Source organism: Meles meles, chromosome 1 (assembly GCF_922984935.1).
Source record: "Meles meles chromosome 1, mMelMel3.1 paternal haplotype, whole genome shotgun sequence".
NCBI lineage: Eukaryota > Metazoa > Chordata > Mammalia > Carnivora > Mustelidae > Meles > Meles meles.
Window position 1 is genome coordinate 193,271,083 of NC_060066.1, and position 68,062 is coordinate 193,339,144.

The window sequence follows — 68,062 nt, forward strand, 5'->3', positions numbered from 1 at the left end:
GAGCGTGACCTTGGTCCTCCGGTCTCAGCCTCTCCTCCAGGGCCCAGAAGCTGTGCGCCTGTGGGTGTTTCTGCATGCGTGTTCGCTCACTCCTGTGCTGGCGTGTGATAACTCCTGCGGGGCGCGCATCTGTGCCTGAGGGCTGGGACAGTGCCAGCGTGCATTTCCCCACGACCTCACCAGGGGACACCTCCGGGGTGCCAGGCTCAGCTGTGGGCCGGTGAGGACCAGCGGGTAGACACGGCCCCTCGTGGAGGCTCTTGCTTATTAGGAGAGAAAGACAGCACACACACACACACACACACACACACACACACACACAAATACTGCAGCTATGCAGAGATTTAAAACAGATTCATGTGATCGGGAGCCACTTGAGATTCCTCTGGATCTGGTGGTCAGGGAGGGCCACCCGAGAAGGTAACTTTGAGAGGAGACCTATCAAAGAGCCAGTCCAGCAAAGATCGGGGCAAATCCTTCCAGGCAGAGGGAGGGGTTGGTACAAAAGCCTCCAGGGGAACATCCACTTGGCCAATTCAGGACTGGGAATGGAAGCCATTGGGGCCCCAGCTCCTGGAGCGAGGCTGCTGGACAGGAAGGTGGAGGCCAGATCATGATGGGCTCTGAGGAAGGCCAGGGAAATGATCTGGGGTTTTATTCTAGGTGAAATGAGAACTGGAAAATTGAAGCAGGACCGTGAACATAACAGCGACAGATTTGGAAAGGCCTTGCTGGCTGCTGGGTGGGAGTTAGGGGTTGGGGGTCTCCTGCAACAGTCCAGGCAGAAGCGGGTGTGGCTTGGGTGAGAGTGGGGGAGAAGTGGGGGGATGCAGGCTGTGTTTTGGGGGCAGAGTCAACAGGACTGGATGGGGGGCGGGGGAGGAACAAAGGATGACTCCTAGTTTTTTGGCCTGAGCGTCTGAGTGAATTATGGTGGCATTTACCAGAATGAGGAAGACAGGAGGAAGCAGATCTGTGGGGAATAATCAGGAGGTCTGTTTGGGCCATGTGGGATATGCATGCGTGCATGCACACCTGTGTGCCCATATGCCAGGGGCCAGGTATCCACGTGAGCATGTGGGGTTCAGACCACCTCTGCTCAGCTATGCGGGAGCTCTGGGGCCTGTCCTGGGACAAGGTCCTGTCTTGGCTCTTTATTTTCCCCCAGCTTCCTGTGCTGCCTCTGCCAGATGGGGATTCCCCAGTGGCCAGCTGGGACAGTGGGGTGGGCAGCCCTTGGGCCCGGCTGACATCTGGGCATATGACCCTGGGCCCGGGAGGCCTTGGAGCCCCACCCGGCAGCGGCAGTCAGGCTCCAGGGCAGCTGGTGGCGATTAGCAGCGCTGATTACCTCGTGGTGATACCATCTGGGGCCAGGGCACTGAGCCCAGCCCCATAGGAGACCCTGCTCGCTGGTGTGCGGGGCTTTCTGGGGCGGAAGCGTATAAACGTGCGCACGTATGTGCGTGCACAGTCAGTGTGGGAGTCGGGGGGGGCGGTTCTGCGGGAGCCACCTGTGTCTGTGTGCACACGCGTGTATGCACTGTAGTTCTGTAGCTTTCTCTGCTCGCATATAGGAGTAGTTGTCCCTGTGAACACGGGTATGTGTCTATGTATGTTTGTGTAGACATACTCTGTGTGTGCATATCCAAGTACGTGCAGCGCTGTACATGTGCGTCCTGGGAATTAGGCCCCTGTGTTGGAGTATGTCCAGGGATATATTTCTGTGGTTTCATATGTGCTCGCATATGTGTCTCTGTGCATCCGTTTACGCGCAGGACTAGCGTGTGCATGCGTGTGTCTGTGTAAAGATAATTGCCTGCCTGTGCGTGTGAAGTCTACATGCGTGTTGTGAGAGAGTCTATCTGCATGCTCCTTGATGTGTGCGCTCGCGTGTCCGAGGGAGAAAGGCGCAGAGGTACCTTTCTAGACCGTGTCTGCATTGTATCCAGGCCCAGGGAGCACCCAGGCTTGGTGGTTAGTGGGAGTACCCTTGGGATGCTGCAGGGAGCTATCTCTGTTCCCCCTTCTCAGGTCCTTCTTGCTCTGGCTTCTCTGAGTCCAGCCCTCTCCTCTTGCCTTGGAGAGCCGGGCATGAATGGGGGACGGGTAGGAGTTGCCCAGGATGGCACAGTAGTTAAGATTGTGCTGTGAGTGTGGGCTTCCTGGGTGTGGGTACCTGTCCCACCATCTCCTAGCCGTGTGAGCTCGGGCAAGTTGCATCATTCTTGTGCTCCAGGTTTCTCCATCTGTAAAATGGGGATAAGACTAGAATTCTCCCTCCTGGGGTGGGTGTGAAGAGTAAAGGAGTCAGCCTATGTGAAGTTTTTAGCACAGACCCTGGCCTATACGCGCTGCCTACTGGTTCCCAAATGCCCACCTCTGGGACAGCACCTTTGGGTATGCAGAGCCTGTGCCCCCGCCCCCTTCTCAGGCTGGAGTGCCCAGAAAGCCCCAGCTCTCTGCTTCCCGCCTGCTGAGCTCAGCGTTTCCCAGGCTCCACCACTGTCATGGCCACATCTGGGACAGCTTGGCTCCCCGGGGCCGGGACCACAGTGGGGCTCCTCTGTGGTCTTGGTTGGGGTTTCCGCTGACTCAGTGCCTCTGGCTTTTAAGGCGGGAAATCCTGGGCCTCCTCCCCCCTCTCCCGGGTTAGATGGGGCCAGAGAGCTACAGTTCACCCATTTTGCTTCTACAGGAAGCCTCTCTTCACCAGGGCACCCCAGTTGCTCCCCCTTCCCCCATCCATTCCTTCCACTCGTGGGCCTCTTGAACCCAGTTCTCCATAGTTCCTTGGCCTTGGTGCCCAGAAATTTGTTTGCTGCCTTGGACTGGGTACCCTTGGGAGTGTCACCTTGATTATCCCCTGCCTCTGGATAGAACTGGACACCGTACCTGCTCTTTTTTGCTCAGAAGTCCCATCGATGGCGTATCCGGTGGAATCCCAGGAACCCCCGCCCCCGCCCCCCTACCTCCTGCCAGTGTTCATGTTAATAAAGATAATAATAATGAGTATTTATTGAACTCCTTTTTAAAAACATCATTTTTATTACTTGACAATCCTCGTTTCTTACAGCTCTTCTTTTTAGGGCTTTTTATAGCTATCCTTGCATGTTTATTTTTTTAAGCAGACTTGACCCCCAAGGCGGGGCTCAAACTCTTTTTTTTTTTTTTTAAGATTTTATTCATTTATTTGACACAGAGAGAGAGAGAGAGATCATAAAGGGAGAATGAGAGGAAGAAGTCTCCCTCCCCCACTGAGCAGGGAGCCTGATGCAAGGATAGATCCCAGGACCCTGCCCAAGGCAGAGGCTTAACCAACTGGGGGCTCAAACTCTTGATTCCAAGATCAAGAGTCCCATGCTCCACGGATGGAGCCAGCCAGGCGCCCCATAGGGAGGTCCTCTTTTGTGGCAGTCCCTGTATAAAGCCCTTTGGTAGACTTCCACTCATTTCCTGCTCACAACAACCCTGTGAGGTATAGCGATCATTATCCCATCATACAGATGAAAAAGGGAGTCCGAGTTAAATAGTGAGTTCCAAGCCACAAAGCTAGAGCAGAGGACAGGGACTGGAGCCCTTCTAAACTCACGGGGTCAGGAAGAAGGGAACCTGCCGGGCTCCACTTCTCTGGGCACGAGGCTAGAGCAGAACGGGTTAATGCAGCGCCTGCCCCAACTCCAGGACGACCTCTTCTCCCCATGCCCCAGTTTAGTTCAGTTCAGACCAAGGAACAGACTAACTGGGAACATGAGGCTAAGAAACTGGAAAAAGCTGACCAAGGAGGCCTGGGCAGCAGCCACGTCACCGCTGCCACGGAACTGGGGAGGAGGGTCTGCAACCCCCCGCCCGCCCTCTCCAGCCTTCTGGAGCCCCAGCCAGGCGAGGGGAAAGGGGTGGCACCGGGGAGGCCCTTCACACTCCGGCCGGGCCCTTAAAGGGCCGGCCTCTCCCACCCCGGCCGCTGGCTGCAGAGCCCCCTAGCAGGGCAGGCAGCTCCGGGCACGCAGGGGCCCGCCCCGCTCGCTGCAGAGCTCACCTGGCGGGGAAGCGGGCGGGGCGCGCGCGGGCGCGGGGCCAGGCCGCGAGCGGGACCGTGCGTCCCGCCGGCCGCCTCTGCCACCGCCGGAGCCCCTTCCCGGCCCTCCCTCCTGCCTCCCGCTCGGCGGGCGGGTCCAGCTGTGTTCCATTAGCGGCCCTGGCACGTCCCCAGCCCCCTGGAACCGCCCCTCTTCCCCCGCCCGGAGTGGCCGGCGGTCCCCGGCAGACAGGCGCGCGCTCGCTCGCGGGGCAGCATTCAGCCCCCAGAGCTAGCGACCTGGGAAGACGGGTCTTCCCGGCCCGTCGGAAGTGATCGAGGACCTCGCCGAGGGCCTGAGGAACCCAGCCCCCCTGCTTCCGCTGGCTGGCTACCCCCGGGCTACGTGGATTACTTAGTGAGGTGGGGGATCCCCAGCCACGGTAAGTGGGGGGTGGAGTGGGCTGCCTCGGGGCTCTGGGTGGAAGCACTTCTTCTGCCTCCAACTTGCTGTGTGAATCGGGGCAAGTGGCATCCCGCACCTGGACCTCAGTCGCCTTCTCTGTAGGGGTGCTCTGAACTCCATCCCAGTTCTGCTCTCCCTGCCCCCAAATCCGCGCCTTTGTATTAGGATGGGATCACATGTTTGGAAGCTTCTCTCATATCCCTGCAGCCCCGGCTCTGGGGAGTAGAGGCTGGAGGGGATGAGCAGGAAGGGGACAAGCCCACCGATATTCCCTCCTCCACATGTGGTCACAGGCCTCCCCCAGCTGGCAGCTCTTCCACTGGCAGGACGGGGAGGCCAGGATAGGGTTTTGGGTGATGGGATGTGCCCACCCCTAGGAAGGAGGGCGAGTGGGGTGGAGAAACCGTTCTGCCCCAGGAAAAAGGGGATCAGGATTCTCTCTCCAAATATATTGAGGTGAGGGATCCTTCTTGCGCTCACTCCCTATTCAGGACTGAGGGAAGGGAAATAGAATTCCGTAACAGCTGGGGGGAATGAGGTCAGACTTGCATAAGAACTTCCCGACAGGAGAGCCCACTGGAGGGGTAGTCATAGACTGCCTATGGGCACGTGTGTACGTGCAAACTGGTATGTCTGGGTAGATCGGTGAACATGTGTCTCTGGGAGCAATCCTGTATGCAGGTAGGTCTGTATGCACGCGCTAGCACAAACGTGTCCGTGTGGACACGTGCTTGTGTGTCTGTGTGTGTCACGCTGACACATGAATAACTCTGTGTGTGCACGTGCAAGTGCTGTCTGTCTCGGGGAGGCCGGATGATGTATGGGTCTGCTGGCCGCTTGCTGAGCCTGCATTGATTTATCTGGGCCCATCCATCAGGGTTTAATAAAACTAAAAGACGAGCAACCATCAGCGGGGGAGGTTGGCAACAAGGTCCTGAGCCGGGTGACCCGCTTTCCCACCCACCATACCCATTGGCGAAGCTTCCTTGGCCCACACACAACTCTGTGATACCTGCCAGGAGACGCAGCTCCTGACCTTGTGGGTGCCTGGCAGGACTGTCTGGCTGAGCCGGGTTCCACTAGCCAGGTACCAGGCCAGTATATAGAAATACAGAGCTATATAGACTGGTAAGATATTGAAATACTTCTAAGTGTCTTGGTAGTCTCTGTCTCAAGCCCTCTCCCCAGTTCACCTGGCCTTCTAGGACCTTCTAGATCTCTCCTTAATCCAGCAACTACCCACCAGCACCATCCAACACTGCCCGGACCCAGAATGTGCCAGCCAGCGTTCTGCTCTGGCTGATCCGTGTCCGTGCCATACCGGTGGTTAAATATTTTGAATATTACCCTGGCCCAAATCCTAGCCCAGGGCCTGTGGTTGGGCCTCTGAGAGGGAAGGATGCTTGGCTAGCCCTCCTGCCACCCCAGCATGAGGGCCTGGGCCCCACGGGCCGGCTGCTCCTTGCCTCTGGATCACGCCATGTGAGCTCAGGAATCCACCTCCGTGGTCTCTGTGGTTTTCAGGAACTGGGGCTGTGGCCCACCTCTCCGGACCAGGATGCAGGCGCCTTGGGTCCCTGGCTTGTGGCTGCTTAGTCTCTGGGCCGTGTGCAGCTGGGGGGCAGACACAGGTGAGGAGTCATATGAGGCTTGGGGTGCCATCGGCCCGTGATTGGCTTCCTGATGTACAGGTGTGGCCATGTGCCTAGGTCATGTGGGTGTTTACGGAGGAAGGGTCAGAGGGTGGGCTTGGGGTGGCCTGAGGCGTTGGTGCTGCATGAGCCAGAGTCTCTTTGTGCTTCTGTCTGTGTGTTTGTCCATCTCTGAGTCTTTCTGCGGCAAGAGCGGCTCTGTACCTATTCCTGCATCTCTGTGTGTGAGACAACAGCCCTCCTCCCTTCCTCCGACGACCCCCCCACGACCCCACCCCCGGCACGTGAGCCCATCCTGCGCACACGCAGGCCCGGGACGTTCCTGCAGAAGGAAGCTGCATCTTGAAAGAGACCCAGGCCCTTCCACTCCTTTTCATGGTGGAGAATCCATCCTCCAGCCCACGTGCTCCTCCTCCTCCACGGCTGGCCCTGGATCCCGAATAAACGGCCCGCCTCGAGGCCCAGACGCTGGATGGGACAGAGGGTGCAGCTTTCCAGGGCCCAAAGCCAGAGGAAGTTGACCGGGCAACTTGCCCTGCCCTGCTGGGTGCCCTCTGGGTTTCGTAGCTTAGCTGCCCGGCTGAGCAGAAATAGAACTCCTAGGACCCGAAACGAGCTGAGGGAGGCAGAAAAAGTGAGGTGCCGATGTGAGAGGGGTGTGCGGCCAGCACCCATGTGATTGCCCGCAGGTTGTGTGTGTACATGTGTGTTTCTGCATGTATGTGTGTGTGCCTTGCTCTCTCCCTCACCGGGTCCCCTGGGGGATGGGGCAGGGAATTTCAACATCTGTAAGGAATCTGGGCCTGTTGCCAAGGGGTGAGTCACCCATTGCTGCTGCCGATGCTGAAGACAGTGATAGTCCTTCTGGCCAGACCTGGGGGAGGGGGACTTCCGTGGGGTCACTGGGCCCAGGGATCCAGGAGTCTTTCTTCCAGCTAGGCAGCCAGGGAGGAGTCCAATGCCCAGCTCCTTGGAGCTGTATCTGTTGTCCGGTTCCAGCTATCCCACCTGCAGTGATGGGAAGGACTCTTTGAGTCTGGCCTTTTTATCCTCTGGTAGCACCTTTCCTAACATTTTGCTCAGTCATCCCTAAGAGGAGGCAGGCCCATGGCTGCCTTTCTGTCCCTTCAGGGTTCTGGAGACCATAATTAAGCTATTCTTCTCTAGGAGCCTTTACCCAGTTAATGTACCCTATATGGAGCCCCAAGGTGTGGGTGGTTCCCTTGAACTTGTGGTCCCTTCAGGCCCTCGGTCTCTTCTCACTGTTTCGTAAGGTAGTTATCCAGGTGAAAAGTCATGCTGTTGGCTCAGACTTGTGTCTGGTCTGCTTTTCTGCTTTAGATGTAGGAAGTAAACTCCACCCACTGCCGAGAACACGTGTACCGGCTGTACATGGCATCCCCAGGGGCACGGGCATCTGTAACTCACGCATGTGCAGACCTGCTCGTGTGCTCATATATAACACAAACATGCATAATGTGATTTTCTTTACCCCCAGGTGCCCTTGCCCCCTGCTTGGGTGTATATGCAGGAGGAAGCACATGTTTATATCCAGCTCTCTGCTGAGATTTGCTTTTGCTACTTCTCTTGCTGACCTTCCCCCTGACTTGGAATCATGGGGATTTGAGTTCCAGGAGTTCTGGTCCTGCTCTGCTGTGAACTCACTTCGTGGCCTTGAGCCCAGCCTCAGTCTCTGGACCTCAGTCTTCCCATCTGTATACTGGGGGTCCTCCTGGCTCCCAGAGCAGCCAGGGTCAGAAGGCAAGAGGTAAAAGCAGCCCCAAGGCAGGTTCCCCGTTTTTGGGGAACAAAAACTTGCTTCTCTCCAGCTTCCCCAAGAGCCTGGACTCTTCAGCCAGAGTCCACTGAATGGCCCACCGCTGATTCTCTTCCAGGCGAGCAATGCCCTCCTTCACAACAGGAAGGACTCAAGTTGGAGCACAGAAGCCATTTATCGACCAATGTGACCGGTGAGTGCCCATCTCATTCAGCTGTCCCCCTCCCCCATCTTCCTGGAGTGGCTGTTACCCCTCCTCACCTGCCCAGCAGATCTCTTCATCGGGTGTCTCCCCCAAAGGCTTTAATCTCATCCGCCGACTCAACCTCATGAAAACATCTGCCATCAAGAAGATCCGCAACCCCAAGGGGCCCCTCATCCTTCGACTGGGGGCAGCTGCGCTCACCCAGCCAGTACGGTAAAGGCCCCAGTGCGACCACTGGGAATTAACACTCCCTAGCAACTCCGGACGTGGGACCAAAACCCAGGGGTGCCTGTGGGTCATTATAGCCTACCCCCTGCTGGGAGTCTGTCTGGTTCCTGCCCCTGGGGCTTGCAGGGTGGGCCCAGAGGAGATGCGTGGCAGACCTACCTCTGTCCCATCCCTTCCCTACCTCTGACTAGTAGAGGTAGCCATCTATGGGCACTGGGAAGACCCCGGGATGGGGGTGGGAAGCTGGCAAGAGTCATGTGTGTGTGTGTGTGTGTGTGTGTGTGTGAAAGAGAGAGCACATACCCACATGAGCCTGTGGGTGAGGTTCAAACTCCTAGAAGGCCCCTGGGGGTCTGGCCCCTGCTTCCCTCTCTAGCCTCACCTTCCACACTGTTCCTCTTTCTTGCCGGCTGCTCTTGTCATACTCAATGCTTCTTACCTTTTGTTAGTACCTCTTCTCCCAGCCCAGTCCTGGCTGTCCTGGGTTCCAGGGTAGCCCGGATTCTGCGGAAGAACTCAACCACAATTGTCACGAAATAGTGATATTGTCATCCTGGGGATTCTTTGTCTAGGGTCCTACCTCTCCCCCCTGTGGCTCCCACATCAGACTTGAAGGCTCCACAAGGGCAGGAACCTTCTCTGTGTTTCCACCACTGCTACCCCCCAGCAGCTGGACCCACCTGGCACATAGTAGGCACTCAGGCGATGTCAGTAGAGGGAACGGACATGCTCGTGTGTGTGTCGGTTTGGAGGTGTGGGCCTGTGCGTGTGTCATGCAGGTTCGGCTGTCCTGAGGGCCCAGGGTGGGCAGCGGCTGGCCTCTCACCTGAGCCTCAGCGTCCCCTCCCTGCTCTGCCCCCAGACGAGTGTTCCCTCTGGGCCTCCCCGATGAGTTCGCCCTGGTGCTGACGCTCTTGCTGAAGAAACACACCCACCAGAGCACGTGGTATTTATTCCAAGTGACCGATGGAGATGGGTACCCACAGGTAAGCTGGACGCCTCTGCCCTGTCCTCCCCATGGCTCGGGGGGCATCGAGCAGTACCTGTCCAGCCCAACCTCTGTCCCAGCTCGTGAATTCGGGGATCCCTCTGCCCCATCCCCAGCGCCCAGCCTCGAGGCTACCCTGCGCCCAGCAGCTCCTGTCCCCTTCCTTCAGGGTGGATGGTTCTGTGGTCCTACCAGCTTTCCTGTCTTTCTGGGCTTCAGTTCTGCCTCCTGTGAAATGACTTTGAGAGCCCCGCACTTTGCCAGACTGAGCCTGTGGGGCTCTGACTCTCTGCCCTCTTCCTTTCCCAATGCTGCACAGATTTCCCTGGAAGTCAACAGCCCAGAGCGGAGTCTGGAGCTCCGGGCCCGGGGCCAAGATGATGACTTTGTGTCCTGCATCTTCCGGGTGCCCCAGCTCTTTGACCTGCGCTGGCACAAGCTGGTGCTGAGCGTGGCTGAACGTGTGGCCTCCGTGCATGTGGACTGCACCTCAGCCTCCTCGAAGCCTCTGGGGCCCCGGCGACCCATGCGGCCCGTGGGCCACGTCTTTCTGGGCTTGGATGCTGAGCAGGGGAAGCCCGTCTCGGTGAGTGCTAGGCCGGGCGCTGGCCTCTGTTCCCGCCTTCTGGGGGCCGGAATGAGCTCCTGGGAATCTGTATCTGACCAGGTCCTTCCCTTGCTCAGAATCCTCTCATGGTTCCCCATGGCCCTACACATAGTAACCTGGCATTCAAGGCCCTTCATGATCTGGTCCCTAGAAACATCCGTGGTTTATCTCCTTCCTTTACATCTCTCTGTATGGCTTACTCTGGTCAATTCCTCCCTAGTCAACCATCTCACCTGCTACTTTCATGCCTGCTCGCCTTTGCCCGTGCTGTCGTCTCCAGCTGGACAGCTGGAGCACATACCCACCCGCAGGATATCTACCGGTCCTTCAGGGCCTCGCTGAACCCCAACCTCCTCTGGCCCTGTTCCTCTGGGCCAAAGCGAACTTCTCTCCCTCCTCTCCATCTTTCCTGCATGTGCAGCTCTGTTTCACTTTACTCCTGATGCTCTCCCCAAGTGAGACTGGAAACCCTCTGAGGGCAAACCCCGGGGCGGGGCCATCTCGGGCCTCAAGGGCAGCCAGGACGCTGAGCCGTTTGATCAAACGAAGTGGGAAACTGATTTGTGTGTCTTGTCCCCTGCAGTTTGACCTTCAGCAGGCACACATCTACTGTGACCCAGAGCTTGTGCTGGAGGAGGGATGTTGTGAGATTTTACCAGGCGGGGTGAGTGGCCCTGCTCTGGCCCAGCTGGGAAGGTCTGGGCTGCAGTGGGCTGGAGAGGGTGACCGGGACGGGGATGCCCTGAGAGTTTAGGATGAGTGGGGTTGGGGGAGGGTCTGCCTTCTGTACTGACCCCGGCCCTTCCCCCCACTCTGGACAGTGTCCCCCAGAGACCTCCAAGGCTCGCCGGGATACCCAGAGCAATGAGCTCATCGAGATTAATCCACAGACTGAAGGCAAGGTCTACACCCGCTGCTTCTGCCTGGAAGAGCCTCAAAACAGCAAGGTGGGTGGGCGGGACAGGTAGACATGAACGCCGGTAGGTATAAGTGAGGCCGGGGTCCAGCACAGGGCCAGTTGTGCCTGGGGTAGGGAGGGGACTGGAAGCCCCGCCTATCTATGGACCACCCCTATAGGATTCAGGGAGACAGAGGGCCCACTGTATGAAGCTGTTGGCATGGAGAGACGTGCCTCTAGCTCTGGCACTACCCAGCCCTCACTGGTGTCACCCAGGACCCCTCTGGTGATGTCAGGACCAGGCTTGCACCCAAAGGCAGTATCTCTGGGACGGGGGTACCTGGGGTCAGAGCCCAGGCCACACTGCTTCCCTCTGGGCTTGCTTGCTTTCGCGGGCCCAGCCCCAGCCAATGGCAGGCTGGTCTTACGCCCAGCACCATGGCCAGCTGCCCTACCCACTCTCAGGTTCTTTAGGGTGGCAGGGAAGCCCAGTCCCTCCCTTTGCCCCACCCCCAGGCTGGGCAGCCTCCCTGCCCGCTGGGCATTGTGCCAGCCTTTGGCTGCAGGAACACAGGCTCCCATTGATTCATGGTCTTGTTTTCTCCGACATCACGTGGGTAGGGGAGAAGGAGAAGGGCCTGGGGGAGTGCCAGGAGCCTGAGCAGCCTCTCGATGCCTGGCGAGGTGCTAGCTGAGGGGGCACCTGGGGCCATGCCCCCACCTGGGTGCCCCTTTCCAATATGGGTCCCTGCACTACCCCGTCTTCAAGAGTTCCTTCTTCACTCCGTCTGCCCAGGTGGACGCCCAACTGACGGGAAGCATCAGCCAGAAGGCAGAGAGGGGAACAAAGGTAGAGATGGTATGGGAGGGCAGGGGATGGAGTCCGTCGTGCCCTCTCACTACTCTTTGTGCCCTCTGCAGACCCCTGGAATAAGCCACTGTACTCCCACTCACTTCCCCCTGCCCCCACTCCTGGACCGAACTGAGGACACACAGGAGGGATGACTGGGGGTGAGCCAGACAGTACCTGGCAGTGTAGGGCACCCGCTCCCGATGGTTCTTGGGTAGGAGTATTGGACAGGACCTCATAGCCTCTGCTTCCTGCCCATCACCATGCCCTCCCTCTTCCCAGGCCCGGCAGGAGACAGCAGCCGATGAGGTAAGCCTTCCATCTAGACTGGCAAAAAGAGCTTGGTTGAAGGGGTGCCAGCGTGAACCCTTTGGACAGGCTCTGGGGCAGCAGATCTGGGCATGGGGGTTTGGAATAACAATGCAGCTCCCAGCATTCCTCTGGGGCTCAGTGCTGGGCCTGGTCTGCCTGCTGCCTCTCCTTGGGTGGGTGGAGATGGTGGTGGTTGTGGGGGTAGTTAGTCTTGGACAGTCCTGCTGAGTTGGCAGCAGATGGCCACGGGCATCCCGGGAGGAATCCAGGCCTTGGCTCTGGGACCCCAGATCCTGGGCCTTACTCTGCCCCCACACGCTGTGGAACCCAGATCCCACTGCTATTCCTCTCTGGGCTTCAGTTTCCTTGTGTGGGGAATGGCTTGGCTCGGTTTTGCTGGGAGTTGAGGGATGAGGCTTGTTGGGTACGATTGCTATCTTCCTGCCCCCTTGGACTTCACCCAGGACACACATGGTGTTCTGTGTGCTTGGTGTGTGCATGCGGGGGAATGGGGTGGGGAGGGCTGGCCTCGGGCTCTCCGACCTGACCTCGTGGCCCATTCTTCCCTTGCAGTGCCCACCCTGTGTCCATGGTGCCCGGGGAAGCAACGTGAGTGAATAGAGGGTGTGCAGGCTGCGGTGGGCGGGGACTGGGAGTGGGCTAGTTGGCTTCCTGGTTAAGGACAAGCAGGCCTTTGTGTTCTTATCGAATGCCCTCCCTACACATCCCCCAGAGCTGGGCTTGACTCCCACCCCCATCCCCACCAAGGGCAGCATGGAAGGAAGCCTCACGCCTTACGGTCATGGCAATGTATTGGGATCCAGGGTTGGAATGGGGACAGGGTGGTGACTGGTGGGGCCAGAACCTTGGTTGCTGATCCCAGCTTTCCACTCCCCACAAGGACTCGGGGCTGCTGTGCTTGAAGGCCTCCCACATCACTTTGGAGGCCTCCAGAAGGGGAAGGCTGACTCGGGGTGACATAGCCTGGCACTGACCCCGAAACCCATGTTGGCTCAGGCCATCCCCTCCTCTGCCTGTCTAGCTGGCTCTGGCCCAGTCCCCCTCTGGGGGTCCAGAAGGAGAAGGGAGAGAGCTCGGTGTGAGCATGGCTAGTACCCAAATAGTACCCTCTTCCGTGGGCAGCATAAGTCACTACTTTCCCACAGCCTGACATTCTGAATTGACATGCCATGTAAGTCCATAAAGGGCACAACCCCCCGTGGCCCTCAGCTCCAAGCCCCTTGAACTTGGGGGACACAGGAAGTACCCCCTCTGCTGCCTGGCCCTCTTTCCATCTAGTCCCCCACCAAATCTGGTGAGGCTGATGGTCCCCAGATATGCGGGAGTTACCATGGCAACTGAGCAGCCCTGTAAGCCTAACAACCAGGGGGCGGAGCTAGCTAAAACCAGGCGGTTTAGAGAAAGGAGGTTAGACCCCCGCTGCAAGTCCGACAGCCTTAGGATATGAACTCAGCCTGCTGGGTGGCCTTGGAGACAGTGCTGTTGGTCCGCTGGGGGTCTTGGATTCAGGCTGTTGGTCTTGCCACAATGCTGGGTGGCCCTGGCTTAGTTGCTTGCCTTCTCTGCGCCCCCGGTTTTCTCTCCATCTCTGAGATATAATGCTCTCTTTGCCTCCTAGGTCACAGTCGGTCCCTCTGGACCCAAGGTGAGTCAAGATGGAGAACAGGACCCTTTTGCCCTCTTTGGCAGTCCCAGCCTGTCCCACAGCATGTTGTCCCATGGTTGTGTGTTTCTATCTGGGCTACCCAGCCTTGTATGTGTGGGGGGTGGTTGGGGGGGGTGTGTGTTGGAGGGAGTTGTGGGTCCTGTGTGTGTAAGGAAGGGCGTTAAGGGCGCTTCTTTGCTGAGTCCTACTGTGCCTTCCAGTACGGGCCTCAAGTTCCTTCCCGCCCGCCCCCAAGCACTCTGGAGGGCGGCTACTACCATTTTACCTCGAAACACCCCAGACCCCACTGTGCCCCCCATGTGGGACTGGGGGTGTCAGAGGGATTGTGTGTGGGGGGTTCTGACTGTGTGCCTCCTGGCTTACATGTTCACATACGTGTGGCCCCCTGCAGTGGGGGCGCTGAGCCCTTGTCCTGGTGGGCCCGACAGGACCACTGGGCCCGTGCGTGACGGGGCGGGCAGCGCGCGTGTCAGTGGGGGACTGTGCGCTCGTCCTTGCCCGAGGGAACGTAATTCAGCCCCTGGGGCTGCCTTCAGGTCCCGTTTCTTCCTCTCCCCAGCCCCCTGAGGTCAGGGCTGACGGAAGCCCATTTTATTGAGGAAGAGACTAAGTCTCAGAGAGGTGACAAGAGTCTCCCTGAGTCACGCACGTGCTAGTCCGGGCAGGTCAGGATTTGAACTCAGGCAGTCTAGCACTCACCATCGTGGGGCCTGTCATCCCACATGTGTGCATCCGTGCACACGTGTGCCTGTGCCCCTGGCTGAGCTGCGTGCGGGCTCGCGTGCTTCCGCAGGGGTGTGGGGAAAGTACCCTTTTTTTGTGAGACTATAGATTTGCTAAATATAGCCTCTTGGGGTGGGAGGGCCATGTGGAGGAAGGCATATGGAATCCATATGTCACGTTGTGTGCATGGTTGGGGATTGGGGCAGGCTGTGCTCATTTACACACCCGTGCGTAGGGGATGGGTAGAGAAGACAGCCTGAGGAGACCTTCCTTGGGTCTCCCATGTGCTCCCCCTGTCCCAGCTCCCCGCTTTGATCTCCACAGGGAGGGAAAGGTGAGCGAGGCCTGCCTGGCCCATCAGGCCCCAAGGGAGAGAAGGGAGCCCGGGTAAGTGCCCCAACTATGCCCACTGCAGGACCCTGCCGGGCTGTGCCCCGGGGGAGGGGGGCTGGCATGTGAACCATCCCATCCGCTCAGCCAAAGCCCTGCAGCCTGGCCCACGTGGGGGAGGATGGGTAGTGTCTTTCTAGGAGTTAGTATATGGGAGCCTCTATTTTTTAGGGGGTACCTAGAAGATGCCCAGTGGGACTGTGGGACTCTTAAGCCTATCCCTCTCAAAACAGGGTCCTACCCTGATCCCTCTTTCCTTCCCCTTAGGGCAGTGACTGTGTCCGAATCTCCCCGGATGCCCCGCTTCAGGTAAGACCTGGAGGCAAGGCCTCCTTCAAGGTCATATGGGGTCAGCCCCCAGGGAAGGGGCTGTGCCCTTGGCAGCCAATGAGGTGACCCTGGGACCTTCTCAATACCTTCTCTCCCTGCTCAGTGTGCAGAAGGCCCGAAGGGAGAGAAGGGGGAGTCAGGAGCGTTGGTGAGTGTGCGACTGGGCTGGGGGCAGGCCAGTGGGGCCCTGGCCCAGCCTCTCCTTCCTTCCCTAACCCCTTCTTTTGTGTCCCCCGTTATCCCAGGGACCCTCAGGACTTCCAGGCTCTACAGGCCAGAAGGTAATGGGCCTGGATTTGGAGGGCCGGGTGTCCGGGAGGTCTGTGGTCCCTTCAGACTTGAGGAAGGAGATGTCTGAAGTCTTCTTGGAGGATGGAGAGCACCATCCCCACCGAAGACTCTGTGTCCCTCCCAGTCACCCTGCTGGTTCCAATTCCCATCGACTCAGAGGGAAATGCTACAGACTCGCTGAGAGTAGCTGGGCTGGGCTGGCTCGGAGGGTACTTCTCTTGTCCACCTTCCTGGAGCGACAGAAGCCTTTCAGTCAGGGGAGGCAGAAACTAGGGGTCTAGCAGGCAGTCCAGACAGAGTTGCTTTGGTTCTTCCAGCCCCTTCTTTCAACCCCAGTCACGTTACCTTTTCCTTCCCCAGGGCCAGAAAGGCGAGAAGGGAGACGGAGGCATCAAGGGCTCGCCGGGAAAGCCAGGCCGTGATGTACGCTGCTGGGGACCCTTCCTCGCCACAGCCCCGTGGCCCTCGTGCAAAGCTGGAATTGGCCAGCAGCATCCAACCTGCTAGCCTTGCTCAGACAGAACAGAAACCTAGGGAAGGAGAGGCAGGGCCCCAGGAAACAGAGCAAGGAGGGGACGGAAAAGGATCCAAGCCCAGGCCCCTGGCTCCTAGCCTAAAAGTCCCTGATCTCTAGTGCCGTGACGCTGCTGTCTGATGCTCTTGGCTTTGGGGAGTGGCACTTGAGGGGGGGGCAGTTGGCTGCTGCCTCAGGAAGGTGCCAGGCCTCAGGCTTTTCTTCCACCTTCCCCAACTCCACAGGGCCGGCCGGGGGAGATCTGCGTCATGGGGCCCAAAGGACAAAAGGTGAGTTGTGGCATCTGTGGGACGGAGTGTGCATGGTGGGGCTGAGGCGGCGGCTTTCTCACACCAACCTTCTGTCTGTGCCAGGGAGACCCTGGCTTCGTGGGCCCTGAGGGGCTGGCAGGAGAGCCTGGGCGCCCCGGCCTCCCTGGGCCCCCTGGGATAGGACTTCCTGGGACCCCGGTGAGTACGTCCAGCCCCTCCTGCTGTTCTTTCCTCAGAAACCCTTCTCTTGGTTGGCCGGGGCTGGGGAGATAATAAGGCTCCTGGGGGTCCTGGTTGGGGGAAGGGGCTTGAGTAGGTCTCACTGTGATGTGGGGCCCCTGGGAAGCCTCTACCTAATGCTGTTTCTGCCCTCAGGGGGACCCAGGCGGTCCGCCAGGCCCTAAAGGAGACAAGGTGAGCCCAGGCAGGAGTATGAGCACCACTGCATGGTGGAGGGAGGCAGAAGGGGACCCAGGGCAGCAGGCATGCATTCGGGGAAGGAGCCAGACACTCAGCTGAGGAGGCTGGTCAGCTGAGCCAGGACCCTCACTGGGGAGGGTCCCCATCCCAGCACTTGCTGACATGGGAGCCCTGGCCTGGGTTCCAGGCATGGGGACAGGTAGGCCGAAGTCTAGTGATGACCAGAAAGGCCACACCAGGGGGACCCAAGCTCATTTTAGGGTCTTATGCCTTGATGAGCAGAAAGTCCTGGAAAAGACTGTCTGTCTGTCTGTCTGTCTGCTGTGGTTCCTCTGGGGTCACCCAGATTCCCCTTGACCTGCTGCCCTGGGGAAGGGAAACACAGAGGTCTCGTATCCTTCCTTCTTTTGCAAGCAGAAGGACTTGGGTTACACGTGGAAAGAGACAGGCAGCAGGCAGGAAGTGCTTGCTGACCAAGTTGACCAGGAGGAGTTGGGAGATTTGACTGAGATCATGCTGCCAATTCAGAGAAAGGGCTGATGGGGACGGGGTGAATGGGCTGAGGTCATGACCAGGAGCCTCCCCCTTAACCTTTCTTCTGACCCCAGGGCAGCTCGGGGGTGCCAGGAAAGGAAGGTCCTGGTGGGAAACCTGTAAGTAAGCCCAGTCTGGAGGGGGAGGGGGGCTGCTGCCCACCATGCCCAGGGCTGCTCTATCAAGGCCTCCAGAGAGAGGGGGGCTGGGTCCTTGGGGCCTCCCTTGGCATACCAGTCCCTCTGGCTGGCATGAACCACTAACATTCACCGCTTCTTCTCCAACAGGGGAAGCCAGGGGTGCCAGGGCTGAAGGGAGAGAAGGTGAGGTCCAGGCCGGGTGACACCGGGATAGGGTGGGAGTGGGAGCCCTCTCTGAGGATGAAACTGAGTCTCAGGGGTGCTGGACATTCTCTAGGGACCTGTTGTTTGTCCACTCACAGTCTCTCTCTTCTGCTAGGGTGACCCCTGTGAAGTGTGCCCAACGCTGCCTGAAGGCTTCCAGAACTTCGTGGGGCTCCCTGGAAAGCCAGGACCCAAGGGGGAGCCAGGCGATCCTGCACCAGCCAAGGTGAGTGCCCAGGTGGCCATTAAGGGCCCCCCCCAAAAACCTGGGAATGTGATCCTGGAGAGGAGTTCAGTGCTTGACAGAGGGGCTGGGTACTCCTCTTAGCCATAGAGAGATTGTGGGCAGAGGGTCCTGGATCTAGACAGGAGCTGGGTTGAACCATAGAGTGGAGGGCTAGGCTAGAAGGTCACCCAGGTCTCCGTGGCTACCTCCTAGGGCTCTTGAAGGAGGCTCTAAGATGCCTTTTGGGCAGGCTGGCGTGGAGCCAGCCCTTATAGTGAGTGAGGCTGTGCCCTCCTTCTGGGACTGGGTGTTGGTTGGGGGGGCAGGGCTGGGCTACAGTCCTGGGCTCAACTCCCCACCCCACTCCACTCCCTCCCCCACACTTTCTTTCAGGAGGGCCTGGGAGCTGTTGGATGGAAAGGTGACCGGGTAGGTACAGGAACTTTCCAGTAGGGTAGCTTAGACTGGCCTGATTTCCTCCATCTATTACGTGGGTTGATGAGCCCTGGATCTGGGTGCTGATCTTGAACCCCATAGGACCCCTGGGTATTTGTAGGGTTTGTGGTGTGTAACCCTGTGTTCCTCACATACGGCTAGGAAGTTTGGGGGGCATGACAGTCCCAATCAGCCCATAAACCTTTTCTCCCTGTAGGGAGACCCTGGCATCCAAGGCCCCAAAGGAGAGAAGGTAAGGGAACACGGGTCTCCCGGCTGCCTCCCCACCCCCCAACTGCTGGGGGCCTTTCTGATTCTTTTCTTCCTTCCCCAGGGGGACTCCTGCTTGTCCTGCAGCTTAGCTGTAGGGTCCCAGCATCTTGGGCCCTCCACAGGGGCCAAAGGAGATACAGGCGCCCCTGGCATCGGTTTGCCTGGCCTCCCGGTGAGTGACTAGCCACACGGGTGGCTTCCCTGGCTCTTCTGGCTCTGAGTCTCAAGGCAGAGACCAAGAAGGAGGCCCTGACGCGGGTGTCCCAGGCTTGCAGCCTCACTTCCCTTCCATCCCTACACTGTCCCAGGCTACTTGCCCCTGGGGGCTCCCTCTTAGGACGTCCAAGTGCCCGGCTGCAGGACAGGAGTCACGGCCAGCTACCTGCAGAGTTGTGGTGTTCCTCATTCCAAGCTGGCCTTTCTCTTTCTGGGTGGATGCTGGGACCATGGAAATGGGAAGAGGCTCTAATTGTGACTTGATTGCTTTTCAGGGTAAAGTTGGGGCTCCAGGGCCAGCAGGGCTGAAAGGAGAGAAGGTAAGATCTGAGTTAGCTGTCAGGGACCCTGGGGCTTTCTTGGCAGGGCGGCCGTAAATAGGGACGATACAGACAAGAGATCGAATCCACGGTGAAAAAAAAAGTCATCGGTGTTTTGCAGACAGGGGTCTCCTTGTGAGAGTGAGAATTCCTTCTTGTATTTTTATTTTATTGATCATTGAAAACAATTAGGCACACGTAAGACTGCCCTTTAATAAAATAACCATATTTGATTATCCTTTACCATTTATCATGGGCAGGGCCCCGGTTCCAAGCATTCATACATGTGTTAACTTGTTTCCCCCTCCTAAAACCTGATGGGGAAGCTACTCCATTTTTCTGGTTTTACGGATGAAGAATTGGAGGTTGGAGAAGGCCAAGTCAGTTCCCCAAGGCCACATGGCTGCTTGGGTGTAGAGCTGGGACCCTGAGCCTGGGAATCTGGCTCCAGAGTCTGTAATCTTTGCCACTCGGCCACTGGATTCTGGTGCCCGAGTTCCCATCTGTACGTTTGATTGTGGTGGAGACAAATGACTGCGCTCCCCACACGAGGGCTTCTGTGGGTGCATGAGTGTTCAAGGCTGACAACCACCACAGTATATGTTCAGACTCCGCTCTGTCAGGCAAACCACACCTGGCATTTCTCAGATGGAACTTCTATCCCCCTACCTCTTAGCAGCGGGGTCCCGGTCTCAGTAAATGGCGGGTCCCCAGCCCCTCTGGCCCCAAACCTGCAGCCTCCTGGCTCCCCTGCCTGCCACACGCCCTCGCCTGCCTCTGAAAGTTCCGTCAGCCGCCACTCTGTTGGCACCCTCCCTCCCCCGCTCCTGAGTCCCAGCGTGGCTCGCCAGCCGGCAGCCACCACAGCCTGTCCGCGGCCCATTTGTCGGGCCGGCAGCTAACATGAGCTCAGGTTTCATTATCTCCCTGCTTAAAATCCTTCATGACTGACTCTGTCTGTACCAAAGCCCTGCTATGCCTAGCAACACCCTGGGCGACCGGCCCCGGCCGGCTTTCCTGCTGGTTCTCCTCTCCCCAGTTCTAGGGCTTTAGGTGTGCGGCCCCCTTCCTCTCCAGGGCCCGTCAAGGCCACTCTCACCTCTTAGATTCTGTACTGTCACTCCCACTTTCTAGCACATTCTTCCTCTCTATGCTCCCCCCACTGCTTTCTCTGGCTGGCCTGATTCTTGTCTTTCTGATGATAACCGTGGTCAACCCTTCACTGATCCCTGTCCAAAGTGGCATCCCCCATCTCATCACAGTTTACAGTTGCTGTGACTCCAAAAATTCTGGTTTTCCCCACAAGTATGTAAACTCCACAAGGTGCTTATGCACTGCTCCCTGCATCTGACCCGCGCCTCGGCCTTGCACACGGCGTTGGCGTCCAGCGAATAGCCATCGGATGAATGAATGAGTGACCTTTGGGGGCTGGGATTCTGTGAAGTGAGGCTGGGGACAGGAACTTGCCACAGACTGTCCTGGGAACCTTGGGGGCCATCCCCTTCCCTCTCTGGGCCTCAGTTTCCCTCACCAGGAAATGAGAGAGGTAGGCAGTCTAGAAGTCCTCACTGGATACTTTTTGTGGTTTGTGGTTTGGGACTGACCTGCACCCGTCAGGCAACCTCACTTTGACCCTATGTTCTCTGCTTTGCTCCAGGGTAATTTTGGGGAGGCGGGGCCAGCGGGCCGGCAGGTGAGTGTGCTCCGTGACAGCTCTGGGGGAGGAGGAAACGGGAGAGGAGGGGGAGGGTGGGGATGACCCAGAGTGTGCCCAGCATAGCCCAGGCAGGTGACGGGCCTCACACATGGCTTCTTTTTCTAATCACACAGGGCCCACCAGGGCCAGCGGGAGCCACAGGCATCAAAGGGGAGAAGGTGAGTCTGGGGACATTCCCCACCTGCAGCCAGGGTGAACTTCCTCAGCGCACACTTGCTCTAATTCCAGCCTTTCAAGGCTCCCCACTGCCTGAGGGTAACCTCTTGCTCCTTAGCATGGTCTATAAGACCTTGATGACCTTGATGATGTGGCCCTCACCTTGGTTTCTTACCTGTCCTCCCAGTCTCTCTAAGATACCCCTCCCCCCACAGAGATGCTGTCAGGTCCGGCTCAGTTCCCTAGGCCCCAGATCCCAAGCCTGGCCTGGGATCCCCCACACGCTCCCCTCCCCCGACCCTGTGTCCTTGCTTGGCAGGGGGAGCCTTGTGAGCCATGCCCAGCTCTGTCCAGACCTCAGGATGGGGACAGCTACATGGTGGCCTTGCCTGGCCCTCCTGGAGAGAAGGGAGAGCCCGGGCCTCCAGGCTTTGGCTTACCAGGAAAACAGGTGAGTTCCTGGGTTGTTGCAGGCAATGCTCAAAGGAGGGGAGGGACCCCTGCCTGGGTCTCTTGGCTCCATGGACATAGGGGAGTGGGTGGGAGGGTGTGGAAGCATCAGCACTTCTGTCTCCCGGGAGGGAGGCTGGCCTCAGGGGTCGGCCGCAGCCCTTCCTCCTGGGACACAGCCTGGCAGAGCGCACCCAGCATCGACTTGGGAGCAGCTGGGCCTGAGTTCAAACTCTAGCTCTGCTTTTTACTCACTCTTCTACTTGAGCAAGTTACTCCTCTCCACGCCTCTGCTTCCTCTGCGTGACATTGTTGGAGAGCCTCGGGATGCTGTGTGTGAAGCACTTCACAGCTCAGAGCAGACATCCAGGAAGCGATGGCTACCACGGGGCCCATTACTATTGCTGCTTTACTGGGAGCAGTGAGCGCTGGCACGGGGTACGCTCTGTGCCGCACACTGCTTCACATGTCCCAGCACGTCCAACCTCACAGGGACTCTACAGGATAGAGGCCAGAGCCATTTTTATCTTCCCCATTGACAGATAAGGAAGCCGAGTCACAGACAGGTTAAGTAACTTGCCCAGGGTCGCCTGGGCAGGAGTCTGGCTCGTTTCTTCTCTGCATCTATACAGAATTGCTTCCTCTGAATGGGAGCAGGGATTTTGTTCTGTTTTGCGTATGGCTGTATTCCTCGTGTCTAACAGTGCAGGACACTTAGCGGTGTCCGCTGTGAGTACATAGGTGCCAGAAATGCTTTCTCCCCAGGGCAAGGCTGGAGAGCGTGGACTGAAGGGGCAGAAGGTGAGAACCTCATGGGCTTGGGCGAGCACCACCCATCTGATGAGCTTTCCACCTCCTTTTCCTGATTGCGCTGTGCCCATTCTCTCCTCCCTGGATAGCCCCCAGCCCCAGTGAAGGTCTCTGAGTGCCTTTAGTTCCCAAGAGCGCAGTCTGCCCCTGCTGGGTCAGCCCTGCTTGAACCCTGCTCCTTACAGGGTGATGCTGGGAATCCTGGAGATCCTGGAGTGCCAGGCACCACGGGGCAGCCGGGACTGTCTGGAGAGCCTGGGGTTCGGGGCCCTATGGGCCCAAAAGGAGAAAAGGTCAGTCAGGAAGGGGACATTTTGTTGCATGAACAAAAAGAAATTGGGCTGAGAGTTAATGAGGCGAGGGACAGCAGAGTCAGGTTGTGAGCCTTCCAGGATATCAGAGTCACTGGTGAAGATGCCTCAGCTCTTCTCCACGGCAGGGAGGAGGACAGCAGAGTGGCAGGGGCTGTTTTGATTTCCCAGACTGAGATGGGGACACTGGAGGGGCAGAGCTCTTAGAGGGGCACAAGGACTCCCTTTGCAATGCCTCCTCCTGGCCTGGCCAGCCCTGGCTCAGGGCTCCTGGCTGTGCCCATCTCTGACCAGGGTGATGGCTGCACGGCCTGCCCCAGCCTGCAGGGGGCAGTGACGAACATGGCAGGACTGCCTGGGAAGCCAGGCCCCAAAGGAGAACCGGGCCCAGAAGGCATGGGCCGGCCTGGTAAACCGGTGAGTCCTGGCTGCCTGCCCCCTGGTCTTTCCCTGCCTGAGCTTTGCCTTCTCTCCCATCTGCACCTTTCCCTCTGTGGGACCCATGGGCCACCTGTATCTTTTAGGGCCAGCCTGGTCTACCTGGAGTTCAAGGGCCCCCAGGACTGAAGGGCATCCAGGTACGTGTGCATCCGGGGAGAGCCTGGGCTGCAGGTGTGTGTGGTGAGGGTAGGCGTGGGCAGATACATAGGCCCATTGGGCCTGGAGTGGGGAAGATGGGTTACAGAGTAGGGAGAAGCTAGAAAAAAGGAGGTTAAGGGGACGAGGCTAGGGAAGGAGGCTTTAAGGGTGAGCAGGGAATCTCAAGCCAAGGATTGTCCTTCTGCCTCTTCAGGGAGAGCCCGGACTTCCAGGAAGGGGAGTCCAAGGGCCCCAGGTGAGTGTTTAGCCTTACCTTTGCCTCCCTGTGCCCCAATGCCTCCAACGCTTCCGTTAGCCAGCTGCTCACTCCTGTGCATCCCCCAAACTAGAGCTCTGTCTGCCCTCGAATGCTCAAGGGCACGGCTCTGGCATAGGGAATCGGTCAGCAGCCCTGTAACAGTGGCTATACTTCCGTGGAGGACCTTGGCTTGGCCCCCTGCCTCTCTTACCCTCACAGTCTTTCCTCGGAGCTCTCTGGACTTTGGGCTGGTAGATGCCCCAGCCCAGACCAGCTGGGCCGGTGGGACAGCTTGGCCTGGGCAGCTGTGGCCCAGTCTGTGGTTTCTGACTTGCAGGGGGAACCTGGAGTCCAGGGTTTGCCTGGTATTCAGGTACGTCTGCTTCAGGGCCCAGAGGAGACTGGGGGCCGGGGATGGGAAGGGAAAAGGAGGGAAGGGAAGAGGGGAAAGGGAAAGGAACCCTTTAGGACAAGGGTTAACTTCTGTCTGCAGGGACTTCCAGGACCTCGGGGACCACCTGGACCTGTTGGAGAGAAGGGTGCCAAGGTGAGCCTCTGCCTCGTAGGGCGCTAGCCCCGTGGTGCTTTGGAGTGTCTTGGCGGAGGGGACAGGGGACCACTGCAGGTCCACCCAACACCTGATCGGATGCATCTCACCTGCCTGATTACCCCTGGTAGCTTCCGTGTCCTCTTTTCCTCAGGGGTCTCCAGGACTGAAAGGGGCTGCTGGGCCTATGGGGCCTCCCGGTGCCAGCGTCTCTGGGCCTCCGGTAAGGGTCCTCTCTGCGCTCTGTGCTGGACGCTTGCTGGGGCCAAGGCACTTACTGCTGGGAAGAGGGCACAGGGTTAACCCCGCTGGGGCACAGCAGCATGGGGGACGGGAGGAGGGAAGCCCAGCCTCCGAGAAGGAAGACCACCCCGTCTGGGTGGGAGCACCTGACTAATGATGTTACCAATCCCCTTCATTTTACCGATCCCCATCATTTTGGGAGCAGTGGCTGCTAAGCCTGGTGCTCAGCTCTAGACCCACAGGGATCTGCTTAAACCTCCCTGAAAGGGAATGGCTGTTACTGTCCCTATTTCATAGATGAGGATGCTGAAGGCCAGAGGGTGAGGGCCCCGAGGCAGGACTTGAACCCAGGTCTGTCTGACTCAAAGCACGCATGGGAACTCACTCACCCCTACTTCAAACCTTGGGCCTTGGGGGGATCTTCTAACTGAGTGCTGCCCCATTGAACTATCCATAGTGATGGAAATGTTCTATTCTCCTCTGCCTGAGGCACATATGGTCATCAAGCACTTGAACTGTGGCCGGCTAACTCAGGAGCTAAGTTGTAAATTTCATTTAATTTTAATTAATTTAAATTTAAATAAGCACCTGTGGCTATCGGCTGCCCGACTGGACAGGCCAGATCTCGTTTGACTCAACATGCTTCCAACCTCATTACCCAAGACCTCTCTTTACGACCGTCCCACCAGTGAGTCCCCTCTTTATGACCGTCCCACCAGTGAGTCCCATGCTTTAAAAGATGTGTCTATTGAACAAATTGCAGAGATTAAGTAATGCTAAGTACATTTCCTCATTTTCATTCATCAAAGACCTGTATAATAGCTTCTGCTCCATACGAATCTACTAGAATTTTACAAGATGGTATAATTCTAGCCTAAATCAAAGAAATGCTACCTTTCAGCCAGCCTGTGCCATGCTGGGTCGTGGGCAAATGTGCTTTTTCTTCTTGGGGTTTTGGTAATGGGGAAAATTGCCTGGCGAAAGATACCTTTTCTATCTTTACGGGTCCCTGGAGAAATTCCAGTTCTGGTTTGGCAATCACTGATAAGAGTCCTGCCGAGGGGACTTGGAAGCCCAGAGGAGCCCACACCCTGCCCATGTCCATGGCTGCTCCCAGGGAGCCCCAGGGGAAAGGCAGAGGTTAAAGGCAAAGGTGGCCCTCGTCCTCAAGGAGTTTCTAGTCCCTAGTATGAAGGTGGCAGAGCCCACAGAAAGGCGGCCTTCCAAATGCCATCGTTCGGCCTGGTGGACTTCTCCAGACCTCCTTCTCTCAGGCTGAACCCCATCAGGGAGGCTTTCCAATCTCAGCCCCCCACGCAGTCCTAGTTGTGTGACCACAGGAAAGTGACAGCCTTTCAGAGTCTCCAAATCCTTGGTGATAAAATAAGAACAGGAATTTCTACCTCCTGCTAAGTCCTCGGAGATAACCTTTGTGACAGAATGAGTGTCAAGCATGAAAGGGAGGGACAGGGAGAGGGCAGGGGCCTCTGCCTGGAGCAGGGTGCAGTCGTGCGGGGGGGGGGGGGGGTCTCTTGCAAAATTTCTTTAAGCCTGAGTTCCCTCACCAGTCAGACAGAACCATGCCATCCTACAGGGCTGGGGTTGGGGGTTGGTCCCACTCAGCGTCATCTGATGGGCGCTTGGCCAGGGTCTGACACCCAGAAGGCAGTCAGGAAATGCCAGTCTTCCTGCTTCCTTCACTCCTTGTCTCCTGTGCCAGAGTCCCCTCCTCGAAGACAGGGGCACTAGGACACAGGCTTCTGCTAGTCCTATCTGCCCTGTGGGTGGACCACGCGGCTTGGCTGCCATCCAGGCTCGCCGCTGACCCTGGGCTCTCTCCCCTCAGGGCCCAGATGGGCAGCAAGGACAAACTGGACTTCCTGGAGCCAGAGGGATGCCGGTGAGTGTAGAGTCTCAGAACGGCAGGAAGCTGTGGCATTGTGCCTTCATACCCCTCCCTGCTCACCTCCCTGTGTTTCTTCCCTTCAGGGTGAAAAGGGACCTCAGGGAGAGAAGGTGAGTCCCAAGGCCCTGTGGTCAATACTATGGGGAAATTAACCACCCCTGGAGCCTGGCCCTCAAAGGAACCTTTACACATGGTGGTAGCTCTAGACTGGAGGACAGAAGCTGAGGAGTCGTCCTGGTCCCCTTGCTACTGCCAGCTCCCTGGTTCTAGGAAGCCAGGGCCCCAAACACTTCTCACTTCACTTGGTTGCTGGCCCAGGGCACAATCAGGATCCTAGGAGACCCAGAGAGCTCTAAAGGCCCCATGGGGGCAGCTGCACTGGCAGATGGGGCCTGAGTCACAGGCCAGGGCAGGCGCTAAGCTGGGGAGAATCAGCGGTGAGAGGGCAGAGAAGCGGGGGCTGGGGCCAGGCGGAGGGGAGTGGGAGGGCAACGGCCAAGCCACGGTGTCCCAGAGGCAGAACACCTGCGTAACGGCAGATGCTGAATGCAAACTGGCCGGGGGCCTCGGCCTCCCCATATGGCAGGAGCTCCGTGTACGTCCATCCCTGCCATCCTCCTGACCGTCTGTGCATTTGGTGCGATCACCCTCGTTTTACAAATAAGGTGACTGAGATTCGAGAGGTTGAAGAGGTTGCCTAAGGGCACAGTCGTCAAGAGGCAGATCGTGGATTTAAACCCTGGCCTCTCCATCCTAGAGCCCCTGCTGCCTCCTAGATCCTGGTTTCCAGAAGGTCCTCTATCCTCACCCCACCCCCACCGACAAAAGCTCTTGTCTTTTCAGGGCGAACCTGGGGAGTGTTCCTGCCCCTCTCGAGGGGACCCCATCTTCTCTGGCATGCCGGTGAGTGGCGCTGAGAGCCCTCCCCCCCCAGCTGGGGGAGAGGCCTGGCTTCCTGTGTTGGCTCAACGTGCGAGGGCCCCCCCCCCGCAGGGCTTTGCGCCCCAGCCAGCTGCCTCCCCACGCAGCCCTGCGCTTGGTGTGGACGTTGCCTATAACCTCTCCCTTCTTTTGCGACCCCCACTCCCACCCAGGGTGCTCCGGGACTTTGGATGGGCAGCTCCTGGCAGCCGGGCCCGCAGGTGTGTGTCGCTTGTCTCCTCTGTCTCTCCATTTGTCCGCCAGCGCCCCGTGGCTTGCCCACCCTGATGCTGACACCCCCAGCGGTGGGGCAGAACTTTCTCTGAGGTCTGATGACTTCTCCTCTCCCTCAGGGTCCCCCAGGGGTTCCCGGACCACCTGGCCCTCCTGGAATGCCCGGGCTACAGGTAAAGGGGGAGAAGAGAATGGGAGTCTGGGAGCCAGGGTGGCCGTGCTGGGGCTCTTTGCTGGCCTTCACTCAATACTTATGTGTGCCATCCTCACGGGGGTCCCTGCTCCCCAGAGCAGCATGGGGGGCGCCCACTGATCCTTTAGGGCAGGCTAGGGACAGTCTCAGCCCTTTCTTGAGGAACGCCCTGCTATGTGCTCGCCTGGGCACCCTACTGACCCCCAGGCCAAGCTCAGGCCTCAGTCAGCTGTTAGGAACCCACGATCTGGATCAAACAGTCCCTTACACCGGCCTGGCGTGCCCCTGGTTTGGAGCAGTGTGCCACGTTCATTCACGCGAGGAGGGAGGGAGGAAGATGAATTAGGGCGTGGGGTCAGAAAGTGGGAGGAGGGCAAGGAAGATGTTGGAGAAGAGTGTTGGAAAGAATCCAGACTTAGGGGAAATGAGTGAGTAAACCCATGAGGGAGAGCATTCCTGACAGCGAAAGCGCGGCAGGTGCAAAGGTTCGGGGGCGGGACTGTGCCTGACAGTTGGGGGAATAGCAGGGAGGCCGCAGACAGTGAGGGGAGAGCAGTGGGAGTGGAGATCCGTGCGGCATTCTGCTGAGAGAGCGCACTCCAGAGCCTGTCCGTCAGCCTGACTTTGAATCCCAGCCCCGCCAGGTGCTAGCGGTGCGCTGCCCGGCAAGTTACCGACCCTCTCTGTGTCTCAGTTCCTTCATCTGTTAAGTGGAGATCATTACAGCACGGACCTCATGGGGCTTTTGTGAATTTTAAACAAGTTAATGCATGCGAGATGCGTAGAACCACGCCTGGCACATGGTAAACCGTTAGATGGCATTAGCTGACATTAGGCCGGTGCCTGTGATTATTTTATATCCGTTCTCTCATTCGCTGGAGTCTCACGTCAACTCCGGCAGGCAGATGGCATTCTCCCTAAGTCTCAGCTGGGCGAACGGTCTCCGAGGGGTGAAGTATCTTGTCTGAGGTCATCCGGCTCAGAATTGGCAGCGCTGGACTGGGCTTCCCCAGCGCCCAGCATTTTCTCTTCCCTGCCGCTGCCCTTCGGGACAGCTCCCCAGCGGCTTGCATGCCAGGCGCCATTCTCTGAAGGTCCCAGGAGGGACAGACAGTGGCTTCTGCATGTCTGGCTCCCAGCGCCCGAAGAAGCAGAGCAGAATCCCATGGGAGCTTTTCACAAACTACTCCCCCCTTCCCCCCGCCCCGGAGATTTGCCACATTTCCCCCGCTGCCACCCCGGGGTGAGAATCTGTTCTGGTGAGTCCCCACGGCTGATGGGAGTCTCTGCCGGGATCCAATTCTCTGTGTCTCATCAAGAGCTCGGAACGAGAGCCAACTCTCCGTTCCCCCACGGGCCAACTGCACATTTACCAAGTGTCCCCGCCTCCTGCTGCACCACCAGGAAGCAGGAATCTGTCTGCCGGGGGTCTTGCAGTTTGCTTGGGGAAGCATGAGAGTCATTTCAAAGTGACCCATTAACACGCTGATGGAGTGTGAACCCTGCCAAGACATGCTGAGGGAACAAGGCAGAAAAGAGTGACTGCAGAGTCTGGTCCCAGGCACCGGAGTCCTCGCCCGGTGCCAGTGCGGGAGACCAAGCCAAGGCTGCCACTAATGGGCACCTGCCCCGTATCAGGCAAGATAGAGCTCTTCCTCGCCAGGTCGGCCCTGCAGTCTTTCCAAGGAAGGGAGGGCCTGGCAGCTCCCCCTGTCTTCAGGCTCAGAAACGGGCCCAGAGAGAGACAGCGTTTATTTGCCTAAGGAATGAAATCTCCTGTCATCCTCCATCCATGCCCCAGAAGGGGAAACTGAGGCAGGGAGGTCGAGCCACGTGCCTGAGGCTATACAGTTAGCAGCCACTGAGTGGGTAGCTCTTGGCTTCCAGAGCAGAACAACAGGTGGGACCTTTAGTTCCAAGAAGGCGGGGAAAGAAAATCACCAAGTAGCAGGTGTGAAGTCACACACACCAACATTGGCAAGTAGAGCAGGGTGGGGGCATCATTTAGGTGCATAAGGATAACGACCAGGTTCAAGGTGTTTTCCAGGCACCGGGCACTGTCCTGAGCACATTACTCCGTGAACGCACTCGGGCCGCAGAAGGACTGGCACAGGAGCTTGCGGGAGGGAGGCTGCCCTGGGCCTTGGTAGAGCCTGGCCTGGAACGGGGAGGGCTCGGGGGTGGGGGGGTGGGGGGGTGGGAAGGTGGCCGTGTTCCATGGCTGGGAGCTGGGACTTGAAGGGAGGCCAGATCTCAGAAGGGGCCAAGGAAGTGCAGGGTGTGCAGCGGTGCGTTCCCTCTAGCGTCTTTAATGCAAGCTTCCTCTGTGTCATTGAGAAGGGAACACACTCCTGGTCCCCCACAGGGGGTATTTAATATGCAAATATGCACCGTGAGCCTGCAGGGATGACAGGGAGTCTGGGTGGCAAGTCACCAGAGCTCCTCATCACCGCCATGCTCTCCTTTATGCCTCCATGTAGAGGATCGCTGTTTCAGATAAGGAAACTGAGGCACAGAGATTTTTTTCCCCCAAGTAAGCTCCTGGAGGGTTACCCAGGTAGCCGGGGTTCGCACCTGCCTAGGTCTGGCCCCCAAGCCTCCACCTGGCTGCGTACACGAGTGTTGTGGGGAATGTCTTTTGAGGAAGTTGCTGGAATCCTGATTAAGAGAGGGTTTGGAGCCAGTGGTCCTGACTCTGAATCTCACCCCTGCCCTTTGCTCATCTTGTGACCTCGGGCAAGTTACTTAGCTTCTCAGAATTTTTCTTCACCGTCTTCTTCTTCTTTTTAAGATTTTCTTTATTTATTTGACGGAGAGAGAGAGAGCCCAAGTAGGCAGAGCGGCTGGCAGAGGGAGGGGGAAGCAGACTTCCGGCTGTGCATGGAGCCTGATGTTGGGCTCAATCCCAGGACACTGGGATCATGACCTGAGCCAAAGGCAGATGCTTAACGACTGAACCCCCCAGGCGCCCCCTCTCAGAATTCTTTGTTCCGGCTTTAAGTTGGGTGTGATACTGCCGAGCTCACCAAGAGCTCTCTGATTCAGCGAGATCAGATAGGAAATGGACACAGCACAGAAAGGAATGTAGTTATTATGTGGAAGCCTCTTTGCCTGGTTTCTGACATTCCTCTAACATATAGGAAAAACTTCCCATTGGACTGCTCCTGGGGGTCCCCCTTCTGGGCCTCCTCCACGTTCTCCACAAACGGTCTGGAGATTCTGAGCTAAGCATGAATGCCAGCCTTGCATCTGCCGGGCTCTCAGAGCTGCAGGAAGGGAAGGGGCAGGGGGCTGGTGGGCATGAAGCAGGGCAGCCTTCAGGCTCAAGAGGAGTCCACTCACTCGTGTCTCTTCTTGGCCGCAGGGAGTGCCTGGAAACACCGGTTTGCCTGGACAGCCCGGGCTAACTGCGGAGCTGGTAGGTACCAGTCAGGGTCCCCGTGCAGCTCCCTCCCTGCCCTTCCCAGGATGGAGCTGGCCATGCCAGCCCCCTTAGCTGCAGCGCCGGCCCTCGTCCCTCCCTCCTGCGAGGCAGGGAGAAGCCAGGGTGGCGTGTGTCTTCCCGAGCCCCCACCTGATCCCGAAAGTCTCCGTCCCCTTTCCAGCTCACCTGCCTGAGCCCTCCTGTCTTATCTCCTGCAGGGCTCCTTACCAATTGAACAGCACCTCCTTAAGGTAAGAGGGTAAGAGGGGAGGAGGAGGAATGGGCAGAGTGATCTCCTAAGGGGATCGTTGCAGGAAGTGTTCAGCATCACGCAGGGAGAGCAGGGGGAATGTCCCTTCTCCAAGCAGCTGTCTCAGAGAGCCTAGCACGGTGCCTGGCACGTAACAGTGCCTCAGTCTTCCTTGCTGATTTGAGTGTTTGGAGGAGTCCTGCCAAGGTAACCCCATGGTGGATGTTTTGGGCAGTTCCTGCCCCAAAGCCTGCCCACAGTAGCCACCAATGAGGCCCTGTACCACCCTGGTCCCACCAAGGCGGGGTCCAGCAGCTTCTAGAGCAGGGCAGGAGGGCCAGAGTAGAGTTGTGGGGTCACCCAGCAGGGAGATGTGGACGGGACTGGTTTGGGAGTCTGAAAGAAGGACAGATTGACCAGAGGACCATCCAGAAAGAATCCAGGGAGGAAACAGGATTTCAGGAGCAGTTCTAGTGGTACAGGAGAGAGGATCTGAAGTCCTCGTGGGGTCGGCCTGTGCAAGCGCTGCCAATGGCGTCAAGACCACCCTGAGGGCTCTGGCCTGGTCTGGTCTCCCAACGTGAGCACCAGGGGTGACATGGGCTTCCCTTGCTCCGTCACCTCTGGAGACAAGACCTGGATCATCCTCTCCTCCAGCTCAGCATCCTCTGGGGTCCCTCCAGAGGCCCCCTGTCCCGGCCACCCCCTTCTAGTACCAGCTGGCCAGTGCCCTGGACCTCCCACTTCCCCCGTGGGTCCTGGTCAGGCCAGAGCATGGGCACTGCCTTCCCTGTGCCCTCCCTGGACCCTCCAGAAGAAGCTTGTAGTCGGGTTCACCTCCTGACAGCAGCTACAGGTTGGATCACGTGAAGTGTGGCAAGGAAACCCCAAATTCTTCTCCCTGAGGCTCCTGGCAAGCCGGGGGTCCCCCAAGTCCTGCCCCCAGGCATGGGATCGCATGACCCCAAATGCAGGATTTGGCACGTTTCTGTGTCCCATGTCATCTGAATGGCCTTGTGGAGGACCCCAAACTGGAACGGAGCTTGGTCTGGGCGAGGGGTCAGATGGCACCCCAGAGGAAGCCTGGGCCTGCGGATCGAGTGCCAGCTCTGGCCTCAGCAGAGCAGGGTCCAGCATGGGCCCCCACTTACCAGAGATGAGTCGCACTGTGTCTCCGAGCCTCGGCTTTCTCATCTCCAGAACGATTACAAGATTACCCGCCTCATTGCACTGTCGGGAGTGAATACGATCACGGGCAAATGTCTCTTACAGTGGCCAGCATCTTGGGTGCTGAGCCCATGCCAACCATTATCCCCAGGCTGGGCAATGAGCAGTGAACATGGAGTGGGAACTCCTATCCGGGGACCCAGGGACACCCTGCCATGGATAGGCAAACTGAGGAGCCCGTGACAGCAGCTGCTGGGACAGGAGGGCAAGCCCCATCCCAGAGGGTGTCTGCAAAAGGCCTGGCTCGGCCTGCGGCTGCCCCCTTGCTCCCTTGGGCAGAGAAGCGGGTGTGCGGGAGCCGGCCTTCCCAGCCCGAATCCTGGTGGCGTGTCCTCACAGCGGGGGCCGGTTGCAGGAACAGCCGGGACAGATGGTCCCTCCGCGGGTCCCTCCGCCTCCTCCCACACGCCTGTCTGGAAAGTGGCTTTGGCTTGGCCCCACAGAGCTGCTTCCTGGAGGCAACTCAAAGCCAGTGTTGGGATCGGGTCCCCTGAGGATGGAGCAAAGCTGCCGCAGGGATGTGGATGGGGAGAGAGAGAGAATGTAGGCAGACAGGGTGCCCTGGCTGAGTTCAGGGTGGGGTTCCCCCATTTGGCCTGCCCTGGCCTTCTGGGACCCATGCCCCGCTGCCCTCTCCTCTCTCTGGTCAGAGTATCTGCGGGGACTGTGCCCAGGGGCAAACAGCCCGCCCCGTGGCACTCCTAGAAAAAGGAGAGAAGGGAGACCAAGGTATCCCCGGCGTGCCAGGCCTGGACAGCTGTGCCCGGGTAGGAGGCTGGGCTGTGGGGTGGCCTGCTGGGGGGGGGGGGGAGAGTGCTTGGCTGCCTCACCTGACGGAGGGCCTCCTGTTGTCCCCTCCAGTGCTTTGCAGAGCGGGAACGCCCAAGAGCTGAGGAGGCCCGGGTGAGTGGACCCGTGCCTGGTCCTTCTCGCCTGTGCCCTGGGCCCCACAGGGAGGGCCCCGGCTGCTCAGCTCACCCTCCCCGTCCCACTCCAGGGAGACAACGGTGAGGGGGATCTAGACTGTGCTGGGAGCCCTGGGCTGCCCGGTCCTCCAGGACTGCCCGGCCAGAGAGGAGAAGAGGTAAGACCAGTCCCAGGCCTCTTCTGGGCAGGGCACCAAGGGGGCTGCCGTCTCCACGCAAGAGGCACTCATTTCCCCAGGGGCAGTTTCGTTCCTGCCAAACGTCCTCCTGGGCCCTCTGGGGGCTCCCTGTCTCTTGAGAGCCCTTCGGGGGCCTCTAAGTCTCAGGTCACCTGGCGCCTCTCATGGCTCGACGTCCCTCACTCTGCTGATACCCAGGCTGCTCTCAGCAAGGGGGACGCCCTCCTGCCCCACAAGCTGCTCCCTGTGCCCGCAGCTCTTCTCCAGGTCTCGTTTCCTCCTCCCCCCCCACCCCCCCCCGTCCACCCTTTGCTCAGAGATCACCTTCTCAGGGAGACCTTCCCTGACTTCTCGGAAACTGACCTCCCCCAACACCACCCTTAGAACCCCTGGTCCCCTCCACGCAGTGCACATGTGCCCCTCAGAAGACCGTGTATTTCAGTCATCGAAGAACATTCCACATGACTCTACTGGGTACCACATGCCTGCCTGGGTGTTTGTTACTGCCCCCCTCTCCCCTAGAGCATCAGTCCACACGGCAGAGATTTTTTTTAAAAGATTTTATTTATTTACTTGACAGACAGAGATCACAAATAGGCAGAGAGGCAGGCAGAGAGAGAGAAGGGGAGAAGCAGGTTCCCTGCTGAACAGAGAGCCCGATGCGCGGCTCTATCCCAGGACCCTGGGATCATGACCTGAGCCGAAGGCAGAGGCTTTAACCCACTGAGCCACTCAGGCGCCCCCACAGCAGGGATTTTTATGTTTGGTTTATGGCTCTGTCCCCAGCACCTGGACTAGTGCCTGGGGCATAATAGCTGCTCAATAAATGTTTGTTGGATGATTGAATGAACTGAACGAAAGGTTTAACATCAGCTAAAATGGCCCTGCTTTGCCATCCACTGCCCTCTGTGGGCGCTGGCGGCGGTGAGCTGGGAGGAAGGCCGCAGAGACCCTGGGGCTCTGTGGAGCCTGAGCTGCTTCCTCCGTTTCCCTCTGCAGGGTCCGCCTGGCATGAGGGGCTCCCCGGGTCCTCCAGGCCCTATTGTAAGTATCTGTGCTTTCCTGGCCCACTTGAGAAGCTCTTGAAAGGGTCATAATGCCCAGACTCCATTCTGCTGCCTTGTATCCGGGAAGCTGGACAGGGCAGAAGGAGGGAAATCCTACTGCCTGCCCCTGTCCCTCATCAGAGCATCTGTGGGGACCGTGGACTCCCACTACCCCACCCAAGCCCTTGGTACTGGTCTGCTCCATCCTGCTCTGTTGGGGGTCCTGCTTCAGGGAGGCCCTCCAGGGCACACCCTGGTCTCCCCATCTCCAGCCCTATGGTGTCCTGCACAGGGGACCCAGGATCCCCCAGCGGGAGGGCCTGCGCTTCTGGCTCCTGGTCCCAGCTGCCAGGAATGTGTGCGGCACCCCGACCAGATCTCTTCATGCCTTCATGCCACCAGTCGTACGGGGGCCAGGGGTTAGGATGGAACAGCCCTGCGTCGCTCTGTAGTCGCTCTGGGATGCGTCTACAAAGACCAGGCCAGGGATGCCTGCCCTGTAGTCCTTCGTGGCCTTGTTATGGCGGGAAACTAGAAGTGACCAGGAAAGAGTGGAAGAACCGAAAATGCTTTCCTTGGAGAAGAGGTGGCTGGTGGGAGCCACCTTAGAAGCAGGGAGCCACCCAGCTGGAGGCATCTGGAGGTCGGGTGGCAGGCACGATGGGCTGGCGCCTGAGCAAGGGCGTCCAGCTGGACTCGGGAGGACTCGGTCAGGACCCTTGACTCTGGGGGCTGTTTCTCATCTCCGCTGATGGCGGAGCCATTCTTCCCGGAGCCAAGGGGGAGGGTCAGGTGTCTTCAATGAGTCTCTTTTCCAGCCGCCTTGGAAATATTCCTGTGACCTCCTCACCCCCTGACCCTCTGCCCCAGACGATGCCCAGGGTTACTATGCCTATGAGTTGTGACCTGCCTGTTTCTCCCACCAGGGCCCCCCAGGTTTTCCTGGTGCTGTTGGCTCCCCCGGATTGCCTGTAAGAACCTAGCATTGCTTGACCTCCCCTCCCCCCCAACCAGCCAGGTCTCTGTGGCATTTGCTTGTCTCCCTCCTTGTGGAGCCCTCGCCCCCACCCCATGTTTGTCTTTGTCCCCCTGCAGGCACATAACGACACGGGTTCCCTGTGGCTCCAGCGGCTTGGACATCTTCCCAAGTCTCTGACTTCTTTCCCTTTTCCCTTCTCCCTCTGCTCCTGCTTCTTTCATCTTCTCTCTCCCCACCCCACCTACGAGCTCCTTTCTCTCTCCCCCAATGCCACGTCACTCCCTGCCAAACCTCACCCACTACCCACCCCCCCCACACTCCCTCCCCCCACCTTGGAGCTGTTTTACCTTCTTATTTGAAGCTGATGCCTCCAGGGGCCTCTTGGTTCCTCCCTTCTCACTTCTGCCTCCTGCTTCTCCCACCTTGGCTGTTGACTGAAGATTTGCTGGAAGTAGTTCTTGGGGCCCTGCCAGGCACCTGGCACAGAGCCCGGCAGAGATGCCAAAGCTTCAGGGCCCCACATTGCGGGCTGGCACAGGTTGCTGCCCCAGTGCTTGGCAGGGCCGTCCCGAGGCACCCCAGGGATCCGAAGGTAGCCACGCTCGCTCCTTTCCCATCGTCCTAGAGGAACCCCGCAGCTTCCTCCTCCGCCTCTCCTCTTCCTCAGCTCCGGGCCTCGTCTGCTGCCCCGAGGCTGGGTGTATGATGCCAGCCAGTGGGGAGCGGGGTTCCTGGGTGTCACGGGGCCCGGCGCCTGGGTGCCGGGCGCCGTGGCCTGCTTCCTCCGCCAGGTGTCGTTAATTGCTCTGCCTTCGTCGTCGTCGTCACAAGTGTGTTTAAATCATCCCTGTCCTCACTGTTGCTCCCTCCCGGGTCACGGAAACTAACCTCGTTGGTCAGATTTGGTGTTCCTGGGGCCTGGTTCCGCTCCTCTCAGGCCTGGCGATGGAGGCTCGGGGAGCAGGGCCCCTCCTTGTCGCAGCTCCATCTGTCCCCACGTCCTCATCCTGGCCGGACCTTGTCTGTTTCTGCTTGCTTGGGTGAAGGGGCCATCTGTCCGTCTAGCCATCTGTCTTGTGTTGTGGAAAGGTTTGGGCACCGTCTCTCGAGGGCACAAGGGAGAAGGGGCAGACCCAGCCCCTAAATGCTGTGCAAATCCATGAGGGTCAGGGTGAGGACTTCGGGATGGGGGGTTCTGGCTTCGATTGAAAGTCCTCTCCCTTTTCACCCCACAAAGTGACAGGGACGGCTCCGGAGGGAGCAGTCTGCTCCGGGGGCCTGCCCGAGTCTCTTCCCTGCATCCCTAAAAGGAGGTGGTTTGGGGCTAGGATTGGGGGGGTGGTGGTACAGGTAAGTGTTGGCTCTCCAGCGACACATTTTGGTGGAGGAACATCATTGTAGGGATTCCGCTCTTCACAGTTGTCCCCAGGGGAGCACATACGTGTCAGACTCCTGAAGGTACAGCCCTACCACTTACCAAAGTAGGGCATACCAGTGACCGTCACCCACCTGAGAGGCACCCTCTGAGAGTCCCCTACCTGGAGGGGGACATATCTTCATAGTTACCTGTCTTGAGGGTATGCTCTCGAGAGGTGCCCTGAGGTGGGACTCTAAACCTCTCACAGTTACCCTTCTGGGGTATAACCCATGGTCATCTTGCTGGGGACCCTAAGTGGGGGGCAATCAGCAATGCCCAACTCTGCTTGAACAGGGGACAGAAGGCTACAGGGCAGGCAAAAGGAGCTGGGGGCTGGGTGGGGACAGCCCTCCCCTGCAGGTTCTCATGATTTTTTTCTCCAAGGGTCTTCAAGGAGAACGAGGCCTCAGGGGCCCGGCAGGAGAGAAGGGGGAACCGGTAAGAGAGGGCCAGCAGGGGAAGGCGATGGATGAGGTGTCCTGGGGAGGCAGGGGTGGGGCGCCCAGGGATAGCTGCTGAGTGGAAGATGGGAAGGGATTCCTTTTGCAATTTGCTGCCCCTGGTCCCTCAGATCGGGGATTTCACACCCCCTTGGGATCAAAGGAGGCTCATCTCCGTGAGCCCTGACCCCCTGGAAGGAGCAAAGGGCCTGACTCCCACCCAGGCTCAGCTCCCAGGGACCTGGCTGGGCTGGCACTTGTCACCCAGCCCCAGGCTCATGGTGGTGGTCTCTGTCAGAGGAACCTGGGCCTCTGGGAGCTGGCCCAAGCTGGTGGCTGTCCTGGGATGGGCTGTCCTGGGATGAGCTGTCCTGGGATGCAGTTGGCAGCTCGGGCATCCTGGCTACTGCTACTCTTTTTGCCCAAGGTAGGGGGAAAACAGAAATGTTTGGGGGGCTGGTCCATAATACCTCTCTTTCTTTGTAGGGTCCTCCAGGGCAACCTGGTTACCCAGGTGCCATGGGCCCCCCAGGACTGCCCGTGAGTAAGGGGATGCTGGCTCTGGGGGTAGCAGAGCCTGGTGGGGGGGGGGTGAGGAGAGGGCCAGGCTGCTGCATCCCCCAGGAGGCTCCCTCCCTTCCAAGCATTTCAGCCTGTGCTTCTGCCAGGCCGTCTGTCCGTCTGTCTGTCTGTGCAGGGCTCCCCAAAGCTGCTGTGGCAGGGCAGCATGGCCCTGTCGTTCCACTTGGGAGGTTGACTGTGGCCACTGCACCCAGACCCCAGAACGGAGCTCTGCCTCCTGGAGTCGGTGGAGGGGTGGGTAGGAGAGGCAGGGAGACTCCGGGAAGCCTACCCCCAAGTCAGGGCTGGAGGCTGCTGGGTGGGCGTGTCCCCACGTTCCCCGGAGGGGGCCATGGCAGCCGGTGGGGAGCAGCCCCCCTTTTTTCCCCCAGCCGTCATCCTCGGATTACCCTCGTCACCCCTCGGATTAGCACCATGAGGCGGGCCATGGGGCTAATTCAGCTCTCTCTCTCCTCGCTTGTCAGGGCATCAAGGGGGAGCGGGGCTATGTCGGGCCCCCAGGAGAGAAGGGAGAATCGGTGAGTCTGAATCCCTGCTGCTGCTCCTCCGCCGTCCCTGCCCCGCCTCCACGGCCACCAGGACCTTCCCAGCAGCCTATGAAGGGAGAGACCTGCCTGCCCCCTGCTTCCCTGCCCCCTGAGTCATTGCAGCTGCAGCGCAGGCTGAGCAGGAAGCGGAGGGGAGGCTAGAAGGAGGACCCAGCAGGTTTCTTGGAGATGGGCTGGCCAGGGCTGCCAAGGGGCAAGGGGCCTGGAGGCAGCAGGCAGGAGAGCCTCCTCCTCCCCTGCAAAGGCGGATGGGCCAGCAGGGCAGGCTAGGGACCCCAGACCCTGCATGGCACCTGGTGTGACCCCACAAGCCCAGAGCCCCCCTTCCAGGCTGAGGGCAGGGGCAGGGGCTGTTTTCAGGGGAGGACATCACATCAGTGAGGTTCTCCCCGAATCTTGGGAGGTGACGGGGCTCACCCAGCAAGGCGAGTGAGTTAGGGCAGAGGCTGGACTCGCACCCGAGTCCGTCTGTGACCAACCCGCCAAGCCCTAGCCTTACCTTCCCCTCTCATGTCAGTGAGGCCCAGGTGGGATGTAGCGCACCCCATGGGCATTGATCCAATAACAGACATTCCTCAGGGGCCTTCTGGGTGCCAGGCTGCTCAGGGGGTGCCACAGTGAACAAAACAGGCACCTGTGTGACCCTAGACTTCAGGAGCTCACATTCCAGCCAGGGAGGATGAATAAGTCAATGCGTATAAATGATGAGAAAGCAATGGAGGAAAGAGAGCAGGGTAAGGGGCTGGCTGGTGCACAGGGTGCTATTAGACGGAGGATTGGGAGGCCTCTCTGAGGAGGTGCTGTTGGGCCTGAGCCCCGAATAGAGTGAGGGATGGGGGAGGGCACATGGTTATCTATCCTGGGGAATCCCCAAGGGGGAGGCCACGGGTGGGGGCACCTCAGGAAGAGATTGGAGCCAACGGAATCCCTCAATAAGATTTTAAGAGCCCCAGAAAGGGTGGGGGAACGGTAGGCATTCTAGGGAGAGGGGGCAGCCGTGCAAAGGCCCAGGGGTATGAATGTAGAGTATGTTCAGAGAATAGCAGTCTGACCAAGCAAGGCAAAAGATAAGACAGGGAGAGGGAGGTAAAGCAGAAAAGGGTGGATGGTACCAGATCACAGGATGCCTCAAAACCCAGCACTGGTGGAGAGTGTGTACCGCATTCAGTTGGACAGAGAGGAGACACGGAAGGCTATGGAGCAAGAGAGGATTAGAATCAGAGCTATGCTGGAGAAGAGGAGAGGGCAGCCAGTTGCTGGGCTGGACCGAAGTGAACCAGGAGGTGGCAGGACTAGTTAAGAGGCTAGTTCAATAGTTCAGGCTAAGAGAAGGGAAGCTGGAGCAAACCAGGGGGAGGAGTCCTGCCGGCTTAGTCTCCCACCACGTCCCCATCTACTTTCTGCCCCTGATGCCTGCCCTGATCTCCCACCTCCCCCAGTCTGAGTGGCTGATTCTGCTCCTTCGTGTCCCCAGGGCCCACCAGGATCTGAAGGCCTCCCAGGTCCCCCAGGCCCAGCGGTGAGTAGAGGAGGAGACGGGACGGTGGACATGGGGACTCCTGGTCCCCGTCCAGCCCTGGGGTCTAAGGGAAGAATGACTAGGTTCCAGCTGCCTTGTTGTCTCTGGTGACAGGGTCCCCGAGGAGAGAGAGGACCCCAAGGGAACTCGGGAGAGAAGGGTGACCAGGTGAGTGACCAGAGGACCGGTTGGCAGTCCTGACCGTGGGGGAGACCTGGGGGGATTGGCACAGGGAAGGGGCTGGGTCTTCTCCCTGGTGGTCACCCTCACGTGTGGAGGGGTGACCGGCTCTAACCTCCAGCCCTCACCCGTCCTTGAGTTGTCACCTCCCAGCTCGAGACTGGAGCTTCACCTGCTGCTGCTCTTGGGCAGAGTGGAGGACGGCCCCATGGCTGGAGGCAGCCTCATGGTGTCACTCTTTCCATTCGGGCTGCCAGGACTGGGAGAGTGGGCGGCACTGCAAACTGTCCCTTGCTTCTTCTCCTAGGGATTTCAAGGCCAGCCAGGCTTTCCCGGGCCACCGGTGAGTCACAAAGCCAGTCCTGTCTCTGTGATCTTATTGGGGCGGCGGGGGGCGGGGGGGGGGGGCTGCTGACCAGGCCAGGCTGGGCTCGGATGGGCCCGGGGAAGGTAGGGAAGATTCATGGGAGGAACGGCCTGGGTGGCCAGGCCTGACTCTAGGAGCCAGGACCTGGAGGGCAGAGCCTCCTGGGTGGGCCTCCGAGCATCAGGCCAGCCAGCAGTAACGCTCTGAGGCGGTGTTTCTAGGAAGTCCGAATATGTCAGAATGCATCGTATTATCCATAGTGAAGCAGACCCAGGAGGAAGAAGGAAGGGGAGGTCCCCCCTCCAGCCCCTCTCTCATTCCCGCCTGCCCCTTTGTTGACACAGGGTCCCCCTGGATTCCCAGGCAAAGCTGGAGCACCCGGCCCACCTGGGCCCCAAGCGGAGAAGGTGAGCAGGACCCCAGGTTGGCCACAGCCACGGATCTGAGCCCTGCAGGTCCCACACCCCGTCCCACCCTGACTGTCGGGCCTTTGGAAAGTCAAGGACTGGCTCGGTTATGTCAGGGATGGGGAAGGAGACCTCCAGCATAGCGGCGGCTGGGCCCAGGGTGCCTGCTGGGAGCAGGGGGCGGGCAGGAGGCAGAGGGGTGTGTGAGAGCAGGTGACTGCATCACCTGGGCTGGCTTCATCTCCTGAGGGGAGGAGGGGAGCACATCCAGACTGGGAGCCCGAACCCCGAGTTCCGGAGCCCTGAAGCCAGCCCCCGTCTGGCTGTACTGTCAGACCTTCCGGGTCTGATAACTGCAGGAACAGAACATGGGCAGACAGTCCCGCGGGACCCACAGAAGGCAGGCACGGCCTGGGAGCTAGTGACAAGGGTTGGAAGGAGTGGCAGCCTGGGGAGTCCCCCAACATCGGCTGCCTCCAGCCTTGACTTGATAGTTGGAGACTAGCTCGGCTTTGGTCTGGGGGCTGACATCTCTGTCTCAGCCCAACCTCTGGGCTCCCAAGATGTGATGGTGGGGGGAGTATAATGAGGCCCCAAATTGACTTCTAAGCTTGGGGTGGGGGGCTCATGGCCCAAAGGGAGAGGCAGGAGGCCTGCAACCTGGGGTGGAGACTCTTTCCTCAGAAAACGCACGTAGTACGACAGTCAGAGCTAGAAGGGACTTATACAAGGGCCGCCTGGGTCTGACGTTTCACTGTGAGGCAATGACGCCCAGAGAGGCTGAGGGCATCGCAGAGGCACACAGCAAAACAGCAACAGAACTGAGACGTCCTCCTAGCCCAGGAGAGCCCCTGGGCACCTCCCTGCCTCCGCAGAGCCAGCACTCATCAGCCATGGTTGAGGCAGTGGTGGGTGCCACTGCCCTTCCCTTCTTTGTGGAGGACGCGGGTGGCAGCCCCGCCAGAGCCCTCTGCGCTGGCTCTGTTCCCCCGTGTTGCCTGCTCTCAGCCTGGTCACTGCTGAGAGTCCCAAACCTCTGGCCAGGGGTTCTTCTTAGTCTCGACTCCCTGTGGGACATTTTTCTGGGGCTGTGCTGACCCCCCCTGGTAGCTGGTGGCATTGCAATGCCACCCCGGGGCTCTCCTCCCCACCCCCCATGGAAGGGGTCTCTAGGGGGGATCATTTCCCCCTTGGTTGGGTCCACAGCCATGGCTCCATGGCAGTGCCATTCTCTTTGCACTAGGGTACGCGGCAGCCTGGCACCCGAAGCTGCCCCCCCAACCCCGTAAACATTCTAGCTCACGCATTGATTCTCACCATTCCCCTGCCTTGGACAGTCGGTGGCTCCGCAGTGCCTGTAACAGTGGTTCCAGACTTTGTTTTGCCGCCCCTGCGCCCTTTCATCGCACAGAAGCTCACGTGAACCCTCAGTGTTTAAAACACAAATGAGTGGAGCTGCTCTGGCTAAGGCAGGGGCAGGGGTCTTGGGTTCCACTGTCTGGGCTCCCACTTCAGGCACCGATCTCTGACACACTGGTTGGTCAAACAGAGTCTAGCACTGGGTTCAGGGTCCTCCCTCTTCCTCCAGCCTTCCTCCCAGCCCACCCCTCCCATGGCCTCCCCCGACACCCTGGCTAGGCAAGACACGGGACCACTTCCAAATCTTGATCCTCCTCTGAAGTTCCCTGTGACTCTTCCCCGGAGCCCTGACCAGAGCGAGCCGCTCCCTCTCCCAAACGGGACTGTGAGCTTCTTGAGGACAGGGGCCACACTTTTTTCATCTGGAAGGATCAACAGCTGTATAACGCTTGGCACTTTGTTGGGACCGAAGTGAACAGAACGTATGCCTTCAGCTGGCACTCATCACGGGAGCAGCCCCTGCACCAGTCCCTGAGTCAACCCTGAAGAAGATGCTAGACCGAATAGGCTGTGTCCTCTTCTCATAGAACAGTACGGAAAGGGGGATGCTTTGCAGACGAAGACAGATCCTCTTGGGGGAGTGGTGGGCAAGATATTCAGGGAGCCAGGACAGAACCGGGACTGGAAATCAGCTGCCCAGACTCCCAGTAGTCACCAGGACCCCGCACCTGGCGCCTCGTCCCAAGGTGGGGCAAGGCCCTGCTGACTCTGTTGCGGGGGTCGGCTCCTTTCCAGGGCAGCGAAGGGATTCGAGGCGCACCAGGCATGCCCGGTCCCACTGGGCCACCAGGACCTCCTGGGATTCAGGTGAGTGTGTGTCCTCTTAGCATGACTGGTACGTGTGTGCGCGTGTGTGCATGCACATGTGTGCACGTGTATGTTTAATTGGGGTGGCAGCTGGATGAGGAGTGGACAGGGTGGAGGGGCTGGCTCAGGTCTCTCGCCTCCTAGGGCTCCAGCACAAACATGCACATATGCCCTTCTCCTGTTTCTAGGGCCCTGCTGGCCTGGATGGTTTGGATGGGAAGGACGGCAAGCCTGGCTTGAGGGTGAGAGGATGGGCACTCCCTTCCTTCTTCCTCCTCCAGGAGCCAAAGTCAGCGGAACCTCGATGAAAGAAACCAAATCCCCCCATCCCTCTGCTTTCCCTCCACCTGCTTCTCACAACACCCCACTTTTCTTTCTTTTTTTTCTTTAAAGATTTTATTCATGTATTTGACAGACAGAGATCACCAGTAGGCAGAGAGGCAGGCAGAGAGGGAGAGGGAAGCAGGCTCCCTGCTGAGCAGAGAGCCCAATGTGGGGCTCGATCCCAGGACCCTGAGATCATGACCTGAGCCAAAGGCAGAGGCTTAACACACTGAGCCACCCAGGTGCCCTTATACTCCACTTTTCTGATCGAACCAGAGCTCGTTGTTTCCTCAGTACTCCTGGTAGCTTAACGAGGTTGTGTGAGGTGGGTCTCACCAAAGGGGGGCAGCCAAGGGAATGGGTTTATATTCAGAAACTCAGGTGACTAAAGATCCTAGACTGGGGGTCTGCAGGCGCAGAAGGTCTTGAGCAGCCCTGGCTCCTTGGATCTGGTTTTCCTGGGGAGTCTGAAACGGATGGGGCATGGTCAAGGGCAGAGCATCGAGGTCAACCTCCTTCTGTATCCAAAGAAGAAAAATCAAGGTTCCGAGAGGGCTGGGATGCACTCAGGCTCCACAGCCAATCAGAGGCCGAGCTTGGCTTGGATTCTTTCTCTGACTCCCATGACATTCCCTCCATCCTGGGAGAGCTGGGGAGGGGGCTGGAGGGAGGGAAGACAGTGATGAATGAGTGGGCATTCTGTCTCAATGCCCCTGGTCTCTTCCCTAGGGGGACCCTGGTCCTGCTGGCCCCCCTGGACTCATGGGACCCCCGGTAAGTTGAGCTGCAGGAAGGAGTGGGGAGCTGGGAGGTCCTTACCTGGTGTGGGCTCTGTCTCATGCGTGGGGCAGCTCAACGCCAGATCCTCCGAGGACCGTGTTATGATTTTGGATGGGTCTGATTTGTTCAACTTGAGGAAGGAGGCAAGGAAAGTGGCCTCTGCTTGGGGCGAGGGCCGTGGCAGCTTCTTGCTTTTTCTTCCAGGGCTTCAAGGGAAAAACGGGACACCCTGGCCTCCCAGGACCGAAGGTAAGGGCCTGGTGACTTCTGCCAAGCAGGTCTTCTCAGCTCTCCTCAAGGCCTGACCCCAGGCAGACATGGCAGTCTCCAGGAGTGCACGTGGCCCCTGAGCCTTAGCTGAGATGCCATCCCGGGAACCAAGCCTCCCAAGACCACCGGCGCTGGCGGAGCCGCTCAGGCTTTGCCGTCTACCCACCCAAAGGCATCAGAGGCCGGGGCAGACGGCAGGGCTCTTCAGAGATGGGGTCAGCTTGGGCTGGAGGAGCCAGATAGAGGTATGTGGAGCTCCAGTCGGCCCTCTCTCTTCCAGGGTGACTGTGGGAAGCCAGGTCCCCCAGGTAGCAGTGGCCGGCCCGGAGCAGAGGTACAAGCAGACGCCGCCTTCAGACACAGCCACTGCCTCCCACTCACTCACTGGCTGAGGGGCCGCCTTCTCTCCTGGGCCTTTTGGGGGAGGTTTTGCCCCAAACTGCACACCTTCACCTTCTTCTTCCTCACCTCCTCCCCCCTGCAACCGGTGTCCTCCTCCCTGCAGCCCTATTGGGTCACTCACCTAAAAAGCAGGGCCTGGCCTTCTGGGGCTGAGGGCTGTGATTTCTCTCTCCAACAATACTCATGGGCGGGGCTGGTCCCCCGTCCCCCCCCCCCCCCGCCCCCATCCCAGACTGCATGGGCCTAGACTCAGCTCAGCATCTCAGCATCACTGCTGGCCTTCCCCCGGCTCTGCTCAGGCTTCTCCCTCCTAACGACCCCGTGTGAGTTGAGTCCATTTCTGTGTTGCTCCCCACCCCCCCACCCCCCCCACCCCCCACCCCCCCCCCCCCCCCCGGCTCCTGCAGGGTGAACCTGGCGCCATGGGACCTCAGGGAAGACCCGGCCCCCCAGGCCATATCGTGAGTTAAGCCGTTCTTGCCCCCACCTTTGCGAGAGTGAGGACCCTGCTGCCCTGCTGGGGTTGGGGTGGGGGAGGGTGATGGCCCGCAGGAACTGCCCCAGGAGCAGCCCTGTAGTGCAGTGAGGGGCTCTGCGCCCACCTCGTCCTGCGGCCCCTGAGCTCTTTGCCGTTTTCTTATTTTCCGGGCACAGTGGATTTCGCTTACCAAACAAAGATCATTCGGTTATTCAACAAACAATAATTGAGCACCTGCTCCATGCCAGGCATCTCTCCAAGCAGGGGGCTAAGGCAGTGAGTGAGAGAGACAAGGTCCCCTGCTCCCAGAGCTTGCACACAGGCGTGACAAACAAGCAGATTAGCACAGCAGCCTTGGGCAGGGGTGTGATGTCACAGACAGGGCCTGGGAGGTGCCTTCGGAGGCAGTTTTACTGCCCTAGTGGCATCTGAGCTGAGGCCTGAAAGACAAAAGGAGCCCTCGGTCTAGCAGTCTGGGGGAAGAATATCCAGGGGGGAAGGGAGGGTGGGGGTGGGGAGCAATTGACGCCAAGAGCCCGAGGCAGGGAGGGGCCTGGGGTGGTGGGGGGAGCCCCAAGTTCTGCGTGGCTGGAGTGGAGTTTGGAAGGCTGTGCTTCCAGAGAACCTGCTGCAGATCTGGGACCTCGGGGTGGGGTGGGCTAGGGGGTAGGGAGGGCCGCAGGTGGAAGCTGGGGTGGCCCTGAGGGAGAGGGTGGAGGTGGAGGGTGGCTGCAGGCAGAGGGGCTGTGTTTAGAGGACCTGCTGCTGCCCTGCCTGGGGGAGGGGCGGGGAGCAGTGGAAGGAGCAGAGCGCAGGGATGACTCCTCCTGGTGTGGGCGGGCGGCCGGGTGCGTGGGTGGTGCACTTACAGAGGTAAGACAACTTGGAGAGGACAGTTATTAAGCAGTAATGAGTTTCCTGTCGGAATTTGCTCCTCAGTAACATAGATGGCTGCCAATGGGCTCCTTTGATCAGTGTGACAGCCCCGAGCTGATGGGGTTCCTGAGCAAAGGAAACACTCCGGCTTTTGACTGCAGGCCTGTTGTGGCAGACATACGGTTTCCAAGAGGCTTCTGGAAATGTTAAAAATAGTTCATGAGCAGAAAGAGGAGCTCCAGGGTCCTCATCACCATGTGTATGGATCTCGAGGGATCCAGAGCCCCTGGCTTGGGGACCCAAGGTCCCTGCCTTGTCCCCGCTCACATCACAGATGACAGGAAGGGCATGCTCTGAATTGTGAGCCCCTCTCAGACTCACTGGGGGCTGAGGAAAGGGGGCACGAAGTTCCCCCTCTCACTTCTGTCTGTCTGGCCTCAGCCCCTGCTCTGTGCCAGTCCCAATGCTGAACATTCCTGCCCCAGAGGTCTAGAGATGAGTAGAATGGCATCCATGCTTCCAGAATTTTCCATCTGGGAGCATGGAGAGATGTGCCATGAGAGAGACCTGCATGTCCTGGGCTTCAGAGAAGGCATAGCTCCAACCAGGGAGCTGGCATTTGAGCTGTGACTCAGAGATGGGGAGGGCATGCGGGCACCACCCCAGCCCAGCAGGGTAGGAGCGCCACCCCGTCTTGAGTCCCATTGCCCTCCAGTGGCCACAGAGCAGGAGCCCAGGGAGGCCCAGGGTCCAATGGCCGGCCTTATCCGTTTGGTCTCTGGGGTTGGGGTTGAGGCCCTACTACGCAGCCTCCAGCTCCGGCTCTTTGCTTCTCCCACAGAACAGGAGGAAGTGGGGGGCCTCAGAACACCCCAGGCCCACATTGTTAACTTTCAGGCCTTTGCCCTCTGCCCTCGGCTCTGGCAGTGTTCCCAGATCGTCCACTCAGGTCCTGTGAGCGCAAGAACCTCCAGGTGTCAACTCTGGCACAAATCCTTTGGTAGAAGCTCAAGTGCAAGACCAGAAGGGAAGGGGAGGGTTTAGGGAAGAGAATGGAGCTGCAGAAGTTCAGGGTCTGTTTTCCCTGTTGGTTTCTCTCTTGCCTGCAGGGGGCCTTGTTCCCCAAGACTCTTTCTGTCCCACTGACCTCATCTTTCTTTAGGGGCCACCAGGGCCTCCAGGACAGCCAGGCCCAGCTGGGATCTCTGCAATGGTGAGTGACCTAATCCCCATGTCTCTCCCTCCGGGGAGTCTGGCTGGCGCTTCTTTCACAGCAGGGAGCAGTGAGAAGCGTTTGTGTCCATCCCCCTCCTTCCCTGGGTCTCCCCAAGTGGCATATAGTGAAGGCCTTTGGAAGGGGCTGGAGGCCATCACAGGGCCCTGCTTCAGGTTTGGACAGTGCCATCCACCCCAGGGGTCCCCGGCACGCAGTTGCACTTGCTTCTGCTGTGTGGGGTTCACTGCTGCCTCTCCTGTCCCCTCTTACCATCCACCCCCTTTCTCTCCAGGGCCTAAAAGGAGATCGGGGAGCTACTGGAGAAAGGGGACTTCTAGGCCTTCCAGGCCAGCCTGGCCCCCCCGGACACCCTGGGCCCCCGGTAAGACTCTGCATCTCCCTGCACAGTCCCGAGGCAAAGGGCCAGTTGGCTTTGTCAGTAGACCACAGCGCGGCATGGCTGGGGTCTCCAGGGAAAGAGAGGCAGTGAGCAGGCAGCTGGCAGTGTGGAGGAGCTTGTGTCTGAGGATTGTGTGGTATCTGGAAGAAAAGACAAGCCCTGCCAGCCAGCGCTTGCTCGGCACGCACCGAGCCACTGTGCACCCGACTGTGCACCACCTGTGCCGATCCCACCGCCTGGTGTCAGGCCGCGGAGACCTGGCACCTGTTCAGCCCCTGCCCCCTCCTTGGGGCGTTGGCTGGTAACCACAGAGGGTCTGTAAACGTTAAGAACCAGACATGCAGCCCCATTACCGCAGCCCTCACGGCCGCTCAGAAACCACTTCTGGTTGGAGCTTAATGCTCTGAGAGCTGTGATGTCTTGGCCAGTGATAGTGTGCTGAATGGCGACCTAAGTGCTTGACTTTTGTCATGTAATCAGTACTGCAATCCTATTTAGTAGGTCTGATTGTCCCCGTTTTACACGTGAGGAAACCAAGGTTCAGCGAGGTTAAGTAGGATGCCCAGAACCACACAGCTAGGAAGGGCCTACCTGATTCCAAAACTTGCGTCCTTAGCCACTCTGCAATCCTACCTCTTTCAAAGGTTCTAGACAAGTGACCTACATCGGGTGCCTGAATTGCCAGTCTTAGGGATGAAGTCTCCCGGGGACACTGAGGCAGGAACCCAGGTCTCCTGGTCCCAGGGCAGGGTGTTCATTTCCAGGAGCAGTAGCCATGACCTTGGGACTGGTGTCCTCAATGGGGTGGAGAACTCCAACCCATGCAGGGGTGATGGTCGGCCCAGCCACCAATAGGGCCGAGTCTCACCTACGCACTCTGATTCTTGCCATGGCCCCAGGGCAGTGGGCAGGTGGGTCCCTCCAACATTCTGTTTTTCCCTGGAGCCTCCAGGGTCCCTGGATGCATCTGCCAGTTGCCTGGCAATCCCAGATTCCTCTTCCCCACCATCTCAGCAGAAGCAGGCTGGGCCCAAGATGCAGCCGGTCCTGATCTGGGGAGGGAGCAGGCTGGGCAAACGTGGAACCTAAACTCAGAGCTAGGGTTCCTGAGAGATGCCGGGACCTCGAGCCAGGAGCCAGGAGCATACAGTCCACTCTGCCCTTGCCCAGCTTGGTTGGGGGCGACCAGGGATGTCAATGTGGGGCTCCGGGATGGGCTGGAGTTGGGGGTGGGAGGGAAGCCCAAGTTTCCATGGCCCATGTCCCAAGGTTCTGAGGGTGAGGGCTAGAGAATCATGGTCCCTTGGTGGCCCAGGGCCGGGCACATGGGGTGGGCGAGGGGAAACAAGGGACACCATGCTGGGTTAGTGCCGATCACATGTCTCCCGCTCTCTACTCCACAGGGTGAACCCGGTGCAGATGGTGCGGCTGGCAAAGAGGTACTGTCGCTGGGCTTATCCTTTCCTGGGGTGGGGGTTCTGCTGCTTGCACCTTGCCTTGTCCTCACGCCTCTTTGTTCACTCAACTAAACCCTCCCTGAAGGCATGGACTCCCTCCAGACAGAGATACAGGAAGTTGGTGGCCCTTGCTGCACTGGGGAGAGGGACTGGGGATTAGGCAGAAGGATGCATGACACTTGTTCTTCACTAATTTTCTTACTGCGTACTTAGTCAAAGAGAACCGATGATGGTGTTGGTGTTGGTGTTGGTGTTGGTAGTGGTGGTGGTGATGGTGGTGATGATGGTGGTGGCGGTGATGGTGGTGATGATGATGGCGGTGGTGTTGGTGATGATGGTGGTGATGGTGATGGTGGTGATGACGGTGTTGGTGGTGATGATGATGGTGGTGATGATGGTGTTGGTGACGATGGTGGTGGTGATGATGGTGGTGATGACGGTGTTGGTGATGATGATGATGGCAGTGATGATGGTGGTGCTGGTGATGGTGGTGATGACGGTGTTGGTGGTGATGTTGATGGCGGTGATGATGGTGTTGGTGACAATGGTGGTGGTGGTGATGGTGGTGATGACGGTGTTGGTGGTGATGATGATGGCGGTGATGATGGTGATGGTGATGATGATGGCGGTGATGATGGTGGTGGTAGTGATGATGGCGGTGATGATGGTGATGGTGATGATGGTGGTGATGGTGATGGTGGTGATGATGGTGGTGGTGATGATGATGAAAGTGATGATGGTGGTGATGGTGATGGTGGTGATGGTGGTGGTAGTGATGATGATGGTGATGGTAGGCTCCAAAGATCTCCTGGGTACCAGCTCTTGCCAGGCCTTCCAATATGCCATGGACGGGCCCTTTCACTCTGACTTCTCACCTCTTTTTGTCTGTGACAAGGGACCCAACCAACATGATTACACAAGGCCATGCCTTGGGGGACATCATGCTCCCTTCTAGCTGTCAACTAACAGAAAGGAGGCTCTTGTCCTTCCTTATACAGAGCCCCGCTGGACAAAGCCGTGGAAGGTGGTCCTTTCATGACACTTACCTCCCCGGGACAGCTCAGAGATGTTGCCCAGACTTGACTCCTGACTTTTGCTTTCCTCTAGGGACCCCCTGGAAAACAGGGGCTCTATGGACCCCCTGGTCCAAAGGTAAGTGAGCACGGGCTGGTTTTGAGAGGAAAAACTCATGAGTGATGAAGGCCAGTTCCACGCTATGACTTTAGGCATGGAGAGGAGACACAGGAAGGCCTGTGGGCAGGAAGAAAAACATGGGAAGACCTCAGAACTTGGAGCAACCTCATCTCTAAAAACTTCTCATGTGGGTCTATCTCTTAGCTATGTTTGGGAGGATGGAAATCTTAAGTTCATTTACTCATTGACCAGTGGATGGATTCATTCATTCATGCTGCAGGCATCTGCTTGATCTCACTTGCATTCCAGACTCTCTGTCCCAGCCTTGGATAAACAGAGGTTTCTGAACAATAGCCGCTCACTGAGTCTGGTTACACTTATGCTAGGGCATGGCAGTGTTTATAGAAGGTTAGACATAGCACCCAACTCAGTCTGGGGAGTCAGGGAGGCTGTGCAAAGAACAGGATCACTTCAGCGGAGCAGGAGGAGTGTACCTGGCAGAAGGAGGAGAAGGGCATTCCAGGAGGGGAGGGCTAAGACCTTGTGGCAGAAGCAGAGTTCTAAATCAGTGAAGCATGGCTGCGGGTACAGGGGCAGGGAGACGGGCCTGGAAAAGAGGTGGTCGGGACCACATCACGAACGATCTTGAATGTCTAGCCAAGGAATCAGGTTTTATCCTGAGGGCGCCTGGGAGCCATCAGAACTTCTACGCAGGAAGTGACAGCATGAAAACTGTCTTTTCAGAGGACCACTCTGGAGTCCTTGTCAAGATGCTGTGGCCACAGTCAGAGGAAGATGCTAGGGGCCAGGTTGGGGGCGGGGGGAGATGGAGAGAGAGAGGCCAGTGGCTGCGACATCATGAAGTGGATTTGATAGGACTCGGCCATGCTGGATGCAACTTCCTGTCCTTGCAGGGTGATCCGGGACCTTCAGGAGAGAAGGGCCAGGCAGGGGGCGGGGGGAGATGGAGAGAGAGAGGCCAGTGGCTGCGACATCATGAAGTGGATTTGATAGGACTCGGCCATGCTGGATGCAACTTCCTGTCCTTGCAGGGTGATCCGGGACCTTCAGGACAGAAGGGCCAGGCAGGAGAGAAGGGAAGAGCTGGCATGCCTGGTGGGCCTGGGAAGAGTGGCTCCATGGGGCCCATTGGGCCACCGGGTCCAGCAGGAGAGAGAGGCCACCCTGGCTCTCCGGGGCCTGCGGGGAGCCCTGGCTTGCCTGGGATGCCTGGCTCCATGGTAAGGAGGAAGCCTGGCAGCCATGGGCACCGTCCCACAGAGCAGACAGACAGGGTGGGTGGAGCAGAGACCATTTTAGAAGCTCCTGCTGACCCTCTGAGTGAAAGAGCATGACTCCCATGTGGGTGGTTCTTAACTGTGTGTGGGAGGGTGGGGAGGTTGGGAACCCTCTCCCCAGGAAATCGCGCTGCTCCATAAAATGCTTTGCACCATTTCAGGGGGGTTAGGACCCTGGATTAAGTATCCGTGGGAGGTTCCTAGAACCTTTGTTCCCCTCCTTGTCCTTTATTTCAATAAAGTCTTTTCCCAGGGGGAGAGCACCAGGCTTGGAAGTATAATTGAGGCAAGTTTTCTTCTTTTTCCTCAGGGAGACATGGTGAATTATGATGAAATCAAGAGGTTCATCAGACAAGAGATCATTAAAATGTTTGATGGTAATTGGCAGCTGGCTGGGCGGCAGTGGGTGCTGCTGGCCCTTCCCAGCTGGTTCTGCGCCCTGCCCTGGCCTCCTTTCGCTTAAAGCCCAATTCCCCTCCCTAGTCACCACCACCGCCCCCCTCCACTTACAGGCATATGTTCAATTAGACGTCAGACCTTCCTTATCACCTGCTCTGTTCAGAGATAAAATGATTCTCTCCCCCCCACACCGCTCTCCCTGAGCCCCCACTGGAGCAAAGCACACAGACAAGAAAATTGAAATCAAACGAGTCTGCATGAAGTGAGTTCTGAGCAGAGTGGCGAGCAGCAACCATAAGATAGCTGGGGTGCTTTCACTTTTAAGCTTTTCTCCTGTTCATTTGTTCACCCAGCCTTGCCATGCGAGGGCCTGGGGAGAACGGGGACCCTGTCCTGACAGGGCTAGCCATCTTGCTTGGGAAGCAGACCTTGAATGCCAAGCAAGGAGTCTGGACTTTACTGTGAAGCCGGTGGCAGACTAATGAGGGTGTTGGAGGAGAGGGAGGCCATCTGTCAGGTCGGTGCTGCCGAGAGACGACGGTGCAAAGGAAGGTGGAGGCGAGGGCATGGGAGGCCACTCAGGAGATCAGCCCCCATGTTCCTTGCTCTGACTCTGCTTTGAAGAAAGGCCATTTTGGACTCCATGCCAGCAGCTCCTCTGTGCCAGTGTGAGGCCCCAGGGCACCCTGTGACCTGTCCCTGCCCTTTCTTACAGAGAGGATGGCTTACTACACCTCCAGGATGCAGTTCCCCATGGAGATGGCTGCAGTTCCAGGACGCCCAGGGCCCCCAGGGAAGGACGGTTCTCCAGGCCGGCCAGGCGCTCCGGGGTCACCCGGACTCCCTGGCCAGATTGGCAGGGAAGGACGGCAGGGCGTGCCAGGAATGCGAGGTAGCTCTGCCCTACAGGTCCCGAGGTGCATCTGGACCTCTCTGGGGGCGAACGGGAGCATGCCGTGAGGTCCATCATGACTCTGACAGACGTGTGCATGTGTGTGTTTCAAATAATCTGACCGTGTGTGTTGTTTTTCTGCTCAGGAATAGGACTTATTTTATTTCTTTTGTCCCAGGATTGCCCGGGACCAAAGGTGAAAAGGGGGACATTGGTATCGGCATTGCAGGAGAAAATGGTCTCCCTGGCCCCCCAGGTAGGAAGAGCCAGAATGTGAAAGCATGTCTTGAGCGGCTGAGATCTGCTTTGCTTATGATCCTTCTACAACACAGTATAATTGTGTAGAAACTCAAATAACTACAGGCCTATCAGCCACCATTTACAGTAATGCCAAGGTGTGCAGGGTCCCGCGGAGGACCCAGGGCCCATCCTCAAGTCCTAAACCGGGCTAGCAGGACAGAGGGGGAAGGCAGTTGGATATGGTGGGGCCAGGGAAGGCAAGTTCAAGCCCTGCTCAGCATCATCCTGGCTGTCCAAACTTGATGAGGTCACTAAGTCAGGCTGTAGAGCCTGAAAGAGATGGGGCCATAGCCGGCCAACCTGGCTCTGAGACCCAGCTGCAGTGAACACATACCCCACATGGAAAACCTCTCTGAGCCTGTGTCCTCATCAACGAAACGAGATGATTGTTTCTTTCTCACTGAATCGTTATAAAGGTTCATTGAATTATGCATCCAAAGCACTCGCCTTGTGCCTGGCTCATGGAAGCTCCCAGTAAAACTGGCCAGTAATATTGTTATTGTTATATTAACGTAAGGATCAGATCAGTCTTCGCGAAAACCTGTTGTAACCTGACAAATATTTGTCACACGTAAGGTATTATTTACCACGACCCCGATTTCTTCTTTTCTTGTCACCTGGATCTGCTAACCTTCCTCCTCTGATTCTTCCCCTGTCTAGGTCCCCAAGGCCCTCCCGGGTATGGCAAGATGGGTGCCACTGGACCGATGGGCCAGCAAGGCATTCCTGGCATCCCTGGCCCCCCGGGTCCCATGGGGCAGCCCGGAAAGGCCGGCCACTGCAACCCCTCTGACTGCTTTGGGGCCATGCCCATGGAGCAGCAGTACCCACCCATGAAGAACATGAAGGGGCCTTTCGGCTGAAATCCCCAGCTCTGTCTGATGAAGGACTCCATTGGGAACATAAGGCTGAAACTTACAGGACTCTGTGATGGGTTGTGAATGTTTTGTTTTCCTTAATTGCTATTAATATTTTTTTATCAATAAATGAACAAAACTACCAGCAACCCCACTTCCAGTGGGGGTTTTCCACTGCCGTCACCACCTCTCTGTCACCCCACCCCCGACTCTGTCATCTGGGTCTAGGGTCCTAAAAGGGCCTTTCTCTTGTGTCTGCGGTCAGCCGGCGGAGCTGTGGGATGCTGCTGTCGAGGTCTCCTCTCTAGATATTTCTGAACCACGCTGGAGCTTGTGTCCTGCCCTCCAGGGCGCACTTCTCAAAGTCAGAGAAGGGGCATCATTCAGCCTGTTGCCACAAATGTGCCAAAGGCAGGTGCAAAGACCCCATTTACAGCTCACAGAGGCTTCCCCAAAGAAGCCGGTGTTTGGTACCCCACCCACCCTGGTTACTTCTTGAAAGTGGCCCAGGGTGCACCTGGCATTTCCCCAGGTGTGGGGGGCGTATTCACCTGCCCGAGAGCATCTCCAAGCCAGCAGGCTCTTCCTGCTGCCCCAGTAATTCCATCATTAAAACGTCCATGCCAATAGGAAAGAGAGGCATCAGCTCCCAGCCTAGGCAACCAGGGATGGCTTCTCCAGGAAATGAAATGGAAACTTCTGCCTGTATCAGCGCACGGCCTGGCCACCCGCTCTCCTGGACTGCAAATGGCGTCTTTTGTTAAACTCTGTTCATCTAATGCATGTGGCGTTTTTCCCGCACATCTTAGCCTAAGCCTTCAGAAACAGGTTGCAACAGTGCAAAGGGGTCACGGGCAAGCCATGATCAGATCTAAGCTCGGGGGTCTTCAAAGTCCACTGGGAATTTGGTGATTTATCTTCTGTCTCCTTCTCCGTATATAAAAAGTGCAGGAAGAAAAGAGCGGGGCGGGGGGTGGGGAGACAGTAAGTTGAATATTATGGAAACATTCCATCTCAAGCTTTTTCCTTCTGTCCTTTTCACATCTCTTGTCCTGATGGGCTGGCTGCCCTGTGAGAAAGCAACAGGGCATATCCAGAGGGACTTCTAAAAAAAAGTCATTTTACTGGTCCCAGCTTTCTGGAAGGTTTTTTCAAGTTGGATAAACTTCAAAGGGCTCACAGAGCAAGCTCAGAGATGCACCCAGAGTCTAGATGCCTATCCAAACTGCCCAAAGTCTTCAAACCGGCTATCTTCTCTCCAGAGCTGGCATCTCCATCATGGTTCTGAAAATTCCCTTCCCCATTTGGGCCCCAGATACCTGGAGACCAGCCCACGGATAGCTTTTCAGAACCTTTGCCCTATTTTCTTCCTGCCAGGAGGAGAGGCGAGCCAGTGGCCGGGGGAACGACATTGGGCAGACTCCCGAGCACGCCTGAGTGTCTCACGTGATGCTCTTAGATCAACGGGGCATCGATTCTTCTTTTGTCCCTCACCAGCAATTCTCAGTTAACTCTGGTTCTAACATCAAATGTTAAAAAGCAAACGCATCATCTTGGCATTGAAGTAGCAGCTAGTTTTGGATGGTGGAGGAGGACAGATGTTAAAGCATTCCTAGTGGAAGGCCAGCTCCCACTTTCGGCCCCAGTCTGCGTAGTGCTGACGATTGGAGTCATGATAAGGAGCACACTGGCGTGAGTAGAGAAGGAAGCAAGGACCAGCTGTTGGATCAAGCGGTTTGGCTTTGAAGGCCAGAGGGGAGTATCATTATGGGGAAACATCAAACGCCTCCCCTTTGAGGGCCACCAGAGAATCGATCCTTACAGGAAAATGATGTTTGCGTCGCTTTTTTCCCCGAGTCACATTCGTGTAGCGCTTAGGGGAGTCTACAACTGGCTGGTTTAAGCTTTCAGGATTTGAGTGCTTGTCTCCCTGGAGTTTGGAACGGCTGTATTTTCTTGGACCATGAAGAACCAGATGGAAAGCCGACTTTTATAGTCTCTTCTGTTACTGTGGTCAGCAAAAAATCCACAGATTTTGCTCATAAGTTCAGGAGCTGGGTAAGCTGAAGAGAAAAGGAGGGGCGCAAGCTTCAGGCAGCTTTCTCACTTTCCTGCCGTTATTCTTTGGTCTGCATTTCTTAGTATATGCCAGGCTTGAAAGGCAGCATACAGATCATTCAGAGATCGGCAAAACCTAACCTGATGAGTCCATTTTCCTCTCACTACTTTGTGCTAGCAGCTGTAATAGACTCTGGGGAGTTGGATGCAAACAAGACATATCTGGCCCCTGCCCCCACAGTATCTAGAGAGAGAGCAGGGAGTTAAACAAGCAATTACAATCAAGTGAGATGGTGGAGCAGTACCAGATGCCAGGGGATCACAGGGCTGAGGGACCTAACCTTGTCTAGACACAGTTCGATGGAGGTGGAGGGAATACCATGTGCGAACACCATGTGCCAAGGTCCAGAGGTGGTTAAGCGTGGCATGCTGAGTGACGGGGGACACAGTGCAGGGGACAGTGCCTTTCGTGGCTGGAATGCGGCGTGTGAGCAGGGCAAGCAGTGGGAGGTGAGGGTTTTCTGCAAGGGGGTGTTGGTCGGGTCAGTCTGCTGGGAAGTTCACTGACAGTAAAATGAAAAACAAAATGGATTGGAGGATCCTTAATTTGAGAAACCCTCTGCTCTATAAGAGGGAGAAAAGGCTGTTGCAGATTTATTCTGTGGAGAAAAATCCCAAATTTGATGTCTTCTGGAATTTAAATCCTCCCTTTTGTCCTAATAGTTTCCTCAGTGTCACCAGAATTCAGCAGAATCTAGCCACTTTCTTCACATGTGCCTTGTTAACCTCTTATGAGACTAGATCTTTCTGATGTGGTCCTGAATAATTCATGGGACTAGAATATATCAGTGTACTTTCTGTATGATCCCATAATGGAAGGGGAGTGTGGCCAAAGTGCCACGTCTGCTGTTCTCATTTTTCTGTTGGTTCTGTGGAAAGCTGCAAATCAACCTCTCATCCACAGCATCCAACTGCAATTTAAATTTCAGAACAGGATCTAGTTGGAATCAAAGAGAATTAATTCCACAATAATTAGGTGGCTGTTGGTATTCCTTCCCAGTAAGCAATACTGGAGCTTGGAGCTGATCCAGGATGCCTGGGGGGGAATGATGTGTCCCTAGGGGAGGTGATATTTTCCAGTGGATGGGCCTTCCATTACCAAGCTCTGCCTCACCTCTAATGGGTCAACCACAGGGCTTCCATGAACTCGGGAAAGTGCTCTGTGCTCTAAAAGGGCTGGAATCCAAGTTTTCCCCTTTGGCTAAAGCTGAAACAATAACAGGAACTTTCCCACCCACCTCTGTCTGCCTCAGGTAGTTGAGGTTTTGGAAATGTGTTGACTGTTTTTCAGTCTTTGGAATTCCTGATCTCCCTGTTACCCAGCCTGCTCCAAAATAAACACACCCAGGCCTGCCCCAGGTCCTCAGAAGCATAGCCTTGGACGTTGGCTTTGGCTAGTCTCAGTGTCTGAGAGATGACTTGGATGCTCTTGCCCTCAAAGGGCACAGATATCTAACAGAACGTTCTCCTAGGAGTCCTTTGCTGGGCAGAGAGGCATAGGGGTGTGAGATTTTCACAGAAATGTAATCCTCAGCACTTAGAACAGAGCCTGATTAAGGGGTGGGAACTCAATAGACTTAATATATTTGTGGAATAAAATGTGCATCACATGATCGCAGTTTGTAATCTGGGGGTCACCTATTCTCTCTCCTGGCAGATACCCCTTGACCTTCAGCCCAGACTACAGAACTTCTTCTTCTCTGAGATTTTGCAATTCAATTCTACCTACTTTGTTTGTTTGTTTGGACTGGTTTAGGGGCTTACAAAGGTAAAGACCAGACTACTAAGTAGTTACACTACTGAGTAGTTAAAAGCTGTGGACCTGGGTTCAAATCCTGATTCTCCATTTATTTTTTTTTCTAGAAGGGAAGTCACTTAGCCTCTGTCAGCCTCAGCTACTCATTTTAAATGAGTGATAATATCTATCTCAAAGCACTGCGGTGGAAATGAAACAACACATTGTATTTAGCATGATATCGGGGGGCGCCTGGGTGGCTCAGTGGGTTAAGCCGCTGCCTTCGGCTCAGGTCATGATCTCAGGGTCCTGGGATCGAGTCCCACATCGGGCTTTCTGCTCAGCAGCGAGCCTGCTTCCCTCTCTCTCTCTCTGCCTGCCTCTCTGTCTACTTGTGATCTCTCACTGTCAAATAAATAAATAAAATCTTTAAAAAAAATAAATAAAAAATAAAAAATAGCATGATATCGGGCACCTAGTAAGTATTATACGATGATGATATCTAATAACACTTATTAAATTCATGCCAGACACTATTCTAGGCACTGGGGATATAAGAGTGAAAAAGGAGAGGACAATGCTACAATATACATGCAAATTTTAAAGAGGGTAATTCAAGTAGTGACAAGTACTATGAAAAAATGAAACACTGTAATATGATAAATGACTGGAATGTGGGAGAGCTTTAGATGTGGTGTCAAAGAATGCTGCCGCCCACCTCCTCCGCTCAGGAGGTGATATTTGAACCAAAACCTGAATGGCAAAGAGGAGCCAGCCAGTGAAGAGCCAAGGGAAGAGCATTCCAGGAAGAGGGAAAAGCTAATCCAAAAATCTGGAGGTGAGAATGAGTTCAATTCCAGGGGTAGAGACCAGGCCAGCATGACCGGAGTGAACTGAAGGGGACAGCAGGGACAGGAAGTGATGCTGGAGATGCAAGCAAGTCTTGGTCACACAGGCCCATGAAGGTCATAAGGCTGAGTTTAGATTTTATTGTAAGAGTTATGAGAAGGAAAGCAAGCCTAGGAACGACATGATCTAATTTACATTTAAGACAAGCACTTTGGCTGCTCCATGAGGAATAGAGTGTAGAAGAAAGAGGGAAAGCAGGGACACTGATCAGGAGGCTACTGCAATGATCCAGGCCACAGAGGATGGAATCTTGGACTAGGGTGATAGTGCAAACAGGGAGAAAAGAGCAGATGTGGGTCTACTTTTGAAGTAGAGCAAATGTAGGTGGGAAAATATTTGAAGGAACAGAGGTCATACTAGAACAATCCTAGGTTCTGCCTCAGAGAGTGGGTGAATTTTCTGAGATGAAAGACAGAAATCAGTTTTGGAGAAAATACCAAAGAGAACTCTTGTATGAGGCAGGCTGGAATATAGCACAATAACAGTATCAGATGCCAACGTGAGATTGGGTCATATTGTGAAGGGCCTGGAGTGCCAGAATGAAGAGGTTGGGCCTTTTTTTTTTTGTAGAGTCAGATGAAGAGGAGCCATTGTAGCCACTGTCCAAGGGACAAGTAGCATGATGAACACAGTGATTTTGGAAAGTGCCTGGTTAAATGGTTATAGATGGTCTGTAATGGATAACACCTCATAACACTATTCATTGTTATTGTTGTTGTTGTTGAATACAGGGCCAGGTACTGTACTAGGTGCAGGGGATATGACCAGCAAAAACACATATAATGTATGCCCAAAAGGAAGAACTTAACAAATTAGATAAGCATGCAACAAGTGTGGCGCCTGAACCAAGAGCAAGTGTATGACTGTATGTGGTCACTCAGCAACCAGAATTGGACTGACTTTGGGGACTAGTCAAGACTTCCCTGCTGAGAACTGGGCATCACCTATGCCCCAAACTACTGTGAATTACGGCAAATCACTGCCTCTCTGGACCACAGTATCCTCGTTTTATGAGAAGAGACCCCAGATGATCTAACTTTCCTCCCACTCTGATGTTTAGGATTTTCCTCTCGAAAGACCACAAATCTCATTCTAAAGCTACTAACAGGCGTCTCGACATTAGAGCGAGGTACTTCGTCCTTCCCTCCGTCCTGACCAGGAGGCCTAAATCGGTTCCCGGTTGTCACGGCAACCGCCTGGACCCTCCTCCGGCAGGCGGAAACTTACAGTGACGACTGTAACTACCTACTATCAGGCGTCCCATTTGCCAGGTTAAAACATGGCCACCGCTACAACAACCGACCCAAGCTTCTCACTAAATACCCGGGCCTGAGCAGCCCTGGGGTCCTACGCTTGGGCAGAAAACGGAGGAACAGCCCCGCCAGTAAGCGAAGGAGATTTCCGGAAACCTTCACCCAAGCCTTGGCACCTCGGGTCTCTCCCTGAGGCCCCCAACCACCGCCCTAAACGTCACTTCCGTCGACCCATGCGTCCAGGATTGACAGCGGTGCATATCCAATCATAAGCGGGCCCACCCCCAGGCGTAGGCGGGGCAGGCACAGGACTGGGAAGCCCCGCCCCTCGCCGAAGTGTGACGTCGAGTCGCCATGGCCAGCTACCCCTACGGGCAGGTGAGTGTGTTGGGGGCGGCGGGCGATTTCAAGTAGGGACCTTGCGGAGTCCAGGCCTGGGCCCCGCTTTGCTTTCTCCTGGCATTCTCCGAACCCTTCCCACCTTCAGCGAGGTCTCGGGCGGCAGAGAAAGCGAAAGGGCTGGTCGGTCGCGCCTGTCTCACGTCACGCAGACTACAGGTCTGGGAGGTCGCGTCGCGCCCCCTCTGACGTCGCGCCGGCGGGGATTTGGGGACCTTGAACCTCACATAATCAGGCTGGGCTCCGCCGGGACCCCACACCTTCTCAGGACTCCCGCGGGGGCTCCCAGCGGGCTCACCGAAGTCAGCAGAACATTGAGAACAGTGGTTTCGTCGGCATCGTTCGGGGCGTCTGATAAAAATACGCCCCTGACATACTGCATGCGAATCATCAGGAGAATCTGTGGTTTCCGCAGTTTCCTTGAGTGACCTTGTTTACTTAGTCTGACACCTCCGTTTCACTCATAAGAAAAGTGAAACCCAGAAAAGACACGAACTTAACCCGAAGTCTCCAGGCAGGCAGCAGAACCCGGAAGCCGTCAGCAAATGCCTCTTACCCCACTCCCCAGCCCATTTTGTTCCAGCCAAGAACACCCCAGCAAGGTGATTCTGTGACCTGAATCCTTTGTTGGATGACAGATCGGTAGAGTGGTTAAGTTCAGCTTGGAGTCAGAAGAATGTTCACACCTTGACTCCATCACTTCCATAGTTATTTTGCCTTTGTGAGCCTAAGTTTCAACCCCTCTTGAAAACTGGGCCCAATAATAGGGTCTGCTTCAGAGAGCTGACATGAATAGTAATGACGTCATGCTTGTAAAGCATTTGGTACTTTTTTTTTAGATTTTCCTTTTTTTTTATTTAACAGACAGAGATCACAAGTAGGCAGAGAGAGAGAGAGAGAGGAGGAAGCAGGCTCCGCGCTGAGCAGAGAGCCTGATGGGGGCCTCAATCCCAGGACCCTGGGATCATGACCTGAGCCAAAGGCAGAGACTTTAACCCACTGAGCCACCCAGGCGTCTGCATTTGGTACTTCTAAGAGTGTAAGAGTATTTTAGTATTTGGATTTTTTTTCTAGACTCCTAGAAGGTCAGTGCCAGGAGAGACCTCAAAATAGTACCTTTATTTTAAGAAACTGAAGCCCAGGGAGGGCTCCTGATTTGCCCAAGATCGTACTAATTTAGGAGATAAAACCTGTGCAGGGAAAATTGGAAAGCAAAATTATGTGGGATATTAGAAAGTGCTCAGTAGAGTATAGTCACATGCCATAAGGATGGTGAGTGAGTGAAGCCCTTTGTGGCTTTTGGATATGGACCTTTTTAATCTCAGTGAGGAAGGCCCCATAAACATGCTAGCAGAGATTATTATCCCCAATTTATAGCTGGGGAAGGAGCCCAAAGAGGTTAAATGGCTTGCCCAAGGTCACAGTATAGCAAGTGAGGGAGTGAGGCTAGGACTGGAACTTAGAACTCCTTTCGTTGCACACTTAGCGGAGTAGACAAAAAGAGGCTAGCATGGGCTGAGGTTAGGAGGAAGTACAACCTAGCAGGGCTTCTGAAGCTCCATTCCATTTGTTGGGTTTTATGAAATATTAATAGGTATCGCTAATAAAGGAGGATTCTGTGGTTAAGTAAGTGGGAAATACTCCGTGCAATACAGCTGGGTAAGTTCTCTCAACTTGAGGCATCTCAGAATTCATAATTTGTTAATATGCTTTGTAAACCTGCTAGAGAGGGATAGAATATGCGGTATTTCTTAAAGTTATTTAACCACGGGACTGCTTCCCATCCCAACTCCCTTTTTCTAAAATTTCTGGTCATTTTTTGGTAACACTAGGGTTCTTGAGGAACACAGTTTGGGAAAAGATTGCCATGGTGCATTGGCTGGTCTGTATCAGAATCACCTAGGAGCTTGTTTAAAAAGCACACTCTTGGGGGCACCGATGGCCTTGTTGTTTGAGCGTCTGACTTGGTTTTGGCTCGGGTCATGATCTCAGGGTTGTGAGCCCGAGCCCTGTGTTGGGCTCTGCGCTCTGCCCAGACTCTGCTTGGGATTCTCTCTGCTTCTCCCTCTGCGCCTGCCTGTCTCTCTCCTCTCTCTCTCACAAATAAATAAATTAATTAAAACAACAACAACACACTTTTGGGTTCCACTTCAGACCTGTTCTGTACCCAGAAAGGGCCCAGGAATCTACATCATAATAAGCTTCTGGAGGTATTTTGTATGCATCTTAGAGGCAGTGACATAGAAATTAAGAGCTTGAACTTCCAGGTTGGATACTACTGGACAGTATCCTAATTCCAGCACTTAATAGTTGCATGCCCTCGGACAAACCATCTTTGGGCTCCGAGCCTCAGTTTCCTCACCTTTAAAAAGGGAGGAGTAGTACTTCGTAGGGCTGACATGAAGACACGCTGATAAAGCTTGCGGCGAGCTTGGCACGTTATTGATACCAAGTGTGTGCCAGTGCCTGGTGGCGGCCCTTGCTGCTGTGATGGCTGTTAGGCCACACGGCCTGGGCTTCTGCTCAGAGTGAAATACTGGAAAGGAGCACGGAGAGAAAGGTGTATAGAATAGAAGAAATGCTTTTATCCCCCCGCCCGCCCCCCACCACACAACATACCCTGACCACTTGTGCAGCTCCTGGTCCAGGGTATTCCCAGGAAATACTGGGTTGTTTCAAAGCATCCAAAGGCTTAGTGCTGCCTCCTCTCTACCCAGAGCATAGTCCTGCAGGATTCCAACCTATTGTTAGGAGTCAAAACTCGAATTTTCCACTGCCTCCAGCCCTGGAGTCCTCGAGCATGGACTGAGGGTTGGAGCAGTGAAACTCAAGTAACCTTTGGTCCTGGGTGGGAGAACCAGCTCGATGGGTTTCGGCGATTGAGAACTTGGTCTCTGAGACTGAGAGATTTGGCTGCACGTCCCTGCTCTGCCACTTCCTTGCAGAAATTTCTTGCCAAAGTCCAAGGCTCAGCTTCCCCTTCTTTAAAATGGGGTCATAAGGGTACCAACCTCGAGTTACTGTAAAGATTAAAGGAGATAACCCATGTAAAGTGCTTGGCGTGGTTTTGGGCATATAGTAGATACTCCAAGGAAAGAATGATACAGATAGACAAATCGTGGAATCAGTGTGACAAATGCTAAATGGGAGTTAAGTGTAAGATACTAGGACAGCACAGGAGGGACGCGTGACTAAGTCGGGCGGGGAGGAAGCCTTCTTAAAGGAGGTGACATTGAAGCCAAAAGCTGAATCACCAGTAGGCATTAGCTGAGTGAAGAAAGTAGAGGGGAGAGCACGCACAAAGGTCAGCAGAAGGGAGCCCAGTATTTTAGAGGAATTTCAGGAGATCAATTGTAAAGAAGGGGAAAGGGCTAAGAAATGACACCAGAACAGTAAGCAAGGGCCAGATCCTCAAGGACTTTGTATGCCTTTCCGGGGAGTGTGGACTTCATCCTGACTAATGAGGGAGCCATAGAAGAGTCTTGTTTCACGTGTGCTTTGGAGCTGGTACCATGGGGCACTGTGAGAACGGACCGAAGCAGGAGACCCTGGAGGCAGGGAGACACATCTCAAAGCTGGAGTACCCTTGATTAGAGAATACGGGGGCCTGTTGAAAAAGGATTTGAAAAGCGTTTAGGATGTAGGATTGAGAGAATTTGGTGCCTAATTGGGGTGATGGAGAGGAGGAATGAGGAGGTTCCCAGGAGGGCACTAGGGCTTCAGGTTTGGGGGAGAGGTACCACTCACTGAGATGGGGACACAGAGGGAGGAATAGATTTGGAGAGAAGGTCCAGTAGGTTGTTGGATATGTGGGTCTGCTGCTCAGGAGAGATGAGGCTGGACAGAAGGATTTTGGAATGTCAGCATCCAGGCGGTAATTGAAGTCTTGGGGCAGTTCTTGGCCCACTGTTTATTGGCTGCAGGTTTCTGGCCTTTAAATATTTTAGGAGGCTCTGCTGGTGAATGCCCAAACCATGCCTATCTTCTTGATCATTTAACCCCTTAAATGTGTGTTAGCCTCCTCCACCCGAAACTTGAGGGGCAGCTCCAGAGACAGGCCTCTTTTTGCAAGGTGGCCTGTTTCCTTCCCCATCAGGACTCCACACAGACCGGCTTTTGATACCTCCGAACCTCATGAAGGTCTTGGGGGGCAGAAGGAAGACCCCTCGTGCCAAAAGAAAATAGAGACCTTCCTGAGTGGGTTACTGAGGAGGATGTGAGCCCCCCACCCCTTGCAGGCATGCAAGCAGATTCAAGAAGGTGCTGCAGAGATTCTGGCCTCTCCTGAGTGGCCAGACTGGAGGCTCTCGGATCTCTCACAGTCCTGTGGCTGTCAGATCGGGTCTAGGTGCTGCGGTGAGAAAAGAGTACGATTCCTCCGCTTCTCCCTGATTTCCAGGCTCGAAACCTCTGAAAGAGCGCCTAATCCCGTCCTTCTCCCTTCAGCCCTGTCCACTGTAGAAATGCATCGTGTCTGACAGTTACATTGAGGTCCGTCCTTGTTTGGTCACGGTTGAGTAGTAGAGTAGAGACCCTGTTTTGAATCCTAGCTCACCCGTTCTAGCCATGTCATCACAGGCGCACTGGGAAATTGTGCCTTAATTTTCTCATCTGTGACATGGGAGTAATAGCACTTCCCTAACAGGACAGCATCAGTGGGAGCCGCTGAACCGGAAGCACCTGGCAGAGCTTCCGGAAAATCTTAATTGCCCCTCCCTGACCCCAGTATAGCAAATGTAGTTTATATGCGATCAGTAAAGACCCAGGGAGAGGCGCCTGGCGGGCTCTGTTGGCAGCATGTGCCAAGCTTGCAACTCCTGATCACAGGATTGAATTTGAGACCCATACTGGGTGTGGAGATTGCTTAAAAATAAAATCTTGGGGGACGAACAAGTCCCACGGATAGTTTTCTGTGATGTTTCAGAAATCGTGATTGCTGAACTCTCTCTCGCTCTTTCTCTTTCTTTTTTTCTTTCACAATCTTGTGTTGATCAACATGAAATGCTCTTGGAAAAAGTCTCAAAAGGGTTGGCAGTGTGCAGTAGCATAAAAGAACAGGGAGTCAGGGACTCCGGTTTTCATGTCTGCTTCAGACCTTTGCTGACAACTCAGTGACCCTGGGAACCATCGTCCCCGGACTTTCTCCCCGGCCTGGGTTCTGCCTCAGTCAGTGGCGCCGCTTCATCCGTACACGCTGGATAACCTGAGTCATTCTGAACACTTCCCTTTCCTTCCCCTGCCATCTCCTCCCTAATCGAATTAGTCGTCAAGTCATGTCTAGCCTATCTCTGAAATAGCTTCAGAATCCATCCTGTTCTCTCCATGTCTAAGTCCGCTGTCTGGTTCAACCCCTGCCTGCCTAACACCTGGGCTGCTGCCTCCCCCGCGAGCTCATCCCCCACCCCACTGCGGGCTAATTCTCTAAACAAGGCTCTAATCACGTTCCTCCTCTGTTGGAAACCCTTCTATGGCGCTCTGTTTCCTCAGGCATAAAGCCCAAACTCTTCAGAGCGGGATTCATCTGCTCAAATATTTATGGAGGCTTGCAGGTGCCAGGCACTGTGCTGGACCCTGGGTACCCTGATGAATGAGGCCTAGTGTCTGGCCTTGGGGCGCCTACTGTAGCGTGGAGGAGACACAGACAGAAAGTTCGTTAAGACACCAGTAACTCACCCGCTCACTGAAACGCAGCAGGAGGGGAGCCTGGCCAAGGAGAGTGTAAAGAGCCTGCCTGTCTGAGTTCACCTTGCGTCCTTGCCCCTGCCCCTGCTTTCCAGCCATCCCCCCAACGCTCTGTGTTCACTCACAGGCCTGTGCCTGTCTTCTCCCTCCTGTCTGGAATGCCCTTTCCTGCTTTGGGGAATGCCTTGGCATCCTGCAAGGCCAGCCCCAGTATCGCTCCTGCCTCCTCCAGGAAGCTTTCCTTGACCCACTTCACACATTGCTTCATTGGATTCCTCATCCATCATTCAGCAAATGGAACAAATTCCTCTGTCTGCGCCTCCTTGATAGCACTGAAGTGGACTTTTCTGATGGCACTGATCAAACTGTACTCGAATCACCAGTGGGGCCCTCGGGGTCCTATTTAGTTTGACGCCCCAGGCCTAGTACGATACACTCCGTAAGTGTTCGTTGGATGAAGTCATGGTTGCATACCTCAGTTTCTTCATCTGAAAAGCAGCCTACTGATAGCTTCCTATTTTCTGTTTGAGGACTGTCGGCTGGTTCGGTGGTAGCATCTGCGCGCTTGTCAAAGTGCTCTCTAAAGGTGAGGGCTCTGACCCAGGGCAGAGTGCAGAGGGTTTAGTTGCCAGACTGTGCCAGACCCAGCAGGCCCCTGGCATGTGATACTGGGAGGGTCAGAAGACCTGCCTGGCAGCGCCTGCTTTGTTGGGAGGGGGGGCACTTCCCAGGCGGAAGGCCTGGGCCTCAGGCGCCTTAGGCCAGGGGAGTTACGGGCCCCAGTGTGGTGGGAGGTGGTCCGGCTCCATCTCTGCCTCCAGTTCTGTGCGATTTGAGCAGGTCCCTTTCCCTCTTCTTCGTTTCGCCATCAGGAAACTGAAGGGGTTAGACCTCCACCTCCTGCGCACCCCTCCCATCACACTGCTCCAGCGCCCTCAGAATCTTTTTTGTTCTTTTCATCCCGGCTCAAACCCTGCTTTCTCCTGGAAACTCTCTCGACTTCGCCCTCTCTCCTTTCTGGTCCACGGCTTGTGCGTGCACTTGAAACACGCGGTTCCTTGTGCTGTTTTGTTAGATGTTATGAAGAGCGTTTCCGCGCCTCTGCTATTAACTGGGATCCCCTTCTGACAGGCTCTCACCTTTATACACCCGCCTATCCAGGAACTTACCTGGCGCAGGGCTTTGCGGGTGATGAGTAATGTAACAGCAGCCCAGATTTCTAGATCATTTGCTCTATGCCAGGCACTGTTGTAAGGACTTGTTTTCTTATATCAGTGGTTTTCAGACTGCCTTTTGAGTCACTAAGGCATCTGCAGAGCTCCCTCAGGATCTAACGGAGGAGGGGGCCTGCCTGGCTGGGGCTCTGGCACCCCCACCGTGCTTCAGCCAAAGCCACTTTCTTTTGTCAGTTTTTAAAATTTTGTTTTATCAAAAGAGTCTTTAGCTAAAAGTTAGACTGACAAAATTCTGCTGCATTTATGTTTTGTAATCAGCAGAGCGGCCAGTAAGGGAGAGAGGATTGTGTGTTACCTGTGAAGGAGAAGGCTTGGAGAGAGGAAGCCTGGGACCCGCAGTGAGAGCTCAGCTGGCAAGTGGAGTTCGGAGTTGGGATTGGTGTGTGACTTCACTGTAGAGAAAGAAGTGTTGCCGCCAGCTCTGGCCGTTTCCAAAGCCTCAGAGCTCCCAGCTTGCTGAGTGGGGAAGGTGGAAGGACCTGCTTCCTGCGCCCGCCCCGGCAGAAACCCCCCTAGAGCCAGCAGACCTCTCTTAGATGAAGTGTGAGTTTGGCCTCAGCCTTGAGGGAGAATGTCCCAGAAGCTAGCAAACACGATAAAAAGAGCAAGTCCAGGCTGTCCGCAGCTAG

The 68,062-nt window shown here is 56.6% G+C and overlaps 2 protein-coding genes across 4 annotated transcripts in view; both read left to right on the top strand.

The window, feature by feature from the left end:
* The first annotated feature begins 3,957 nt into the window (after nt 1-3,957).
* COL16A1 (collagen type XVI alpha 1 chain) lies at nt 3,958-54,280 on the top strand. Of its 3 annotated transcripts, XM_046021725.1 has the most exons (72): nt 3,960-4,461; nt 6,009-6,115; nt 8,032-8,106; nt 8,214-8,331; nt 9,209-9,332; nt 9,654-9,920; nt 10,525-10,605; nt 10,763-10,888; nt 11,636-11,689; nt 11,972-11,998; nt 12,575-12,610; nt 13,641-13,667; nt 14,736-14,798; nt 15,069-15,110; nt 15,235-15,279; nt 15,377-15,412; nt 15,783-15,845; nt 16,182-16,226; nt 16,311-16,406; nt 16,584-16,622; nt 17,237-17,281; nt 17,450-17,485; nt 17,622-17,732; nt 18,126-18,161; nt 18,385-18,420; nt 18,502-18,612; nt 18,932-18,976; nt 20,634-20,669; nt 20,807-20,851; nt 21,169-21,300; nt 22,065-22,100; nt 22,295-22,402; nt 22,715-22,837; nt 22,945-22,998; nt 23,214-23,255; nt 23,596-23,631; nt 23,752-23,805; nt 23,960-24,028; nt 25,895-25,948; nt 26,038-26,064; nt 26,798-26,857; nt 27,049-27,096; nt 27,229-27,282; nt 30,667-30,720; nt 30,945-30,977; nt 32,854-32,970; nt 33,065-33,106; nt 33,201-33,287; nt 34,308-34,352; nt 35,281-35,325; nt 37,135-37,188; nt 37,677-37,730; nt 38,237-38,290; nt 39,795-39,839; nt 39,954-40,007; nt 40,327-40,362; nt 40,731-40,793; nt 42,948-43,019; nt 43,208-43,261; nt 44,073-44,117; nt 44,328-44,372; nt 44,674-44,727; nt 45,203-45,256; nt 47,312-47,362; nt 47,658-47,747; nt 49,169-49,204; nt 50,330-50,374; nt 51,409-51,597; nt 51,965-52,031; nt 52,769-52,945; nt 53,124-53,201; nt 53,906-54,280. In XM_046021725.1, exons 2-72 carry the CDS (start codon nt 6,043-6,045, stop codon nt 54,106-54,108), a joined length of 4,878 nt encoding a protein of 1,625 aa, XP_045877681.1. In that variant the 5' UTR covers nt 3,960-4,461; nt 6,009-6,042; the 3' UTR covers nt 54,109-54,280. The 3 variants fall into 3 exon arrangements, 2 of the variants coding, with proteins under 2 accessions (XP_045877681.1, XP_045877690.1); XM_046021734.1 differs by lacking the exon at nt 27,049-27,096; XR_006820672.1 differs by lacking the exons at nt 50,330-50,374; nt 51,409-51,597; nt 51,965-52,031; ... (1 more) ...; nt 53,124-53,201; nt 53,906-54,280 and having other exon boundaries at nt 3,958-4,461; nt 47,259-47,362; nt 49,169-49,205.
* Nucleotides 54,281-60,352: 6,072 nt separating this feature from the next.
* PEF1 (penta-EF-hand domain containing 1) overlaps nt 60,353-68,062 on the top strand; it is a 16,842-nt gene continuing 9,132 nt past the window's right edge. The window contains exon 1 of the mRNA XM_045979304.1: nt 60,353-60,495. Coding sequence (XP_045835260.1) covers nt 60,472-60,495 — 24 coding nt within the window. The 5' untranslated portion in view covers nt 60,353-60,471. The remainder of the gene's footprint in view (nt 60,496-68,062) is intronic.

What these genes read in the sequence shown, in the direction of transcription:
- COL16A1 (XM_046021725.1), top strand. Translation starts at nt 6,043, where the DNA reads ATGCAGGCGCCTTGGGTCCCTGGCTTGTGGCTGCTTAGTCTCTGGGCC. An exon ending in TTGAACAGCACCTCCTTAAG is followed by an intron (nt 30,978 to 32,853) that starts GTAAGAGGGTAA and finishes CTCTCTGGTCAG; the next exon opens with AGTATCTGCGGGGACTGTGC. An exon ending in CGGGTCCTCCAGGCCCTATT is followed by an intron (nt 34,353 to 35,280) that starts GTAAGTATCTGT and finishes TTCTCCCACCAG; the next exon opens with GGCCCCCCAGGTTTTCCTGG.